Raw genomic sequence first — 72,089 nt, 5'->3', positions numbered from 1 at the left:
CACTAACTATTGGAGGTCTTCAATGAAGCTAACCCTAAGGTCTTATGCTCTATTGGTTAGCCTTTCTCTTTGATAGACCATCTCTCATTTGGGCCCCTTTACCATTGGCCCCTTGTTGAGATAGATCTATAAGCACATGTCTATATCTTAACCTTTATTCCCATTTATTCTCCCACATTAAATGATCATTTTAATATGAGAAAATCATTTGGTTTGGTTAGATATTAGATTTTATGACATCTATCTTCATATGCTCCACTTCTTTGCAGTGTAATCTGATATCTCCCTGAATTTCAACCTCTTCAAAATTGATGTCCAATGTTAGTATATGGGTTTGTATGGGATATTGGTGGCTTCTCTGGTTGACCCCCATTTGCATTCCCTTCTTCTCAATCACAAACTCTTCTTTCATGTAGCTCTCATTCTCTTCGTGCAAAGAGGTAAGTCTCTTTGATGTGAGGTTTGGGGATAGTTGTCAATCCTCTTTGGTCTCTTGGCTCTTGAGTTGCTCCTGACTTCTTCCTTCTTCCTCCATCTTTTGGACTTCATCCCCCTTGCTTTGAACAATATCTCCTTCTTGAACCAACTAATTCTCTTGAGTAATTTGTATATCTACAACTTTAATCACATCTTCATCAAGAACATCAAAATCAGGTTGGAAAAATTTAGGTGATGAAAAATCAGATTAAGGCTTTGAAAATTCAGGTTTTGAAACTGCAGGTGCTTGAAAAGCTACTGATAACTGAAAACTGACAACTTGAGGATGTTTTACATTGGAAACAATAGTAGGTTGTTGAGAACACCATTGAGAATAATTATCAATGAGATAATCATCAAAATCATCTTCATACTGCTTTGAAATACATTCACACGCTTCTTGTAGCCTTGATATCCGCTTAACAGTTGAGCATGACTTCCTCTTCTTATCGACACGACTATTATGCCACTTGTGTGCGTCATCAAGAAGATCAAAAAACCAATCTAGATCCTCTTGAGCATCACACATGTCTTGATGACATGATGCATCCTGAAACGTTGCATACTTTGATACAACTCCTTAAACAACTTTGGCATGCAATACTTGACACAAACCTCCTCCTTTGAACAAGGCTTACACATGTAAGGACATCACTTTGCATAATGCCCATGCTTTTGACAAAGAGAGAACTTCTTCTTCTTCTTTTTCTTCTTTGCGATTAAGTAGACATTAAAGAAATAGAGACAAATAATATCACCAATATAATCCAAAAATCAATATGACACTACATAAACTGAAATTTCCTGCAAACTGTCAAGAAATTGCATGAATTTGCTTGAATTTCTTGCAAACTCTCATCAAGAAACTACCTGAATCTGCTTGAAAACTCCTTGAATTTCTTGCGAATTGTCAGGAAAACACCTTGTAATGCTTAAAAATGCCATCAAGTTGCAAAAACAGCCCTCAAAACAGTAGGACAACACCCCAATTGTTGAAAAATGCGTGATTTTTGAAAACGCCCTGTAAACCAAAAACGCCCTGAATAGAACTAGGGTTTGCACTCCTTAATTTTCCACTTCTGACAAAAACCAGCAAACGATCGCCATGTATTGAGTCCCATTTCCCATAGACAAGGAAAAACCTCCAACATTACATGATTAAGGAAACAAAACAAAGTTCAGGGAAGATGTAGGTTACTGAAAGATGAGAAAACACAGAAATAGAAAAATTACACAGAAAAAACCTCCTTCTCCTTCTTCATTCATCAACAACACCCCCAACTACAACTGCCAAAGTCTCCTTTCAAATCCCCATCAAGAGTTATGTCCATTTCCCACTTCAGGACCTGATTACTTACCCCAATCACTACAAACATTAGAGCGAAGTAAATATTGAATCTACTTTGGGGTTAACACCCGCTTGTCTCGATCACGAGCACTTCCACTTCCTTGCAAAGAGACCACCAAGATACACTACTCCAAATCATGCGGTTGCAACCACCTTCACACAGGTATTGAAGTCAACAACAAGACAAACAATAGATCATGCTCAATATGTGCATACAACACTCAAGAGCACAAATAAGGAAGGAAGAGTAACATATCTGGGAGCTCCAGAAGTTCTAGTCCGGGTTGCATACCATGCCATTGGGATGGCCGATAACTTGCCGCCAACCCTAGATCATAATACATGGATAGTCACAGCTCAACCCTCTCCACAAGCCACTAGATCAAAGAAGGAAAGAATCTATAAATCAGATGAAGAATTAGCAAAAATCTCACCTAAAGTCCATAGCAGTGAAGAGAGTTTTGACAATGAAGAAAAAAGGTCAAGGAGGGAAGAAATGAAAAGAAAAGCAGTGGCAGCCCATCAGGAGGAACCTCAACAAAAAAAGCAAGGTTTGAAAGAGAGATAGAATCTTATGAAAGAAGTCGCCAAGCTATAGGACAGAACCCAGAATCATGGAGTCCAAGGGAAATCAAGGGTCCTAGAAATAAGAACCCCGAGAGGAAGATCCAAGAAGATCCAAAGGATCTGCTAGAAAGAATGTATGCAGAAGCTGAAGCCTTAAAGATACAAGAGGCTTTAGAAGCACAAAGAAAAGCTAGAGAGGAGTCGACTTCTCAACAAACACAACAAGTAGAAGCTGCAAAATGGACTGAACCACAACAGGAGAGATGTATCCAAGACCACCTTCACCCACCATCATAGAACAAGAAGATCAACCATTTCCTAGTCCAAGCCCTTCACCAACAAACAAATCAGATGAAGGCGAGGAAACAAAAGGAGATGAGAAAGAAGAGGAAGAAGCCAGTCAAGAACAACCCAAAGAAGCAAACAAAGATGAGGCTAAACCTTCGAGAAAACCTCAGGCAGAATCAACTGAACCTTCTACAAAACCTGAGGTAGAATCAATTGAACCTTCTACAAAACCTCAAGCAGAATCCACTGAACCGTCTAAAGAGCCGCTGGTTGAATCTATTGGACCTTCTAAAAAGCCTCAGGTAGAATTTGAAGAATGGGAAACAATAGATGAAGTTATCATGCAGGTTAATGAATATGCAAGGGAGATGCAACTGATGACAAAAAAGATGCAAACAATAGCTCTTAGTCGCAGTGCTAAAGATCGAGAGTTGGAACAAGTGATTGATGCTCTCCAAGGAAAGCTTGAAGACAATATGAAACTCATTGAAAATCTCTTGAACTTTTGAGCACTACTCAGTCAGTACAAAAGCTCCAAGTACAGTTAAATGCAACAAATGCCTCTTTGCAATACTTAGAGCAGAGAATCAATGACCAAGCATCATTTCTAAAGCAAATGAGGGAAAACCCAGTAGTAGCTTCACTCAAGGGGACATATGAAGTTTACAAGACTTTGGAAAAGAGAAACAAAGACATGGAACTTGAGTTGAAGCTAGAATAGGCACAAAGAAGGGACCTCGCCCTAATGTGGGTACAAAGAAAAGAGCAATTGCTTTAAGAGATAGAGGACTTGAAGAGAGCCAATCAGCTGTTGATAGAAGGGAATATGGAAGCTCAGGAGGAGGCAGGTACATCTAAACATCCAATTTTAGAGATACCATTAGTCTCTTTTGTAGAAATGGAAACACAACCAACATAAGGCCAGACAGGGAGTTTTGAATTCCAAGTACCAATCACCGACGAAGAACAAGTGCCAATGGTCTAGCTCTCTAAAGCTGAAGAAGATGAACTTAAAGAGCAGATTGGTTATGAAGTGGATGCTGAATGGAAAGCGACTATGGATTGGGAGTTGAGGGTTCTTCACTCTGTCAATGTAACTCAACTCACTCCCAATCAAATCAATTCTCAGATCAATTCTCAGTGGCATCAACAGTCGCTACCTTACCCTTTGATAAAGGTGGAGCTATTACAAGTAAAATAAAGACTCTACAAGGATATGCAAGAAGAGGGGTTAGATGCTCTCCACCCCAAATGGAGAAAGAATCCAGTCAACAAAAACTCAAGGTACCTTATTTTGTTTACAAGAGCACCTACATCGATCTAGAAAGACCCAACATTATGTCCTATACCAAGGGTAAGGACATGGCAAGCACACGAAGCATTAAAGAAGAAAAGGCCAACTTGGCTCAACTACGCGAAATTGCCATCTCCAAAGCAAGTATCGGCAACTGAAGAATACATGGTGGTGAAAACCCTAACAGGCACCATGAAATTCTTCAAGAGCCTCCCTGACCTCTCATGCATGTGCAATGCTATTTAAAATTTGCAGAATGTTGTTCACAGGCATCTAAGTTTTTCATGAGCCTGAACAAGCAGGAGCCCCATGGATGTCATTTCTAGAAGGTAACAAAGGCTTGTGCTATGATTTGAGTGGGAAACCTTCAGAAGAAGTCCTTTATGGATTCTATGCCAAATGTATGTTCTTGCCATTAAGCAATATGTTGGCATTCGAAGACGCTTTTTACCCAAGATTCTTCACATGGCGTACAAAGATTTTTGGACCAGTAATCAGTAATCTAACAGCAAGGTTCGTCGGATATTCCGCCATCAAACTCAAAAATAAAGTTACTATTCAGTTTCTGCAAGTCCCTGAGAAAGAACGACGAATTAGATATCAAAAAGCGCTTTAAGCACTTAAAGACTGCCTCGCCAGTCGTCAATCCAAAGACTATTTCAGTCCATGAAATTGTGTCAAGGGACAACACAGTCGAGGAGGGGGGGAATCTTAGCAGCGAGCTAACCCATGTAACATTTTTCAAAAGCTTTATTGTAAAACCACTTATTCTTTTGATAAACCGGGAATATTGTAACTTCTATTTGCCAAGTGGATATTGTAATGTATGAACCGGAGCTATAAGCTTCCAAATTATATCAATTTATCCTTAGTTAGAGCTCCCTGATGATTAGTTTTCTATCAAAGAAACCTTGGCTAAGGTATAAAAGCCAATTTTGTAAAGTTAATTCTAAGTTTTGGATAAGAAATACACATCGTGAGCTTACGACACTCACTCCTCTCCTTCTCATGCTTCCTTCTCCCTTGTTGGTTCTCACATTGCAATGCCGTCTATTACATTGCAACCACAAGTAAGAGCTCTACGCATTGACGTAAACATATAATGGTAAATCGTAGCTTCTGGGCGTCGCCGACCTGCGGCCTAATTTCATCATAAGTAGGAGTTTAAGCTAGGAAATCACAAAATAAGCATAGGTGGGGTATTAGGGCATCATTGCTAAAGCATTTAAATGCATTCGGGGTCAGAAACCACTAGGTCAGAATCACACTGCTGTTAATAATTGCATTTTTTGCACTTCACCTAAAGTGACATTTGAGACCATAAGTATGTGTGCTTAGGTATTATGTACTTGTTCTAGAAGTTTCGTAACATTGGGATGTCATTTGATGTTGTAACGATCATGTTTTTTTTGCCGATTAATGACTAGCTTTTGATGACTTAGGTCATTTGAGTGTAGCTTCTGTTAGATGCGAGTTGTTTGTTGTTTTCCAAGAGATTGAAACCCTCTTGTAGCCTCTATGCACTAGTCGAGTCAGCTTCATCCCATGGATTGACAATTATGTTTGTGGTTCTTGCTATGTCTACATATACAATAAGATAAGAGTGAGGTTAGAAATCCATCCACAGGATCTTGACAAGTGTCCTATTTGCTTTCTTTGTACCAAGCTTGCCTTGTGTGAGGGTGTGTGTTCTCTCTCTAGCTCCTATAAAGAGGGCTCGCACCCTCATGAATAGGGATCATCTTGACTTTGTGGAACACATTACCCTCAAGCACCTTAGTCTCAGTAAAATCACGACAAGCACCTCAAGCTTGGAGCGGGTTTCCATCTCAAGCACAACCCTAGTTTACGTAAGGTCAAAGGACTTTTAACACTAACCTTTGGAGGTCTTCAATGAAGCGAACCCTAAGGTCTTTAAGCTCCATTGGCTAGCCTTTCTTTTTGACATACCATCTCTCATTTGGACCCCTTTACCATTGGCCCCATGTGAGATAGATCTGTAAGCACATGTCTATATTCTAACCCTTGTTCTCATTTATTCTCCCACATTAAATGATCAGTTTAATATGAGAAAATTATTTGGGTTGGTTAGATATTATATTTTATGACAGATGGTATGCATGATAGATGTGCGAATGTATCCAACAATGATAATGTTGAGAGTAATATTGTCCCTTTGTCAAGGAAGAGACGATACACTTTCATCAACCATGACTCAAAAAACAAAAATAGCACCAGCTTTTGCCTTTTATCTATCAACCATTGAATTCAAAGGGTTTCATGCATTGATTGTTTTGGACAAAAATGTTGTCACTTTTCACATCGTGATATGGTGACAGGGTTACACAAAGAATTTTGGGGACATTCTCTGAAAGCACACATTGACTATGTTTATGATGTTCTTTCTATTTTCTATCAGAAAGATGAGAAGATACGATATCAATTCAGGCTAAATAGATCTATTGTTTGTTGTAGAGCATGGTATGAGCTACATGGAATACCAAAGACATCATTTTACCGCTACAAGGAAATGGCATGGGAACACATGTACACAGAGGACTTCAACATACTAGTTTAGCAAGAGCATTGCTAGAAAAGTTTGTGGATAATAACTCTAAGAAGATGCCACATAGAAGTAGAACAATTTTCTAGATGGCTCAAGAGATTCCCAATTAGTAGTGATTCCATCAACGTACAAACAAGTAGATATTTCAAGCAAAATCAACATGACACTTGACCAAATGGGATGTGAGAAGAAGTTATCCCAGTCTTCTTCGATAGAATTTGAAACAAAGAATACCCACACGTCAGTTTAACAAAGACGAGTGAGTTCTCTAAGTACAATATTTGTAGTTCAATCAAGGCATGGTTAGAAGCTAAACCTTCTCTTGAAGAGAGAGCTCTTCTCTTCAAAGAGAGAGAAATTCACATGGCACAACAGAAGAGCTGTAGGAGCTTATATTATACATGGTGCACATATTCAAAAACTCAACCACAAAAATATGTATGTATCATTCATGATAAGATGGATCAAAAGAACTTCCATTCCTTGATTACATATTGTTCCTAAGGGTGTGGATTCAGGATACAATTTGCAGGTGGCATTGATATGTATGATAACTCGTAGACATGGAGAAGGTCATTACGGAAACTTTGCCTTAAATGGTTTGTGGCCACCTGATACAAATCTTACAATTGACTCAGTTTCTAATTGTTTACATAACCTAGAGAGGATAGATAAGCATCCTCTTGGTGATCTAGTAACAAATGGACTTCCAAGGAGCAGTGTTTCACTACTACATGCTTTGAAATCAAGGGATGCTTTGGACTACCACAACTTGTGTGATGGAAAAGAGCCCATTGTGCAACCATCAAAAAATGCAAAAGAGGAATTAAGGTCAACATTTTGAAAGCTACAGGAGAACTTGCTACTACAACTAGATAATTTTGTAGGGGAAAACAAAAATCGATAATTTTTCAATACTTGTTGCAAGAGGGGTTTTCAAAACTATCCAGCTAGAATTTTTTATGGTCGGGCATACACATGAGGACATAGATGCCATGTTCAGTAGGTTTTCAAAGAAGTTGAGTGTAACCCAAACATATAATTTGCTGCATTTGATGGATACCTTACGAAATAGATCATCTTCATCTCCCAACTCCATTTTTGCTTACAAAGGTCCTTGATTTCAAGCAATAATGTGATGGTTATCTTTGTAATGGACAAGAGATACTTGTTGGCCATTCCAAACCACTTCAATTTAGGTTTTTTATGCAAGATGAGACACCAATGATGCAATATAAATCACATGTATGTGTGTCAAGTTGGAATGGAAGTATTTGTCTTTGGAAAACATATATAGAAGGCAAACTAGTGTTACCTCATGGAGATCCACATTTGGTACCAATGACGGAGTATGTCAAGATTTATGAAGAAGTGATTTTAGGGTTGAAGAATTATTTAATATTTTGGAAAAATTTAGGGAATGGTTCAAGTGTGCCACGATAGTATAGACCTGTGATAGATTATTGGAGTAAGGTAATTGATGAGATTGGAAAAGCAATTATATCAAAGGGAGTCTTGTATGAAAATTTTTGTCAAGAAAATCAAGAATCTTGTCTCCTACAAAGCAATACAATGAATTTACAACAGGAGGCAGAAAGATTCCTTGGTCTTGAAGAATTGAATGATCATTTTTGTGGTCCTCAACGAGATAGACCAAGGGAAGAGTTTGACCCTATGATTGATGTGCACCAAGGTGACTTTGTTATGCTAGTTCCAAGTGACACAAAAATCTATCCGGTTTGGCTTGCAATGGCTTTATTCGACATTGATAATGAGCCTACATCACCAAACTACAGAATATTTTGATTCAATATTGGGCACCTTGCAGGAGAAAGAGTGGGATGACATATGCTCAATCTTACACTAACTATTGGAAAGGTTTTTGGGTTGTCAACTATAAGGACTTACAAGTGTGGGAAACTGTAGATGCAATTGTAGACTTAAGATCCCAAAAAGCAATGTTCTAAAATCCAAAGTGGGCCTCGTTGTGGTTGCACATCAATCACGCTTGGATCAAAGTTTGGATATGGTATCAAATTTTCAATAGATTATGTGCAAGTTCTATTGTGACTATAATAATCAATTTTGAAAACAAGGTCTTTTGAGTTGTACCTTTCTTTTTTAATTAATCAATAGATTTCTTCAAATTCATGTGTTGTGCGTACTCTTGACTTTTGGTGTTTATCAACACCACAATCTTATAAGATTTTCACTTATCTTACCAACCATAGATCAACAACTTATCTCATTTTTTCCCACTTTAAGTGGGAAATTCCCAAATTACACAAATTTGGTCGATTTGGAGATTCCCATAATGCGGGTTTGCTACCAAAATACATAATATGGTCTTTTAAGTAGTATCTTCATGTAATATTTCAAGTTTTGAAAGACAATAAGATTTATATTTTTAAAAAAAGTGAGTTTTTCTTAAAGAGTTTGAGACTGTTCTTTGATGACATTATCATCTCCTCAAAGTCTATTAAGGAACATGAGTTGCATCTTCATGTAACATTTCAAGTTTTGAGAGACAATAAGATTTATAATTTTAAAAAAGTGAGTTTTTCTTCACTACTTGGGTCATATTATCTCCCAAGCAGGGATCCAAATGGACCCTAAAAAGTTGGAGGTAATAAAAGGATGGCCTATACCAACAAATCTACATGAATTGAGAAGATTTATAGGAATGTGTGTATACTACAAACACTTCATAGACAAATTCTCATTCATAGCAGGACCATTGTATGATTTGACTAAAAAGAATGTTAAATTTTTATGGACTACAAAAGAAAATGAATCTTTTGAAAATTTAAAGGCAAAACTTACCTCTTAACCAATGTTAATATTACCAGACCTTTCAAAGCCTTTTGAAGCCGAGTGTGATGCTATGAAAAAGAGATGTTAGCTATCTTACATGCCCTAGATTATCTCCTAGGCACTCCATTGATTTTGTGCACAGATCATCAAAGTCTTACATATTTTTTGACACAAAATAAATGAAGTGATTAGAAAATGAGATGGGAAAATACTTTTTCACAGTTTAATTTTCAAATTGCTCACATAGTCGGTGAGCACAATCAGCTGGCCAATGCTCTCTCACAAAGACCAAGGGTGAATGTTGTATCAATAGCTACTCACAATGATCTATTGTCCTTGATAGATGAGCACTACAAAGCCAAACTTCAAATATATAATGTCAGCCATAACACTACAGAAGAAAGAGGAACCATATAATGTATATCATAGGCTACATAGTAAACCTCCAATCACATAATCTAGTCACACCATTACCAAAGTGCCATGTCCACATCATGCTTCCACCGTGTACACAAAACACACAGATCAAAACATCAAAATGCAATGTCTAGAGAGAGTAACCTATCAAATCAGCCCAAGGAGCCTCAAAACAAAAATACATTCCAAGTGGTAGTGTGGCATGCATCTCATACTGTCATAGTAAACCTCCAATCACATTATCTTGTCAAACGATCACCAAAATTCCATGTCCATGTCATATGGTCACCATGCACTTATTGAAGGGTCACCTTGGGTAGTGGACCAATAGCATCCAAACCCCATAAAAAAGTCACAAATGTGAAGTACTTAATCTCCTGTGAGTTTATCTCTTGCTTTGGAATTATGCCCACTGAATAGTCCAATCACCAAGTCTCAAGGTTCTAAGAAAGTGGCCAAGCAGTGTGATGCTTGTCAAAGAATAGGTAGGCCTACAACTTAAGGCTCTTGTTAAGATCTCTCTCTCTCTCTCTCTCTCTCTCTCTCTCTCTCAAGTTCATGTCTTGAATGTACATAACAAGTTGCAATATTATTTCTCTTTTTTCATGTTTGTTTGCTCAATATTACATTTGGGCAAGTCGATGTGTGTATGTACACTAATCATATGCACTCACACCCATTTATTTTACTTGCTACTTTCTCTCTCTTTCCATGAAAAGAACATCTGCCACACATTGAAAGAAAGAAGGTTGTTGAGTGAATGGGGCCTATAGGTGTGAGACAATCAAAAGCTTTCAAAGCTCATTCTACATTGTATTTTGGGTTATAAACTAAGCAGACATCTCTTTTTTTTTGGGATGAGAGAGAGAGAGAGAGAGAGAGAGAGAGAGAGAGAGAGAGAGAGGGGGGGGGGGGGGGGGGGGGGGGGGGGGGGTAATTGCTTAAAACAAAAACTTTAACCCACATTAAAAGCAAGAGCTCAAGCGTTTAGTAAATTTGAGTCTCAAGCCCTATTAGACCAATCTTAATTAGATGCAAATTGATTTTTACATGAGAAATAGAGCAAAAATTAGGAGATAAAGAGTTTGAGCAAGATCTTTAGCTAGAGGAGAAACCTGTTACCTACCACCATCATCAAGAAAAAACATGAGATTTTAAGTGTAAAAAAGTGGAAGGCAGGTGTCATAAGAAGCTTCTACTTTTTATTGATGTTAGTCCAGAGAAAAAAGTCAAGAAATTAACCTCAGTAGAGGAGTCCATTGAAGAGTGAAGTGATGTAGGCTACTAACAAACTAACTCCCTCAAAGAGGGAGTGCATGGTTTTGAAGGAGAAGAGATAGTGGTCTAATGAGAGGTTTTTCCTTTTTAGGAATGTCTTTATGGACAAGGCAACACCCTACATACAACATAATTTTATAATAACCTTAAATACATGCACAATTCTTTTCTTTTGAACACGACTACTACCAAGCTACACAAAGTGACCATGATCATGACATGTGAAACCCTACAATGGCCCAAGTATTTATCACCTTGATCTCTCCTAATCGGGTCTCTACGTTTTTCATGATCGTCATTGCCAACATGTCCATGGTATCTATCCTAGCGATCATCTTGCTTTGTGTGAATTTGTCATCAAGAATCATCATCCCTATGGCTATGATCCCTTCTATCTTCATCTTGTCTATCATGATCTCTTTGTATTTTATACTTATTGTCATGTTGGTCATTTCTACCAGAATCTCCATTATCATCTCTTCTATGACCTTTGCCATCATGTTCACTTCTCTTATCATGTCCTCCATCACAACTACTTTTGTGTTGGTCCTCTTCTTTCAACTTAGCCTCATGATAAAGATCCTTTTGCAGATGTCTAATGCTCCCACTACCATCAAGGACATAAAGCTGAGGCCTATCCACCACATGAAGAGCTTTTGATGCACTCCTTAGCCAACCAAGTAAATGAGGAGAGGGTCCTCGTCCTCACGTGGCTCTTGCCCTGAAATACTTTTGCCAACCAAGTAAAGATAAGATCTGATCAGTATGCCAACCAAGTAAAAACAGAGGGAGTAGGATCACCCCATTTGTTTGTGGGTGTGCAAGATATAAGGGTGCTCCTACCCTCGGTTTATTGTGAACGGGTTGATGCTGTGAGTTACTGTCCACACCATCGATGAAACTCATCCGAGTGACATGAGAGGGTGTAGGAGAGGAAAGAATTTGGAGTAAGAAAATCCCTTTGCATCTGGTTAAAACAGACGGCTCAAACATAGCCCAAAGCTTCCTTGACATAGCCATGTGAATCTTCAATCAACGTGTTCCAAGTGAAGGCGTTCTAGACAGAAATCCCTATAAGAACTTCTAGTGCTTTTGTCAATCTACCACAGTTAGCTTTAGTTCTTGTGCTTTTGACCTCCATCATAGTTTTCTTACTTTTGTACTAAGCATGACCTCGGCACAAACCCCATGCCACCCCTCTTGTGCAGACAATATAGGTAACAGTAAATCCAAATATAGAGTCTCTTAATTAATCGGACGAGAACAAATACTACCTCAAACTGGCTCATATACAACACACGAAATTTCACAATGGAAAAACACAAAGATACCAAAGACTAAGGAGACTTGGGGTCTACTGGAAAAACATGAAAAACAGTGTCCATAATTAAAATAATGTGAAACGTGTAAAAAGCAACCGCTAGTGGAACATGCCACCCTATTTTGAGTAATATAAGCGCCCAAATGGAGTACTTACATATTCAAGTACTTAAAAACCAAGACCTTCCTACAGGGATGGGGTAAGGCATGAATAAGAACTATAGAGGAAGAAGTTTGTTTTAATTAGCCCCCCCCCCCCCCCCCCCCCCCACACACACACACACACACACATAGATGAAATGTTATATTAAATGTCTTCAAAAGGCCAAAATGACCTATGAGACCAAACTGATACAATCTTGGTGGATCTAATACAATATCTGGGTACAAAAAAAATATGAAATGAAGTTAAAAACTAAAATCATCATCATCATCAATTTTTGAGGATGCCTAACATCGGGTGTAGTCTAAGAAAGTATTGCATCATTCACTAAAGAGCATCTTCCACCTTTGTAAATAGTCATACTAGATGTCTTCCATGTCGTGCTAGGATAGTCTTAATCCTCTGATGGAGCGAGAGAGGAGGAGCAAAAGCATTGGGGAATCAAAATGTAAAAAAACAACAACACTTAACTTTCGGTTAAAAGAAGGAGAGGGCCAAGAGCCCTCCCATTTTTTTTGTGCTCAGAGTGGAGAGTCAAGGGTTTTGCAGAATAGCTTGTATCAAGAGTGTGGATATCTCTGCTGCCTGCTCATCTGCACTATTACCCGCAAGCATATTGTTGTCTGCTTCATTGCTCATTCTTCATTTTGGGGGGAACTTTACTCACTCAAGCATATTGTTGTCTGCTTCATTTTGGGGGGAACTTTACTCACTCATTGCAAGCTCATTCTTCAATTGAGGAGTATTGATGCAATTCAAGATTATTCCAGTGCAATTGATTGCTATCGGCTTTCCTTTCAAGCTTACGAATTTCAATTTATCTTTTAAGAAAGCCTTGAAGGATCTCAAAAGTCATCTTCTCAGTTATCTCCTCTTCTTATCTACACTAAATCGAGATCCACCTTCATAAACTTCTTTAGATTTGTTTCTTCTTGTTTTCTTTACCTATGCCGGATTCGGCCCTTCAAAATCTTCATTAAGATCTTCAAGATCTCTTTATTTTCTCGTTCTCACACTTCCACCACAATCTACGAAGTTTTAGTCGTTGTTATGAATCAAAATCTTTTCATACCAAATTTTGACGATCGATGAGCGCATTTGGTTGGTTGGTTTGTGATAAATTGCCAATTAAGCTTTGATTTGCAAATTTGGTGCTGCAAATTTGGAAATTTTTTCAAAATTTGAAAATCAAGTTGTTGATTGCCTCGCTCTGATACGACTGTTTGCATTCTAGGAGAATGGAAGCTAGAGCCATTCCATCTCTCCTCACACACATAACCATCAACCTCTCACCATCTCTCCCAAAACCCAAGTACATACAACTAGACAAGGACAACCCCCCCCTCCCCCCCCCCCCCCCCCCCCCCCCCCCCCCCCCCCACACACACACACACACACACACAGAATAGACTAGATAGTGGAAGCATGTAAGAGAGGAGATGTGGACATAATTTTTGCACATATACTATAAGAGTGAGATAGGAGAATCTTGCACAAGAATGGCCTAGAATCCTAGCCCCCAAACTCCACCAACACCTCTTGCAGAGTTGAGTATTTAATTTTATTATGAAACCTATTTTAGGTGCCACACTTTAGTCCATCAGTGGTGCCTATCACTTCTTGGATGGCCCTTTATAGGGTGAGTTCTCACTATGTGTATACAATGAAACCTTATTGGCAAAAATAACTAAAACACTGTGCAAATAAAAATTGTCGAGAGATATTATTTGGTGCTTTCTCCTTAATTCCCAGAATTCTAATATACACAAAATCAATCTCAATGTTAGTAAAAATAAAAAGACAGCACCATAATTAACCATTACATGTCAGCTATCCCAATTGTAATGCTAACCACATACAACAGGAGGGTGTCCAACTTTTTTAACAAAAACAGGAGTCAAAACATGTGCAGAATGGAAATCTAGCTGCAAAAAGAAGTAGCTCAATTGAAGATCATTTGACCATGGCTCCCGAGAATCCTGAGACCGCTTCTTCTGCTGCTCTCACTTGCTGCTCCAAGGTCCTCAAACACAACCATGCTCTGATACCATGTCAAGAGATAGATAAGGAGAGAGCTTGAGCTCTTGCAAGTGCACACACACACATATGGATAAAAAAATTCTACTTCTTCTTCACTAACTCAAGACAACGAGTTTATAATGCATAAAAAGGAAAAATACAACATAAGCGAAAAAAACTAGTACAATGGTTTAGTGTGAGCCACAAGTGAGTGATCTGGATGGATAAGTATGCCATCACTTTGGCAGATAGACCAAGTCGATGTCACGTCCAATTGTAGTATAATTGAAAAAGATATGTGTATCCACCAAGGCGTACCAATGATAATGATTGTCAGTGATAGTCATCTAGGAGTAGTACATGTTGAGTTTGACATCTCAACAAAAAATGAGAAGAAGGAAAATATTGGTGAAGTAAAGGAGGAGCTAGTAGATTTTAAAGATATGATGGGCCAATGGAAGGATTAGCTGGGAAAGCTAGTGCGTACACCAAAGATCTCCTTCAATTGTCCATCCAATTAGTCTCCAAATCCTTAAGAAAGATTCCAATAAAGCTACCCATGATACACAATTCACAAAAATTAATGAAATCTTGATTGAGGCAAGGATTAAAGTGTACCAGGTGTCAACCTTTTACCATCCCTTCCAATTACCAAGTACTCATACACACCTAGACTATGACAACACACACACACACACACACACACACACAAGAGAATAAATTGACAAGGGAAGAGTGTAAGAGGGGTTGTAAGAGATGTAGACATGACCATGGAGTATACACAGTAACACAGCATAGCATAAGAGAGAGGGAAGGGAAAATTTAGAGCATCTACACAAGAAAGGCCTAAAGATTGCAACTGCAAACTCCACGTCAACTCTTGTGGAGTTTGGTATTTGATATTTGATATTATTGGGGCCCCCAAAAATTGGAGGCCCCTTTTTTACACTTTAGTCTCACTTTAGTTATGAGTGGAGCACATTACTTATTGCATGACCCACTTAGGGTGAGCTCTCATTGTCCTATTTACAAAGCAGCCATAATGTTTTATTGATAAAAGATCTAAAATACTGTGCAAGAATAAAATGACTGAGAGAATTATTATTCGTTGGTGCCTCCTTGTCAACTCCCAGAATTCCAATCTACAAACCATCATGCACTCACTGTTAGTAAAATCAAATAGACAACACATAATCAACCATTAAGCCAGCTATCCCAATTGCAATTAACCACATGCAACACGAGGCCGCCCAGTCTCTCGTAACATCCATCCCTCTAGGGTAACAACTATCCTCAGTTGCTCACTAAAGAATCAATTGGACCGTGAGTGATGGAAAGTGTGGAGAAGGTGTGGGAAGTTGCGAAAAAAATTTCAGGTCCATTTGGCATCCTCTCTAGTGTGGCCTTTAAAGGTCAAAAGATAGCGGTTATAAACCATGCCAGTGCTGTGGTGGTGGTCTCGTGATCAACTATTTGTGTAGAGAGGAGTTGTTCTCCTTGGTCCACAAGTGAAGTTGGATCCTTATAAATGTGATGGGTAGGTAGGGGTCCTCTGAAAGGTCTTAAAAGACTAATGTGGAAAGCATTGTGAATGTGCCAATGTGAAGGTAAGTCTAAACAAAATTAAACATCATTGATCACAACAAAAATTTTGAATGGGCCGTAAAAGCGAGGAGCAAGTTTAACAAAGACATTAGTATCAACACTTTTGATCCTTCGTTTTTCAATGTGAAGCATAACATAATCAATTTCTTTAAATTGGTGTGGCTTGCGATGCTTGTTAGCATGTTTAGTGTAAAATTATTGTGAGTGTTTAATGGCAAAATGCACACTTGTATACACATCATGGAAATTAGTAGTAAAATCATTAGCGGCGGCAGGCACAATATTGGAAAGACATGAAGCAGGAGTAGGTAGAGAATGACCATACATAATTTCAAATGGAGATTTACCTGTGGCAGTGTGAGTGGTGTTTTTATATGAAAATTGTAGAATATGCAGATAATCATCCCACTTCTTGGATTGAGAAGAAACATAAGCTTTTAGCAAGTCAATGATGGTACGACTAGTGACTTTGGTTTGACCATTAGACTCAGGATGGAATGCAAAAGTAAAATCAAGTGTTGTTCCAAGATTTTCAAAAGCAGTAGTCCAAAAATCACTACTAAATGTGGAATCTCGATCAGATATTATAATTCTAGGCAAACCATGATGTGGAAAGACAACTTTAAGAAATAGAAGTGCAACTTGATGTGCTGTGAGTGTTTTCTTACAAGAAATGAAGTACTTGTTTAGAAAATGGTCAATGACAGTCCAAATCATATCATGCTTGTAAACGCACAAAATTATCAATCATATGCAACTATGTGGTTTTGAAATCATAATCTTGTGCATAAGTGTCAGGCATTGAATCAAATGAAGTGCCCATAATGGTTGATAAATTATTAAGAGAGGGTCTTTGACTCAAAGCGTCAGCTACAACATTTTCCTTACCAGGTTGGTATTGAATTTTGGGTTGAAAACTTTGAATGAAGGCAACCCACTTCATATGTCTATCATCCATTAAGGATTGAGACAGTAAATAATTGATACTTTGTTGATTAGTTTTGATGATTAAATCAGCACCCATTAAATATAAGTGTGTCCAAATTTTCAAAGCATGTACAACAACGGTCAACTCTTTGTCATATGTACTAAATTTTTCTTCAGAGGGTTTAAACTTACAACTTTCAAATGCAAGTGAATGGTTATCTTGCATAAGGACTACACCGATACCTTTTCCACTAGTATTAGTGAATGGTCCATCAAAATTAGACAATTTCAGTACTGGTGCATTTATCAAAGCATTCTTGAGTGCATTAAAGGGAACTTTCTTACAAATTAGACCATACATAAGGAGAATTTTTCTTTAACAGGAGAGTGAGATAGTAAGATTTGTAAGCAAAGTTACGTAAAAACTTCCTGTAATAACTGCATAGACCAATAAAAGAACGAAGTTCATGCAAATTTATGGGTCTATGCCATGACTAAATGGCTTCAATTTTCTTGGGGTCTACATGTATTCCCTTGCTCGATACAATGTTCCCAAATAGTGAATTTCAGATTGGAAAAATGAACTCTTTTCAGGATCCAGATATGAGTGGTTGTGTGCAAGCATTTCAAATACACGTGTTAAGTGCTCTTTATATTCTTGTTTTGATTTACTGAATGCAAGAATGTCATCAAAGAATACAATCGCAAAATCTTGATGGTAAATAAAAATTATGTTCATCACTGTGAATGTGCTGGTGAATTTGTTAGACCAAATGGCATGACGAGAAATTCATAATGTCCTGTTTGTGTTCTGAAAGTAGTTTTGTAGACATCTTGATCAAACATTTTAACTTGGTGATACCCTGATTTGAGGTCACTAAAGATGTTTGCTCCTTTTAGTTTGTCTAATAGATCATCCACTCTAGGAATATGGAACCTATTCTTGATGGTGATCTTGTTTAAATCCATGTAGTCAATACACATACAAAAAGTTTCATTTTTCTTCTTAACATGAAGTACTGGAGCTTGGTATGGTTAACTACTAGGTCTTATAAGTCCTCGAATAAGCAAGTCAATGATTTGAGTTTGTATCTCTTTGTGTGTAGTTGGATGTGCACGATAATGTGCTCTACAAGGAGGTTCACTACCTGGTACAATATCTATTTTGTGGTCTTTTGGACGTGAAGGTGGAATTCCAGGTGGTAGATCATGCATGAAACCGTTCTTAAATTGTGAGAGAAAATCATCATGTGAAGAGTTATGTGAGGTTTCAATTTCAACGAAAAGTTGAGTTACCAGCACCAGATATGTTTTCCCTTGTTTTTGAATTTCTCTTTTGGCTTGAGTGTGAGAGAGAAGTGGAAATTTTTTACGTGCTAGTGTTGCTTGAATGGAGAAATTTTGATTATTATGAATGAGAGACATGGTACGTGTTTTATAATTAATCAACGGATCAAATTCATGACGGAATGGCATTCCCACAATCATATCAAGACCATGCAATGGTGCTACCACAAATGTATGTGCTTGTGTAAATTCACCAATGCAAACTTCAACAGTGACTTGGGTTTTGCAATTAAAATGTTGATTATTGAAAATAGTTTTAACTTTGTGAGGTGAAGAAATTTGAGAGAGAGAGAGTTGTTGTGCCAACCGTGTAGAAATAAAATCATGGCTACTGTCATCATCTAAAAGAATGGTGACACTTTCACCCTTGACTGTGCCTTGCACTTTAAACAAAGTGTGAGGAGATATAGGAGTACCTGAAGATGGGTTGTCATCGTGATCATACTCAGGATCATATCCCTCATTGTAATTAGATTCCACTTCATTGTCATTGGGATTGGCATATTCGATGAGGTTAACAGTAGCACCGCTGGGGCGGTTGTTGTTGAAGGGTGTTTGGTTTGGATTTTGGGTGACTCCCTTAGATTGGCCATTGGGTTAGCCATTGCTCATAGCATGACCTTTTGGGCACTTATCTGTATAGTGACCATACTGAAAACATTTGAAACACTTTACCTTTTTATTACTATTAGGGTTTTGAGCAGAATGTTGGTTGGAGAAGTTTGGTTGTCTCGTTGCTGCGTGTTGTTGTTGTTGTTGCCATAAGGTTGAGAAGTTGTAGCAAAATTTTCAAATCTGCATCTCTTGAAAAAGGTACATCTTTGATGTTTGTTCCTATCAAAGTTAAGAGATAAAGAAGCTCTCTTGTTACGGTTAATATTAACAGTTTGTTCGATGTCAGAGGGTTGCCCACCTTTCTTCTTCTCCGCATTAAGGGCCAAATTAATAGCCTTTGACAGTGAATCCGGTTCAAACATACCTACCTCTACCAATTCGACTGACATGTTCAATAGCTTGAAATTGAATTAAACAGTTCCAAAAACGATCAGTGTAGCCCTGTACACCTTCATTTTGACCCTGTCAAATTAAATCGCACTGGCGTCGTGCTTTAGCTTTATACTGTGTGGGCAAAAATTGAGGTAAAAATAACTTTTTGAATGCATGCCAGGTACGTGGTCTTTTACCGTGCTATTTGGTGGCGTTCCACCACAATGCAACGCTACTGGTGAGATGATTTGATGCACAGTTTACCATTTTACATTCGAGAAAGTCTTCATCATGAAAATAGTAATCTAATTGACTAACCCATGCTAGAACCGTGCTAGCATCTTTAGTGCCATCAAAATCCTTTAAAGTGAAGTTTTTTCTATTAATTTTGTTTTGCTTGGGTGAGGTGCAGATTCTATGCATGCAAAATGTAATAATTTATCTTCAAGCTCTTGTCTTCGCATGTGTTCATACATGAGAGATTGTTGCAGATTAGCAAGCTGCTCAGCAACTGTGGCTGCCTATGGAATGTGTGACATGATTGTGTGATTTTTTTTTCTTTTTTATATTTTTTTGTTTTTTCTTTATAAAGGTTGTGAGTGTATATGTATATGATGATATGCAGAGTAACGCTTAAGAATTAAAGTTTTAGGAATAAGCAGAAATAAATGGGTACTTAGCTCGTAGATTTGATGATGCCTGGACGTCCAAGTTGTGGAGTACGATGGCAAGATCGAAAGTGGTGATCGGTTGATAATTCAAATGCAAGTTGATTGGGGTTTTTTCAGTGTCCGATCTCTTGTGTCCCAAAAACAATAGTAATCGACAATAATACACAATTTTCACAATAGATATGTTGGTGACAAATTCCACATTAGTTGTGTAACTTGAGAACTTCGATTAATGTCTTGGCCCTTGAGCTGTAGTGGAGATCGGAAAAAAGTCAAAGAGTGGGCAGCCGAAGGTTTTTTTTTTAGGATGGTCTATGAGGGTTGTATTTTTTAGGGTGGTCTGCAAAGATTGTAAATGAAGGCCGACCAAATTTATTTTGTATATATAAATTTATTCTCTTTACGCTCCTTGCGGTCGGTCAATGAGCTTGAAGGGGTGTGAATGAGTTCTTTGATTTGCATGGCTTTAGAAGTTCAGTGGGCGGCAGACTAAGGGTTTATTTGAGCCACACTTTTTTTTTTCTTCTGAAGCTAAAGAGTTGAGAGAGGTATGACTGATGGTTTAAATGGATGGTTTTAAGAGCCCAGTGGGCGGCTGAGACCAAAGGTCCTTTTTTGTTGATTCCTTTTCAAGGTTTGATAAAGGCCTCACCTTTTTAAACTAAAAAAATGTGTAAAAGGGAAGGAAGCGAGCAGAGGCAGTGGCATGAGCAAAACGAGGAGATGGCAATCGTCACATGTAACTTTAGGCCGCTATTGATGCTTGGGCGCCCCTTTTGTTGTTGTTCTTGTACGGCTTGACGAAGGTCGATCTCTAGCTCCCTCTCTAGCTCGATCATTCCCGCAGCTTGGAACCGAGAATCGATAATTCCCCTTTGCAATGGAAACTTTGCTTCGGGTACAAGACATTGCAACTTGTGATTGGAACGTATTGATGCTACCCAAAAAAATTTGATGTAGTACGTTGTCACCGGCTTCACCTCAAGCTCACAAATATTTTCCATTCTTCTGCTAAGAAAGCCTTCAAAAATCGTACAAACCGTCTTCTCAATTATTTTTCTCTTCTTCTTCTACGTTCCCTCTTCTCTTCCTTCTTTAACTTTAACGATGTCGAATATGTCCGGCCCTTCCAAACCTTCTTCAAGCTCTCCGATGTCGAATTCACCAAAGCTCTTTAGAAGCACTTCGTTCTCGGTTGCTCGACCGCATGTCTTCACAAATCCATCAGCTTTAGCAATTTATCTTGAATTAATTTTTGCACATACCCGATTATGTTGTCGGCGATAAGCAAAATTTGTGGAATAAATTGCTGATTAATCTGCCAATTCAAGGATTCTCTCAAAATTTAAAATTTCGTGCCGATAACTCGAACCAAAGCTCTGATACCACTATTGGAAGGAAGATGGGGAGAACAGTTGCTTCAAATTCCCAAGCTTGCTTGCACTCTTCTATGTCAACCTTTCACCATCCCTTCCAATTACCAAGTACTCACACACACTTAGACTATGACAGCGCGCGCGCGCGCGCACACACACACACACACACACACACACACACACACACACAGAATAAATTGACAAGGGAAGAGTGTAAGAGAGTGTAAGAAGGGTTGTAAGAGAGTACACAGAGTAACACAGCATAGCATAAGAGAGAGGGAAGGGAAAATTTAGAGTATCTACACAAAAAAGGCCTAAAAATTGCAGCCCAAACTCCCCTCACCTCTCTTGGAGTTTGGTATTGATATTTGATATTATTGTTGGTGCCAAAAATTGGAGGCCCCTCTTTTACACTTTAATCCCACTTTAGTTATGAGTGGAACACATTACTTATTGCATGACCCTCTTAGGGTGAGTTCTCATTGTCCTATTTACAAACTAGCCATAGTGACTTATTGATAAAAGATCTAAAATACTGTGCAATAATAAAATGACTCAGAGAATTATTAATTTTCGGCGCCTCCTCGTCAACTTCCAGAATTACAATCTACAAATCATCATGCACTCACTGTTAGTAAAATCAAATAGACATCACATAATTAACCATTAAGCCAGCTATCCCAATTGCAGCTAACCACATGCAACAGGGGGGTGCCCAGTCTCGTAACAAGTTTAGAAGGTTGAAGTCAAGAAGGCACCTGACAAGAGGAAGGGAAAAAGGAAAAGATGATGCCTTTTCACTTAGATATTTTCAAAAAAATTAGATACACCAAAATCTAAAGAAAGGGGAGGAGCAATGTAGACTGTGCAAAGAGTCTCCTACGAAGCAAGCGACCTGGCAGCAAACAACGAGCAGCTTGCAGGCATTTCAATATTGTATGCGGGGACGAACAGCCAGAGCCTCAGAGAGGAAACCTGTAAATAGGGGCCACTAATCTCATTTGAGGGGGACCATTGGAGCCATTTGTACCATTTGAGATAGAGCTTGACCCATAACTGCTAGTCAATCCCATTAGGAGGTTTCCAGCCAGCCATTGTAATATCATTGATCACTACTCTTAGAAAGAGCCTTATGAGGGTTTCTGGTCGGGGATTATTAGATATCATCATGGTTGTAATTTGAATCCTATTTTAGATTTTATCTCATTTAGTTTCTTTATATTTAGAACTCATCTAGTCACTCTGCTCATTTAGTTAGTCTATTTTGGTATTCCATGATTCCGATCATAAGTCTCACTAGTGTGAGGTTCAATGTCTAACTTATCTGAATTTTTTTAACTACTATATGAATCAATGCCTTGTATGATTCCATCTAATATTTCTATATGATAGTTAAGGCTCTGAACCACTGTCAGATCTTACCAGTTCAGCTAGTATTCAGAATTTTTGTTAAAGAATTTTGAGTCTATCTTTAAAAGAGTTGTTAAGCTCCAACTCTTTCCACTCTCCACCATACTTTTGTATGACACTTTTGCATGTCTTGCACTATGTGGTATGTAGTTTGTGTCATTTTGACCTTATGCCATGATAAAAGTTTTACTAGTCTCATGATTTTCGTTGTAGATTGCCAAAACATCGTATTTGTCCTCGCATGGTCAGACCTTCTCGCTTAACAGATTAGGTGTCTACCTTCATTCATGCATTTTGATATCACTTGCTATGAATTACTTGAAGCACATGGAAAAAAATCCTACAGCAAGGACAACCAAGCTTGACTAATAAAGGGTTTCTCTAGTATTTTTAATTGTATTGTTGAAGGGGAAGATTTCTCTTGCTTCGAGTTTCTCAATCAACAAATGCATTTGAGGCAATTTTCTGCCGGTTTAAAACTGGCAACCACCGGATTCTTGAGCTGTTGCAGCCATGATTGAGTAGAGCATGCGAATGTGCTCTTATACAACCTGTTCTCATTTCAGTATATGGCAAATTTAGTAGTCACACGTGGTCGATAATGGTAGCTGTATGTGGCGGTCACCTCTCTTTCCACCACCTCAGTAGGCCGCGATTTCTAAACTCAATTCCCCCACACTCAAGTCTCACACACTACGTTTGCGTGCTGCAGCATGTCCCAGGAACCTGACGTATCTATGAAGGTGGAGGTAATGCCGATTAATCATGTATCATGAGAGAGAGAGAGAGAGAGAGAGAGAGAGAGAGAGATTTGTAATTTGGTGGGCAGGAAGGGGTGTTCAAGGTGAGCGGGAGTGTGACAGTGGAGGCAGACCCAGAGACGGTGCACTCCATCATCCGGGATCACCGGGCATCAGCTCGCGTGTTCCAATCGCTGCAGAGGGTGGATATAACCGACCACGGCAAGGATGATGAGTGCATCGTCACCCAACATTCCCAGTGGAGGTTTCTCTTCTGGTCAGGCGTCTACTCCGTCACTTTGCGCTTCAAGCACGACCCCCTTGCTCATACCTCCTCTTTTTGCCTGTACGTCTGATAAGTCTCTCTCTCTCTCTCTCTCTCTCGCTCTCTCTCGCTGCGTTTTCTTAAGTGTGGTGTATATATTGTATAAAGGGAAAAGCCAGGTATGATGAGGAGGTTCAATGGCTTTTGGACGATCACGTCGCTTCCAAACGAGAAGCTTGACGCCAGCATGGTGGTGTTCAGACAAGAGATTCAGCTGGCCATCAACCCCCCCGCCCCTTTTGGTAAGTCTTATCTATGATCCATTGATCATCTTGGACGGTTAGTTGTATAATACGTGTGCCCACATGATGCTTGCATATTGCATCACTTAACTGCCTGCCTTGTCTTATTTTGGTTTAGCACGGTTTGGTGGGCAAATCATGGTGAATCAGGTGAAGAGTGTTCTCAATGACATTGTTACGGAAGCGTCCAGAATGAAGAATGGTGACAAATCACCAAAGACCATGAATTGACATTGATTAATTATGTAGCTCTGATAGTTGGGAGATGCATATACCATATGCCTCTCGCTTCACATTGCGACTTGATGACAGTGCCAACATTCATGAGCAATAACATGAATGACTTTTATCAGCAGAGATTACCCTTTGGTACCAGAGAGAAACCTGGATTATTTATTGGTTGATGCTGGTGACTTGAGGATATCCTGATTCATGCTCTGGAGTTGAAACTTATAAAATTAATATGTTTGAATCTTTAAACATCCGGTAGGCAATCAATGTGTAAATCATCTCTCTCTCTCTCTCTCTCTCTGGCTGTACCTTCAAAACCATGGCACCACAAGACGCCATGGCATCTCATCAAAAGCGTGACAACTTGAGACGCCATGATTTTGGGGAGAGAGAGAGAGAGAGAGAGAGAGAGAGAGATCATATTTAGTTTATCCCAATATAGTACGTCGTTTGCTATCTTCTTACGACATTCATAAGTGCAAGCTCTACGCCTGCAGGCCGTCCACACATGTCCTCTACTCTCAGCACCATGTACGGTGACATCGATGAGAGTTCAGAACATGTTGCTTGCATGTATGTAATTCATCATGGTATACTGGACGTCGGCTTTAGGTGCTAATTTCCCATGCGCTATCTTCTTGTTCATCACCTTCTCGCCCACTCGCACCGTCCCCATCACCTGCTCACTGCCTAGGATGATAGAGGAGTCATCCATGCAGACCCAGACATTATCGCCCCCAGCTTATGCCGGAATTCTCGTCGGAAAGCATCGACTGATTTTAGTGTAGAACAGGAGGGGCGAAGAGCACTAAAGCATTATGGAGAATTAGCACATTCAGGCAGCTGTCCACGCGGAGGATGAAGCCATCTCGCACGAGATTTGTGCATGGGAGGCCGGCTTACAAAAATCTCACAAGAGACTCCGGGTGGACCAAAGGTGGTGGCCGTTGAAGAGCCGTTTTCTGGGGGAGGGGGATCATATGTTGTGGCCAGGCTGCTGGGAGGTGAATGCTGGGAGGTTAAGAGGCATCGTGAAGGAAGAGAGTGAGAGAGAGAGAGAGAGAGAGAGTGAGAGAGAGAGAGAGAGAGGAAGAAGAAGAAGAAAAAGAAGATTGTTTTAGTTTAATGTATAAGAGAGAGGTCCTTGCAGCACGACTTTTGCGGACGCCGATGAGCAAATAATGTGAGAGAGAGAGAGGTCCTTGCAGCACGACTTTTGCGGACGCCGCTGAGCAAGCGTGAACAAGAGTACAAGCAGTCGCATCAAGCTTGGACAAGATATGTAACCTACAGTACACACTGTGTGTGTGTGGGAGAGCGTCGCACACTGTTGGGGCTATGACTCCTATGGACCTATGGTTGATAGGGACTCTCTCTCTCTCTCTCTCTCTCTCTCTCTCTCAATACAATCACATTTGCTGTCGCCCTGTAGGTTTGTCCCTTTATCTCTCTACTTGACATCGTAATGAAAGGAACTTACTTAATCTTTCTTCAGCCATCATGTCCTTTGAGAGGGTGAGCCATCTTGATCAAGTGTTGGCTTTTGAGTAGGATGTAGTAGGTATGGGTATGCCTCGTGTGGGGTCAATGAGGGGGGATCGAAGGCCCAATTGTGGAGGTGCAAAGCGGTTTTGATCTCAACTATCCAATCTGGTAACTAGGGGTGAACTCAGGGTGAACCAGGGGCAAAAATGACGTCTGAGTGCACCCCGAGTTCGCTTGCCTCCCCGGGTGTACAAAGACATGATAAAATATAAGGGGCTCCTTGGGGGGTGCACAATGTATAACATGAGCTCAGGAGGAGGGGTTTTCAACGCAAGAATTTTAGGCAAATTAACAGAGATACATCTATTCTCTTTCTAATGTATAAGGGAAAGCCGTATTCTGGGAAGATACTTGGCTCGCTTCCCCAGCCTCTCTTTTTCTTGGGGTTACGATTTCCTACAATCTCGCTCAATTTCTTTCCTCTTCTGATTAGTGCAAGAACTCCTATTGAGTGGTTGAAGCCTCAATTGCATTCTCCTTGCCCTCAAGTCCTACTTCCACCTTCCCTTTTCTGCCACAACCTCCATGGTAGCCACGGTGGGGTTGCTAGCCCTGCTGCTCCTACGCTCTGGAGCACAATACAAATGCTTTCTACTAGCACCAAGACTGCACAGCTCCGCCATCAACAAAGATGTTTGTTTCCTACATTGCATACTTTGCCTGCACTATTTGTCCCACTGTGCACCTAAGCTATTCGTCCTCCCATCACCACCACTCATGTAGAAATAAAGTGGATATATGTATGCACGCGTTTGATACGCGTTGATAGTATCAAACAGGATCAAACCAGCAAAGGTGGCATTAGCAAACACATTACACATTGTACAGAGCCAGAAGATGGTGAGGACACAAAAGTATGTGCAGAGGGTAAGGCAAGATGCTTACAATAGAAAATTAAGGATAAGGTACTCACCCGAGCCATGCGTATTTTGGAGATGAGAAGCCTCACTTTGGGAAGTTGAAGATAGGAGCAAGTTAACTCGGATCACATTTTTCGGAGCTTTCATTGCAAAAATATTTATTATTTTGATGAATCGAGAATATTGAAACACCTACTTTATAATTGATGAGTTGGGTCTACAAGCTTCCAGATTGTATCAACCTATCTTTAGTTAGTGCTCCCAGATAATTAGTTTTGACCACCAAAAACTGTGGCTAAGGTATGAAAGTCAATTTTTGTAAGTTTTTTATAAGTTTCGGATAATAGAAATATAGCCTGAGCTAATGGCGCTGACTTTTATTATTCTCGCGCTTCCTACTTCCTCTCCGGTTGTCACATTGTAGCCGCGTCTGTTGTATTGCGACCGCAGGTAAGAGATCTATGTATTGACGTAAGCATTTCACGATATTTTGTAACTTTTGACGTCGTCAATATGTGGCTTAATCTCATCATAAGTAGAAATTTACACTTCAAAATAAAAAACTAAGTATAAATGGGGTATTGGGACATCATTGCTAAGCATTTAGATGCATTCTCGGTCGAATACGACTAGGTCAAAAACTCAGTGCTGTTACTAATCACTTACATTTGACCTAAAGTGAGATTTGAAACTATAAGCATGTGTGCTTAGGTCTTATAAACATGTACTAGAAGTTCATTACGTACGTTCGGATGTCATTTGATGTTATAATGGATGTGATTAGTTTGCCGATGAGCAAATAGCTTTTGGTGATTTCTGTTATTTGAATGTTTTTTGAGTTAGATGCCAATTGTTTGTTGTTTTCTAAGAGATTGACAACCTCTTGTAACCTCTATGCGGTAGTTGATTCAGCTTCGTCCCATGGATTGACAATTTATTTGTGGTTCTCGCTATGTTTGCAATAAGATAGGGGTGAGGTTAAACACCCATGCCACATTTGGCGTCGCTGCCGAGGATTGAAGAGACCTAAACTAAGAAAAACATGAGCGTCTTGTGAAGTTATTCTTTAACTTCCTCTAGGATTTTTTAGAATCAAAACTTTCTTTTTAAAACCGCATAGCTTAAGATTGTCGTATTTTGTTGTGTAGAGGTAGCTTGGAAGTAAGTCGTACTTACTAAGTACCTTTAGGATTGTAGGATTGTAGAGTTAGATTAGAATTTTGAGAATGATTGATGGACGAGACAAATCTTAAGATCAAGACTCAAAAAATCATAAAAAACAAGAAAACGAGTGTTCATGGACTCGTTCCCCAACTCCATTGTAGTAGAACATAGGAGTAGGGTAAGTAGAATCCGAGGTGGATTTCAGAACATTGCCCACTCCAAAAGAAACAATTGTGAGTTGTTATGTGAAGTTGTAGAATTTCAGGTCTACGACTAGAAATAGTAGGATTGTTCAATCTTCTAAGCATAAAGATTAACTTGTCTTTGGCCAACCTTCCATAGAGTGATGGATAAACAAAGAGAGTGACTCCAGTTTTAGAGCAGTACAATCAACTACCATAAAGACAATTGGGTAGAATTGCTAACCCTGGCTTAGTTTTCCTACAAAAGCGCTATTTGTGCTTCCACTTGATATACCCCATTCTTTTCCAATTATGGTCAACACCCAAGGATGAATGTCCACATGAGTCATTAAGTGAAGAATCTGATTGTCACATATTTAACCACATATCTACATAGCATCCATAAAGAATTAATGATGATTATCATAAGAGCTCAATACATGTATAAAGCCAGTGCAGACAAACATCAAATGCAACATCCACCATACGAGATTGGGGATCAAGTGTTTCTCCGCCACCTAGGTTCATCTCACACTTTGCAACAGCTAGACTATCGAAGACTTGGACCATTCAAGATGATGGGCTAATTGAATCCAGCCACATACCGTCTCCAGTCACCACATTCTATGAAGATTTATCCAGTTTTCCATGTTTCACTGTTGGAGCCTTATCTGCATCAATGCCAATTTGTGGAAAATGCTCACAGTCACCACCGCCCTTAAAGATTGATGGTCATGAACAATATGAATTTGTGAAAATACTTGGCTCTACAATCTCTCGTGGAAGACTTTAGTACCCTGTACATTGGAAAGGATATGATACAAGCAAACGAACATGGGATCCTGCATCTAACCTCCACCAAGCACCAACCAAAGTTCATGAGTTTCATCAACAATATCCATCGTAGCCTACCCTACATCAAGAAGGCAACCGCTCTTCGTGGAACTCATCGCTAGGGGAGGGGGAATTGTCACAGATGCAAGCTCTTTGAAGCGTTCTAGAAGAATCTAGAAGGTTCTAAAAAGTTCTACAAGCTTGAAAAAGAATCTAGAAGGTCTTAGAAAGTTCTAGAAGCTTGAGGAATCTAGAAGGTCCTTCGCCTCCTTAAGCTTGAGGAAGAACCTAGAATATTCTTAACCTCCTTGAGCTTGGGAGAAAACCTAGAAGGTTCTTAACCTCTTTAAGCTTCAGAACTTAACCTCTTTAAGCTTCAGAAAGAACCTAGAAGGTATTTAACCTCCTTAAGCTCTAGTATTAGTATAAAGGTCTTAAGCTACAAGCGCTTGGTCTTTCCAAGACCAATTGTGAGGCTCCTACGAGGTAAGTCCTCTTCTAGTTTTTGTCTTGTAATCAAGGTTTGTCTTGTAAGTGAAGCTCTATAATCCAAGTTTTGTAATCAAGTATTAAGTCTTGTATGCATAATAGGAATCATGTCCTAAATTTTACTCTAGGAAGTCTTCCTAGTTGGAGTGGCCAAAAGGTCTTTCCCTTGTAAATTGTTGCATGATCGTCTTATGAAGACCATTTTGGATGGTCTCCATAAGAACTAAACAAATGCGTTGAGAGGACATTAGCATCATGAACTAAACATACTTACCATTAGCATCACAAAGCTTGATCTATGCAACATGGAAACTTTAATTTCTTTAACTTTGCATGGATATGTCATATAGATGAAGAGGTATAGATAGTGCTATTTCCATGCACACAAAGAGCATGCCATGCATACATAAAAAGGTGAAAATGAAAATGGATGTGCCTTGACACACAAATCTATGCACTGCCTCTTTCAAGTTTCCATAATATTAGAAAGACGTAAACGAAATGAGTGCATGCAATGCATGAGCATGTAGCTTTGCAATACCTCTCCATGAGAGAAGATAATACACATGTATGTCTCATGAAAACAAGAAACCATTCTTATGCTTACAAACTAACAGACCACAAGAGTGTGAAGAAACCGAATGTGCATAAGCAAAAGTCTCAACACGAAAGTTCTTAAATTCACAGCGTATTGGGCATGCATGTGCATGCAAGAGTGAGTGCAAAATTCAACACATAGAGATCAAGAAAGTGCAACACACACTACATGAAATCTCTAAGGGATGAAATCTCGAGGGGATATTGAACATGTAGATCTGTGAAAAGAGCTCTACATGAAAGCTCTAAGGGATTTCAAACATCCAGATTTGTGAAAAAATCTCTTACCATAATGTAAAACACACATTGATAGATCTTGAGGCGTCCATAGAGTGATTTTCTCTATGCCACATTTTTGAGGGCATAAAAACTTTGAAAGGGAGGTTAAACCCCATGATTCCTAGGAAGCCTTGTGGAAAAGCTCTCGGGATCGTGAGTATGCCTCCATGACAAGTTCTATGAAAAATAGCTTGAACATTGCGATCGCACGTGTAGTGCCTGCGCAAACCCAAACTTGGTTTGTAAGCGTGCTCTGTTACCATGAAAGGCCTAGGGTTCTAATGCACGCTCATCTCCACCCATCCATACTCCTTTTATATGCCCTTGGCCCTCCTATAGGAGAGCCCTTGACATGCATGAGTAGTTTAGGTCCTTGTCCTCCTTGGTCCTACCATTGGCCTAACAATCATCTATAGTTTGATGAAATAATTGAGAAAATGTACCTCTTCCAAATTGACAAGATACAATAGTGGAATATCATGTTCATCAAAGGATAGATCTATAGTGTGTATCTCTATTTTAGTATGGTATTGTGCCAAGGATTTACTCTCTGAAACAAATTAACTACCAATTAACCTCCAAAAATTTATAAAGTAAGTCTACAAAATAGAAAGAAAAATAAAAGTAAGGGTGGACATATACACTTGCATCTCTTTGGGGATTTTTGTTTTGATAAATTGAGCTCTAAAAGTTATATATTTTGCATGATCTGCTCAACTCTCAATAACCACTCAGAAGTCTTGTATCATCAAACCATTGCACCAATATAAGCCTTCTAATCCTTTTCATGGAAAAAAACACACCTAAAAGAAAACACTCTATACAATAAAATGTTAGATACATAAAATATATTTTTCATAATATTTCTAGTGAGATAGTTTATCACCCTATCAACATGCTAAATAAATCATGGGATACACAGATATACAAAAGTTTAAAGGATTCAAAAATTTTTTTAAACCCACAACAATTAACACTTATTCAGCTAGCCAACTGACAATGCTATATGTAGTACATTAGGAACATCATACCAAACGTACCATTTAATAATTATAGTAAACAAGCTGGATAAAGGGTAGCTACTTCTGATGGTGATAGTACAAAACTTGAACTCCTTAGAAAATAGACAATTTATATGAATGGTTGAACAAAAATGAGCCACATGTTACAAATAAAGTGTTGGTAAGAGTCATCATGGAAAAAAACATCAATGATAGACTTGTCATTAACTGAAAAAATGTTTTACTTGTTTATCTTCTTTATGTAACTAAAATTGGTTCTTAAAGAACTTGCTTTTACCTTTCTTGTAAACTCATTGCCATTCTCATTCCTTTGTGTGTGTGGATAGACTTCCAAATCAATAATGTCACCACAAAATAAATGTGTGTCTCTAAGTATTAATATGTATTTCCCAATTTGGAAGATGGGTCATGGAAGTGATAGTGCCTTGAGGAAGATATATGAGAGAATCCAAAGGCTTCTATTGACCATATTAGAGAGCATTGTGTGTATCACTTTACTATTGACAGGATTGTAGTATTGCTTACTATTTTTATAATAATAATTAATTTTTAATTTTCTTATAATTTTGTTGTAACTTGCAAAGCAATGACCTTTTGACACAAGGATATGGGCTTCCTTTGGAGTTTCAACACTCTTGAAACTTCAAGTACCCCAAGTTGAAATTTCCCAGAGCATTTATTTTACTGATAATCACCACAAGACCTTTTAAAAAAACTCGCATGCTATTCAGTGTATCATGACAACTATTTTATGTTTATCTATTTTCAATATCAATGAGATTGCAACATGGCATGTTTATGGTGATGCATATATCCATCCTTGGTGGTGTATTGATGATTGCACAAGTGATGGCTAGTTTCTCAAAATGCAAAAGCGCTTCAAAATTTAGACTATACACTGAGAGAGTTTTTAGTGTGGGGATCAGCATCTCTTGGGAGGGAGTCGATACTTTTTGGGGGTTTTGTCCATATCATTTGCATATATACTTGAAAGCCATTGGCACCACATCCTACATCTAGATACTCAATTATTTGATAACAACAAGACCTTATCATGTGATCATATAATCATATCATGTATGCACCATCAATAAAACCAAATCTAGATAAACATTTTAAAAATATCCAAAGATTCATTTCTATTACACTCTAGCACTAGTTAGTGCTATATAACATTGTTAAGTCTGATATAACACTATTTAGTACAATGTAGCATTTTTCCTTGTATTTAGTACAATGTAGCACTTTCCAAGGAAAAATGCTTCATAAAAACTTATAATACTTATATACCACTATGAACGGGTGTTAGCCTTTTATAGTGCTTTGTGAAATATTATATAGCACTTTGTAGTGCCATATATAAATTTATGATTGTATATCATATCTGACAAAGATTTATAGTGTTGTTTAGTTCTATATGGTAATGGTGAGTGCTATATATAGTATGCTATTGAGAACACTACTATATAGAATATAATATACATTAGCGAGTAGTGCTATCTAATGGATTTCAATTTAAACATAAGTACTTTTGTTCATGTTGTGCTAGTTGGTAGTTGATTGTATACTAACTTTTTTATTCAATTTAAAGTATTTCATCCTAGAATCAAGGTGCTTCCACATTTTTTTGAGAAGTACAAGCCATCTTTTGTGAAAAAAATGGAAGGTTTTGACACATATTGTTGCTGAATTCATGTTCAAATGTTGTATTTGAAAGAGGTAGTTAACCATGTGAGGTTGTAGGTTTTACCTTTGATAGTTCTAATAGTAATTTCATTAAAGAATGCAAGGTATACTTCACAAAAAGTGGAGGTGCAATATGCTCAATAGAAACACACAAATACAAAGGGACTACACCATTATAGGAAGCTTGCTTGTGTAAAAATCTTGATGGTAAATTGTGCCATAACTGATGTAGCATAAAGGGCACTTGTAGGTCATGCAACACAAACGTGCTAGATCTTTGTGTTTCAAAAATAAAGGAGGTCAAGACGCTATGCCTTGTTAAAGGATTTTAGTATGTGGAGCTTAGTGAAAACAAAGGAAAGAGGGGAAGCATCTAGGGTTGCATATGCCATCATTTGATACCATTTAGTGAAATGTTGAATTTGTTGAAAAGGAATACAAAGAAGCTTAATTTGATCATTTTAAATATAAATGATAGGCCTATTGAAAATAGGGTTGCAGATAAACACACACAGCTTGGAGAAGATGAAGGAAGCTCAAGGCACACAACAAAGAGTAGTATTACTTAGTGTGAAATGAAAGATAAGTTAGCCTTAGAATGATGGACGTCTATACAACGCACAAGGTGGAAAAACTCCTAGTGAGGGAAAAATGCCTTGACGGTCCTAAGTGTGTTCACATGCATCCCTACCACATATGTATGGTAACAAATCCTCCCTAGGAGTGATGCATGAATGGGAGCTAGCACATAGGGTATAGGGAAGTGTCATGCCCTAAGGACAAGATTAATCCACAAAGGGGATTAAGCCCAAACCTTTGCAAAAAGATTCAAACTTCTCATGAAACAATGCCTTTGTGAAAAGATCTGCAAGGTTGTCCTGTGTAGGCACATTAGCCAAGATGATCTCTCCTGCTAAGAGTCTCTCTCTCTAACATAGTGGTGATGCACCTCAATGTGCTTTGTGCAAGGATGGAAAATTGGGTTTCTTGCAACTTCCAATGCGCTCTGACTGTCAATGTAGATAATCTTGTCCAACACCCCAATCATCCATAGGGCGTCTGAGCCATACACTCTCAATCATAGCTGTGAAGACTGCCTTGTACACACCTCACAACTAGGAGTGGCCATGGTAGGTTGCTTCTTTCTCAAACATGATATGCATGAACTGCTGAGCATGAAACAAAAACCACTCATGTGTCTTAACAACCAGCCCAATCTGAGTTTGGAAAAGCATGTAAATCTAGGGGCAATGATCCCCCCTTGGGAAAAAACAACTCACAATGTAAAGTTCCACTCAAGTAGAAAAGATCTGCTTGACAGCCTATCAATGCTTAGACCCTAGGCTGTGCATAAATATATTGATGCGTGAGACTGCAAACTGAATATCCGGCCTCATGTTGCATACATAAATAAGGCATCAGTAAAAGTTTGTTAAAGAGTGACATTGACAGGATCACTAGCATCACAAAGATTCAACTTCAAACATGTTTCCATCGGAGTAGCGATAGGCTTGCAATTCTCAAGTCCAAACTTACACAGAAATGCCTCTATGTAACTTGTTTGACCCAAGACAATACCATCATCACATTGCTTAAACTGTATGCCCAAGTAATAATGCAACAACCCCAAATCTTTCATCTTGAAGGTAGCATTCAAATCAGCCTTAAACTCGGCAATATGTGCCTCGTTCAAACTAGTGATCAACAAATAATCCACATATAGAACTACAATGAAAAGTACATCACCCTCACGCTTTAGATACAAAGTGCTTTTTGTTGGACTACTGCAAAAGCCTCGTAAGTTGACCAAATGAGTGTCAACTTTCTCATACCAAGCACAACAAGACTGCTTCAACCCATACAAATCTTTCTTACATTTGCACACTTTATCCTTTTGTAGGAAATGCCTAACTGGATTAGTGGATCCAGGCTCAAAAAGTATCATCTACCATTAACCCAAGAAATGTTATAGAAAATCCATAGCAAGAAACAATGAACAAAAGAAAAGTAGCGGATGGTGGAAGAAGCACAAACAGAAGCTAAGGATTGCATGGCTAAACAAAGGCTTCTACGACTACAACAACATGGGAGACCATTGTGAGAATCAAGGACATTTCCATAAACTACTTCAAGGAAGATAGAGTGGATTTAGTGATCACAGTCAAGATTGGTAACGACCAAGTTGAAACTACCGCTCTACTCAACACATCTGCCCAAGGAAATATCATTTCCCTCATCTTGTATAAATAGATTGGTCACGATGCACAGCTTCAAAAGATATCACAGGAGATACAAAGCTATATTGACCACTAGGTAAAATCATTAGGGTTGGTGACCTTGTATGTTTAAATCAATCAACATGTCTACCCACACAGATTCTATGTGACAGAAGGCCATGAAAACCAACACAAACTATTGCTAAGATAGCCATGAAAAAGGATGTACAATGTTCAAATAGATTGGAAGTATGATCTAGTACAAATTCAACATGAATCGAAGAGGCAAACGGTTCCATTGACCAGAGTCATAGAACCAAGGCTAGTAATGGAAAAGACTACTAAAAAGGGCAAAAAAACCTTGCCTGTAGATTCCCAAAGAGTCTACACAAAAGCCAACACACCAAGTCGAGATGGCATCAGCCCCATCGACACCATTACCCAACAAAAACTTCCGAAGCAAAAAACAACAAAAGAGAGAGATGGTTACCAAAACCACAGCTCAAAACAAAGCAGGTTTGGGTTAGGAAAGAGTAAATATATGCAAAAGAATCACACAATATCCAAAAGCCACCAAAGACTCTGGTTTCAACTCACATATCCACACAGAAGACCCTTGATAAAATCACACAAATATGGGTGTCAAAGAAGCTAGATCAAGCTCACAAAACACACGAGTTCACTTGGATTCCAAAGCGCAACAAGCTGAATCCCTCTATGAAGCCAAACAAACCAACCAAGCATCATAGGGAAAATCAACAACCAACCAACTCAACCAAGAAAGTCTAGACAGCCAGAGAATTATGCCCAACACAACAAAATCACTATTGGATCTGGACTCCAATGGCAAAAACACAAAGCAAACATCAAATCCATTTTTACAATGGTTTAAACCTTGTTGTGCTTTATTGCGATTTGATTTTTCTAGGAATGCTTATTAATGACAGAAAAGTAAGTAAAGGGGTATCACGTCATGTCAGGGTCAAAATAACCCCATATTCTTGTATACTTAATACATAAAAATCTTTTTGTAATTTGTTTCTATTAATATGGTCAACCGTGGTCAAAAATTGAGAAAAAGCACAAAAATAGACCAAGGATGGCTTAAATACTTTGTACATGGCACAAAGCTTATATTCCTAAACTGAGAATACTTTACCTAGATTTGGGTAATTTTTGGATAACTTTTGGCTTGATTTTGCTTAATTTTGGGAATTATTGCAATTTTTAACTACCTTTTTAGGATTTTCTTTCTAAAAATCTAATAAAAAATCCAAAAAAGAAATGAAGAATCTAAAAGCAAATGACAAAATTTGATAACAAAAAGAACTCATAGAAAATTTTGGAAAAGCAAATAGAAGAGACGTCAAATTTTGACCTATATATGGTGGTGGCTCGAAAGGTAAACCTGTTGTATCTAGGACATACGAAGCCCAAACACAAAAATTGAAGATCCGTAAAAAATCTAAGGTATGCACAAGGAATGATGGGATTAAAAAGGAAAACGGGTTTTCGGAAGCACTAGGCACATATACTAACTTAGGGGGATTTTCTAGTCATTTCCACCTAGCGACTTTGCGGGAGAGAGCGAGCAAGCGAGCGCACGCAGTCTATGGAGATTCCATACGCACAGATCAGACATTCCCATGGTGATCGGAGCTAGTGGTGAGTTCTATACTACTTATAAGACATGTGCATGCATGCAAAAAACTAACCCACTCACCAAAAACACAAAAACAGAGTCTAGGCATGTCACATAGAGAATAAATTGGACCAACGAGGAATTCCCACTCAAAGAGTTACAGGTTTCAAAGTTCAACCACTGGAAAAATTGCAAAACTAGGCCAAACTTGTGTAAAAGCCTCAATTTTTTGGACCATAAGGTCAACCTAGCCATAAGGAACCAAAGGCAAAAAATTGGCCGAAGTTCACCTTATCATAGAAAGTGCATTTTCAGTGTGTTTTTTTTCAAACAAGCAAAGTAGCTAGCCCATAGGACATAGTTTACATTCCAACCCTCAAGAAGCACATAAATGACCTTAGGAACCTATATGGGAGGTTTGAACCCAATTGGAAAACCATAACTAGAGCCTACCTAACAAACCCGACTCTCAAAAAAAGAAAAAACTAAGTGGTGACCAAAACAGTTATTCAAATGGACAATACAAGGTGGAAATAGACTTCATACATCAAGGGTAATGATATTATACCCCTCATGCTAAAATTGGGCATAGTTGACAGGTACCGCGGATACTGCCACATGACTTGGAAATTAAACTTGAGCTAGGAAAGTTGAAAAACTATAGCATGTTGCCAGTCCAAAGAACCCATTTGAAGAGTAGAAAATGAAGTCACAAGGTATGTCCAAAAAGACCAAGTCGGGAGAGATCCATATACTTTTTGGGCCTAATTTGAAGATTTAGGTGTCCAAATCGATCATGCATAGCATGCAAAGTAACCATGCTGCATCTCAAATAGTCTCAAACAAAAGATCCATACTCTTCCTTTAATGTGTTCACACACATTAAAATAGCCTCAAACAAAAGATCCAAACTCTTCCTTTAATGTGTTCACACACACATTCATACACAATCATATCCTTGCTTCTGATCCATCTTGCTGAGCATATTCCGAAACTCTATTTATGCCAACTTATTCTCCATGGTAAATTGACATGTTGCAATTGTCATAAGTTCTTGCACAAATAGATCAAAAGATGGTAACTCAAATGCCACATGTCCATCATAATGCATAGGTAGCTCTTGAACTTGAATGATATCCTTTGCTTGCTTGAGTGCCATGTGTAGGCTGCTTTGTGAAGGCATTTCATGTAGTATGCCAACTACTCTGGAGGGACCATCAGACAATTACTAGCGTGTCCTTCATTCCAATGCCTTGTGTGCTTTCAATAGCAATGTGAACCTTCTAGAATTGACATTGGCCATGATTGAGAAGGAAGATTTGTTCACCACTAGCAAATTCAGTAGCCTTTATCTTCACCTGCTCTCCCATTAGAGTTAATGGATGCAAATTGAATGCATTATTTATTTTATAATGTTGTGTCACAAAAGAGATAGAAAGTGCATAGATGCTATCACAACATAAGAACAATCCGTGGCCACATTATCATCCATAAATGGTTATGTGCCTAGCCATGGTTGACTCGAGGATGAGGAATTTCAAACTCCAAGCAAACCTTTACGAGCAATCATAAAAAAGAGAAAAACCCCACAAGATACATAGAACTTAAATCATAATAGAAACATTTAGCATCAAATTACATATTACAATCTATCTGTCATTATCTCTAAACGTCTAGAGCATTCCTTAATATGGAGACTTTGATCATCCACCCTTATATTAACTCCTTGATTATCCAAGGTTATGATCCCTCCTCTCAATAACGTCTTGTGGTCATCAAATATTCAAGCCATGGTAGATGCTTGGACAAGTAAAAGTGTGTGTGTGAGGGCATGCAATGTTTTGGAGGGGGGAGGAGGGTTTCTCAATACATAATATTATGGCAAGTGTTTGTAGGGAAGTTATAGAAGAAATAGATTTGGTAGATCGTATTGGGTAATGTGTATTTGCAATCTTTGGTGCTAGGTTGTACCTTATTGTTGAAATTGGGGAGAAATGCTTTTGGATGAGTGACTCCATTTTGTCTAGCTCGCAAAAAAGATCTTTCAATGTATAATCATGACACTTGAGAAACGAAGAGGAAACGGAAAATATCCTTCACATCACATACTTGAAAAGAATAGTTTTCATTGACTACGCACTCTTTTAGAGTTTTCATGGTGAGTTACAAAAGAGGAGGCCCCAATCATGAGGACTTTGTGGCGAAGGGCGGGAGAGGTGATGAAGATCATAAGGTACTGTCGGACATGAACGATGATCACCACTTGCATGCATCATATTCTTGGCAATCACCTCTTATGCAATTCCACCTCAACCCCATATTTCGGCGAGAACAAAGATAAAGAGTTTGGGTGTGTGTGTGTGTGTGTGTGTGTGTGTGTGTGTGTGTGTGTGTGAGAGAGAGAGAGAGAGAGAGAGAGAGAGAGAGAGAGAGAGAGAGAGAGAGAGAGAGAGAGAGAGAGAGAGAATGAGTTTTGTCTTCCACAGTTGCAGGATCACAGCCGAGGAATCTTTTCTCAAAAACCAGCCTTTCTGGTCATGCGTCAAAAATGACTTTGATGCGTCGATGCCCTTGTTCAGCAATCCCTACCTCCACCTTCTTCTAGAGTTCCACAAAAGTGGGCCTGACTCCGCCACTGGGCAGCGAGATTTGCATGAAAGGGGTGTGCATGCTCTCAAACAATCTAGCCAATTATGCTCTCTTTCGCTCTCTCTCTCTCTCTCTCTCTCTCTCTCTCTCCTCTCAAAATCAACACCACCTCTATAAGTGACGACTCACTCACTCTCAGCGGCCGAGTTTAGTGAATTTTGAGTGTCGTGTCTTGTTCACTCGCAAGGCTTCTCTCTGTCACGCACTCTTAGAGTCTCAGAAGCAAGTCGGACTCTCTCTCTTTTTTTGTGGAAAAAACTTTAGAAAGACATTTCCAAAACATCAGATACAAGCCCTCCCAAAAGACTCAAAAGTCACTCAATGTCCATCCAATTGATGGCTTCAACCACAGTGGCAATGCTTGTAGCATATGTCTTCTAAGAGTTCTATGATAGAAGTCAAAATTCATTAGTCTTATTCCTCTTCTGGATTATGCACTAATTAGACACCTTGCTACTTCCTAATAGCAGGAACATTGGTATGCTGATTCTGGTTCTCCATATCCTCCTTGCGTCTAAACCTATGTGGTGGATCCCGAGATCTTCTTGCTATGCGAGATCTCACATGGACAACGTGAGAGTGAATGGCGCATGAAACACAGTACTAAATTTTGGCATAAAACTTGGGAAGTGTGTACCCATCATAAACGCAAGCATCCTGCACATCTCGCACAGAAGCTTGCTCAACAATGTTCCTTACAAGAAACTGCTTGACAACCTTGTCCTTGGGCACACATCACCCATAATTGGAGCACCTGATTGGGTTGGTGTGGCCTCATCTGTGCTTGTTACATCCACCATTGCGGCGCTTACGGTCATGATTTCTTATGCCGCAATTGCTTCTGCTTCCTCTTCGCTGTGGAGATTTTTTTTTTAATTTTTTAAAAAGGGAAAGTCGGCTTCATTCAATCGTCTTTAGGACATCAAAACTCATCTCTACAAGTCCTCATACAAAAATCCTACACAACTAAATTGAGAAGCGAAAGAGCTGCCTCGTCATCCGCCTAGGTCAATAGAAGGGAAGATTTGAGTGAGAAGGATGGCACCACCGGCCTCTTTGATCTTCTTCTCTGAAAGCTTTAACGACCAAAGGAGTGGGGGGAGCATCGCCTTTACCCAGCACCTTGAAGTACCCAAACTCTGTGACATCCAGGAAGGGCCCTTTCCTTCGGGAGCAAACTTCAGAGAGTCGGGTAGAAGCGAGAAGAGACCATCCACATTCACAATGGGACAGTGGAACTTGTTCATTGTCTTAGACCTTCCCGGAGTATGTGTAAACGATTTTGGAAAAATCGTTTACAGCTGGAATCTCGGGAGGATACCCGGCTTTCAAAAAAGCGAAAGGATATTGTTTCTCCCTCTCCTTGACATGTGGGCACCATGCCGTCTCTCTCTCTCTCAAACAACTTGGAGTCTCTCTCTCTCTCTCTCTCTCTCTCTCTCGGTGCCTCTCATGACCACTCTGCAAAAGGGCAACATACAAGCTTCTCTCTCTCTCTCTCTCTCTCTCTCTCTCTCTCTCTCTCTCTCTCTCTCTCTCTCTCAACCTGCACTAAAGAGCTAGGTAGGGTGATGATGTAGTGCTCTTGGCACATACCTTAGAAGATGCACAAAAGCTTATGAGTGTCTTGGAACGCTTTTGCCTACATAGCGGGCTGATCGTGAATGGATCCAAAACCAAGGTTATGCTTGTAAAGACCCTCAATGACGAAAATCCATGCATTGTATACAACAATGAGAAACTTGAAGTGGTAGATCACTTCAAGTACCTTGGCCTTGAGGTTCCATCCAATCATAAATGGAAGGATTGTGCAATGCGTCGCTTGGAAGCCGGAAAGAGGGCTTATTATGCATTTGAGAACATGTGCAATGCAGGAGAGATCAAGTGTTGGGCTCTCAAAAAGTACCTCTTTGACACATTGGTGACACCGGTGCTTCTTTATGGAGTGGAGGTGTGGGGTGGAAGCATCGGGAAGTCTACTTGGAAAGAGTTTGAGAATGTCCAAAAGCGTTTTCTCACCAACTTTCTCCAAGTCAAGACACAAACACCCTACATGCTCTTACTTCTTGAGTCCGGAGCGCTTCCCATTGAGGTCTTGGGCATGGAAAGGGTTGTGGAGTACATGCGTAAGACACAACGTAGCCCTTTGCATCGACTTCCTAGAATCGCATATGAAGCAAGTCAAAAGGTTCAAAAGACGTGCAAGAGCAAAATACTAAGTTCGGGGTGGATGCTTGATATCAAGAAATGGTTTGGAAGATGGGATGCATGTCACTTGGTCAAGGATGCGTCGATCGACTCCCAAGTTAATGAGGCCTTCTTACAACGCCAATGTATCATGGCTTGGGAGAAATCCGGAGGTTCTCGCTTCAGCCATTACACCACACACGTTGCCCCAAACTACAAATCTCTCTTCTTCTCGGAACGAGGTAACCGAACCCATTCCTACATCCTTGAGCCCATCCCGTTGAGTGCGATCCGCACCATTGCCTCCATTCGTCTTAGCTCCCATTCTCTACGCTGCGAGACAGGACGTTGGGGCACTGGCGAGGAGTGTCATCGACTTTGCACCTTATGCCCTCGTCAAGTGCGAGAAAGTGAGTACCACACACTACTTGAGTGCTCAGCTTTTGAACACATTAGGTCCTCTTTTCCCCATATATTGAGCCATGAGCTCTCCCTACATACCTTCCTCTCCCAACCACGATGTGGACTCTCTATTGCGACGCTCATTTCAGCCATTTTTGAGCATCGAGAGTCACTTATGAACTCCACTCACACCACGTGACATGTTCATTTGGTCCCATAGGTCATATTTGACCTCCCAGGACGATAATAGAACTATCTATCTATCTATCTATCTCTCTCTCTCTCAACCTGCACTAAAGAGCTAGGTAGGGTGATCCAAGTGAGAGGCCCTTGAGTTGTTGCTCGCGACAAGAGACCTGCCTCCATTCTCTACAATAAGCTTATGGTGAATTCTCTGGGGAAGGGTGAGAGAGCCATTGCTTATTGGTGGCAGGTTGTGAGAGGGAAGGCTATGTGCAAGGGCATCGGCGAGGTGTAGAGGAAGGAAATGGGGAATTGCAAGGAGTTGCAAAAGATCCTTTGGAATATTCCAAGCTAATGAATTTGATTTCATTAGTCACCGGGGTGATATTTGTCGAAAAGAATGCGATGTGGTGCATACCTCCTGCATTACCGCGACCTCCAGGATACTCTCTGTGGTTGCCAATTCTTCCGTGGCCTACACTAACGTGACCTCTCTTCTTCCTGTTCTTCTTCAACCTGGTCGTCATGGCGGCCTCCCTACTCTCGAACCAGGAAAACTCTCTCTCTCTCTCTCTCTCTCTCTCTCTCTCTCTCTCTCTTTACATCTCAAAAAGGGTTGGGGATTTTGGCATTGACCATGCAACCACCTACAGCAATTCATGCCATAATCAATCAAGAATTCTACTGGAGTATGGCACGTCTTACAAGCAATAGCCAGATCTTCAGGTTCGCTCTCTCATACATCCAAGAGAGAAATTTGATGTAGTGAACCCCAATTTTAATTTGCTTAAGAACAGAGTTGAAGTGTCGATTTGATGAGGAAGATACTTCAGTCAAGTCATGCTAAATAGCACCGAGACATGCAATATGCTCTGCAACAGCTTCAGCCCACAAAACTAATTCCATGCTCCTTGATGCCATCTACAACAACTTTCCATTTTCCATGGTATCGTTGGTCCTTTGTGCAGCTAAAGTGGATGGTAGGTATCTCCTTCTCTTTCAGCCTGTTGGCTAGCACTTGACCAATTTTCGCTGCAGCTGCACAATCAGAATGTGATTCCATTTTCTCCATCAAGTCCTTTTCTTGTGAGCAAGCTGCTGCTGCCACCGTCCTAGTTGGGGTGTGAAAAACTTGAGCAGTAATGTACTTGTTTGAGAAAAAAACTTACAACTTCAAATAATCTGAGGTTCTGTTTTGTAAAGTCGTCCATTGCACCTGTGGCACTTGACGAGGCATGACCCACTTTGAGCAAGCACATATTTTTTGAATTGCATATTGAGATCCAAGTCGATAAACAACCCTGCCTAGCGTCCCCATCTCTAGCCTTCTGCCTGCCGTCTCCCCCTCTCGCTCTGTGTTGGAGCCTTCTTTCACAAAGCGAGGGCTGGCTCTCTCTCTCTCTCTCTCTCTCTCTCTCTCTCTCTCTCTCTCTCTCTCTCTCTCTCTCTCTCTCTCTCTCAAAAAGAAAAAAAAAACTCAACTCTCTCAAAGAGCGCGCGCCGACGCGCGCTCTTTGAGAGAGTTGAGTTTCGGCGGGCGCTCTTTGAGAGAGTTGAGTTTTTTTTTTCTTTTTGAGAGAGGGGGAGAGAGAGAGAGGGAGTGAGTGAGGACCTCCTCATATCCTTGCTGCCGTTGTCAAGCTAGTCACAAGCTTCTTGATCAGTTGTCATGTACCTTCGACAGCAGTCACCGACCATTAATTATCTTTGCCTTCGACTCTTGACGGGACAGTGCCTCCAACCTCTTGCAAGACTCGACAGGAAAGCCTCTGCGGCAACTTGGGGGGGGGGGAGAGAGAGAGAGAGAGAGAGAGAGAGAGAGAGAGAGAGAGAGAGAGAGAGAGAGAGAGAGAGAGAGAGAGAGAGAGAGAGAGAGAGAGAGAGAGAGAGAGAGAGAGAGAGAGAGAGAGAGAGAGCCAGCCCTCGCTTTGTGAAAGAAGGCTCCAACACAGAGCGAGAGGGGGAGACGGCAGGCAGAAGGCTAGAGATGGGGACGCTGGGCAGGGTTGTTTATCGACTTGGATCTAGATATGCAATTCAAAAAATATGTGCTTGCTCAAAGTGGGTCATGCCTCGTCAAGTGCCACAGGTGCAATGGACGACTTTACAAAATAGAACCTCAGATTATTTGAAGTTGTAGGTTTTTTTCTCAAACAAGTACATTACTGCTCAAGTTTTTCACACCCCAACTAGGACGGTGGCAGCAGCAGCTTGCTCACAAGAAAAGGACTTGATGGAGAAAATGGAATCACATTCTGATTGTGCAGCTGCAGCGAAAATTGGTCAAGTGCTAGCCAACAGGCTGAAAGAGAAGGAGATACCTACCATCCACTTTAGCTGCACAAAGGACCAACGATACCATGGAAAATGGAAAGTTGTTGTAGATGGCATCAAGGAGCATGGAATTAGTTTTGTGGGCTGAAGCTGTTGCAGAGCATATTGCATGTCTCAGTGCTATTTAGCATGACTTGACTGAAGTATCTTCCTCATCAAATCGACACTTCAACTCTGTTCTTAAGCAAATTAAAATTGGGGTTCACTACATCAAATTTCTCTCTTGGATGTATGAGAGAGCGAACCTGAAGATCTGGCTATTGCTTGTAAGACGTGCCATACTCCAGTAGAATTCTTGATTGATTATGGCATGAATTGCTGTAGGTGGTTGCATGGTCAATGCCAAAATCCCCAACCCTTTTTGAGATGTAAAGAGAGAGAGAGAGAGAGAGAGAGAGAGAGAGAGAGAGAGAGAGAGAGAGAGAGAGAGAGAGAGAGAGAGAGAGAGAGAGAGAGAGAGAGAGAGAGAGAGAGAGAGAGAGAGAGAGAGAGAGAGAGAGAGAGAGAGAGAGAGAGAGTTTTCCTGGTTCGAGAGTAGGGAGGCCGCCATGACGACCAGGTTGAAGAAGAACAGGAAGAAGAGAGGTCACGTTAGTGTAGGCCACGGAAGAATTGGCAACCACAGAGAGTATCCTGGAGGTCGCGGTAATGCAGGAGGTATGCACCACATCGCATTCTTTTCGACAAATATCACCCCGGTGACTAATGAAATCAAATTCATTAGCTTGGAACATACCTGGCTAGGAGTCGAGAATTTTCTCTCCGAGCGGATAGTACGGGTAGATTGCAGAAGGACTCATGAGTTAATCACCACTCTCTAGAAGGTAAATGAAGAAAAGATGACGGCTACTCTTACAAAAGCATACGGAGAGAAGGTTACAGTAGAGATCACCTTGGATTCCATACCAAAAATCATGTAATTACCAAGGGGAGAACCGATAAAGCCACAATGCTATATGTTGACAAGATTTCAGCTCTATGAAGCTGCCTACATTCAGCAGCATCAAAGAAAGAAGGACGGAATTTTTGATGAGGTTTCTACACGAGCACCTACACTTTGATAGACAAACCAGATACACAAGGCCTGACAAGAATTTGGCTTCAACCTTCCACAAGTTATTATGACAACACACACATGTGCCTAAAGATCTAGCCAAATGGGGCTTCGAACGGCTCGTAGCAGTGGCCAAGAAGAAGCAATGGGCCAAATTTTTTGGCATCCCACACCTCGGGGGAGCCGAATTCTTAACAAAGATTGTTGCATGCTTGAGAGCGGGACTCAATGGAGGATGCCCCAAACTCTAATGATTGGTAGAAAGGGATAAGACAATCAAAAGCAAATAAGGTGGCAGCTCCATCTACATCTTCATTGACCACAAGAGCTAAGAAGACAACAAAACAAAAATATGTGAGAGATGAAGGGGCCACCAACTCTAAGTCAGTAAGAAGAGAGATTGACGTGGAAAAGATAGAGCTCCAACAATTAGACCCCACTACTCAAGAAAGGAAGCCGGTGTTTGCATACACCAAGAGGGTGGAGAAAAGGGAGCAGAAGGCTAAGGATGAGCAAGAGAGAAAGCTAAAAGCAGAAGAAGAAAGGAAATAGAAGCAAAGAGAGGCTGCTCAAAGAAGAAGAGACACATAAAAAACTAGAAAAGAAGAGCACGCCCAGAGTTTACCAGATATCATGAGGGCCAAAATTAAAGAACAAATTGTCCAGACATGCAGAAGGAGCTGAAGGGGGGGGTGCCAAAAACAATGAAGACTCGAGAGCATCCTGAAGAAGGTTCCTTTGCTAGAGAACTAAGGACAAAGATAATATTATACTGACAACAACCTGTTGAGACCACTATTGAATAAGAAAATTTTGATCAAAAAAATGTCATAGATATGATGACCATATCTACCATCAGGAGGAGCAAGCAAGGCAAGGGTACTAACAAGAGACTCAAAACAAGTAGAACCAAAGATACCTAGCCATGTGCCCACAAATTTGATTCACATGGAGTCCCCACCCACAAATGAATGCCTCCAATTAGAGCAAGCAAGCCATGTCCACAAGGAAAGCATAAAGGTAGATATTTGATATGGACCCCTCATTAAGGAAGAACAAGCCAAAACGACATCCAGGATACAGGCTACAACCTAGCAGAGGCTCAAGCTACAGTAGAACTACCAAAGTCCTTCTTAAAAGAACCCAGTCCAGAGTCAAAAACACCCAAGAAAACTACAAGTGAAGACGATCAACCACCAAAGCGCTTGCAAAAAATACAAGAAAACCCCATGATGACTGATCAAGAACATGAACTAAAAACTCAACAGGTACAAGACGGAGCAAATCAGCCTGAAGACTTGTTAAAAGTACAAGAAAACCTCAAGATGGCTCGTTTACCAACTTAATCAAAAACCCAACAACAATAGGTAAACCATACAGTAAAAAGGATCCAGGCGATGTGGAGAAAGCACTAGAGGGCAGGATTGAAGTTTTTTCCCTGACATTCTCTCAAGAAGACTCCCATGGAGGTAGACTAGATCAAAGACACGAGACAACCGCTCCAGCAAAGATCACACTTACCAAGAAAGATGAAAGCAAGGAATCTGTGTTGAAAACCACCACCAAGACGACACAAGCTTTTGTTCAACAAGGGCCAATAATCCATAAATCAATGTCTACTATGGCCAAGGCAACACTTATATCCAAGCAAGTTGAGGATTTGAACAAAGAGATCATGTAGATAACTCTCAAGTATGAGAGAGAAGAACAAAACAACACTGATCTCATCTTAGCAATGGTCAGCATACAATAAGAGATGGAGATTCAACAAGGAGTGAAAATAAGGAGTTGCACGCGACCAACACACTTCTAGTAAAAGATCTTCACAGAAGGGATGCCCAGCTAGACCATGTCAGCAGAGAGCTGGAAAAATACAAGGAAATGTAATGGAAAGGGAAGATGACCATGAAAGTACAAGAGGGCATAGCTCAAATTAGTAAGCTTTCATTGGAAAAGAAAGAGAAGTAATATCAACAAGCACACCAAAAGTGCCAAGAAATCTCTAGCACTTGCTCAGAAGCAAAGGATCTCACTAGATGTACTAAAAAGCAAAATAGTTGATCAAATAGATAGCTAGAAGCATTCACAGAAGATCCTTTGCTCATCCCAACAAGCAATTTTGAGCAGATCGACGTCAACAAAAAGCAGATAACAGACTTGCAATAGACCTTAGGAGTTTTCCAAACAATGAGAATCACCTAAGAAGAAGTTCTACACACAAAGAAAAAAGCCATGGCAGAAGAGGGAAAAGCAAAGGTTGAGAGCATTGAAATGCTGATGAAGAAAGTGAAGGAGCTAAGAAAATAATTATCAACAATAGAGCAGTTCTAGAACCTCCCACAAGGAGAAAAAGGACCCTTGGAAACATGGCCAGATTTTGAGCAAACAAAAGAAGAAATAGACCAAGAAGATAGGCAATTCAAAGGCCCAGTAGATGTGGGTACTTCAACTGAAACCCCCAAATTGCCTCAAGAGTATTTGCATCTACCGTAGGAACATTAGGCAGTGACTAAGGAAGTTGTGTCCAGGAACCTTCACTACAAGCACCATCTAGTGAAATCAGACTTATTAAAGTACCTCACTCTACAGTAGCTATCAAAGGAGTTTCCTGAGCCAAAACTTCCCTATCCACTACTTAAATATCTAACAATAGAGAAGAAGAATGAATTGCTGCCATCAATTTCCAAATGCCAAAGGAAGCTACAAAGATGCAGATCTTTTAGAATGAGCCACAAAGTAAATCTAGGAATCCAGACCTGAATGAAAAGATAAATTCATGGGAAAGAACAAGCAAGTAATCATAGTAAATTCATTTTCTCCCACCCACCTTCAAATCAACCCAACATATTTCCCAATCATTAGGAGTAGAAGGTGGGTTGACTTTGAGGAGCTGCTTCTATCTCACCCAACATGGCTAAATTACCCAGTATTTTCCATTTCAAGAGAGGCACCTTGACTCACTCACATGAGGAAGGCCATCAAACAAATGGTTAGTCTGGTTCAAGGAAAACCAGACATCACATGCAAGATGATGCTGAAAATATGCTATATGCTCTCAACATGCATCAACACTTTGAGGAACACAGAGGCCATTAAAGTCAACTGGACTTGATTCTTGGAGTGCTACAAGGTTTTGATCTTCAATTCGAATGATACCCCCAAGATGAAGGTAATTTATGGCCTATTCTCAAGGATCATGTTCCTGCCCAGCCACTACATGCAGACCTTCAAGGAGGCATTCTATATGGGCTACTTTGAGATGGACTCAACCATATTCATGCCCATTTGCAACAATCTAAAATTAAGATTTGTGGCATACACCTTACACGAACGAGAAACCCCTTAACCAGAATCTACAAGCCATAAGATGAAGATCAAGTGCAACAGATAATGCTGGCATTCCAACAGTATGTTGATGAGCAAAATCAAAGAAATCCCTTGCTAAAATATTGAAGTCTTGTCAGGGATGACAAGAATCCGAGAGGGGGGAGTGTTGAAGCAACGAGCCCAATCATGCCAATCGGGACGGTCCAACAAAACCTTTTTCTTGCATTCTTTTTTTTTAATCCTAAGCCGGCTATCTAAATCCTCTCAAATCTTGGTCCTTAAAAGCTACAAATTTTTTGATATATCTTATTGTCCATCACGCAGCCAAATCCACACGAGCATCATTGAAGTCCATAGTAGAGAAAGATAAGCTACCATTGATTATGTTGTCCTTTCCATGGAATTTTTTGAAAATATTGGTGGACAAGCTTCATTGATTGTCTCAAAGGCACTTAAAAAGGCCCTCATCCAAAAAGCATGTGAGACTCACCCTGGGCACAATATATATGTCTATTGATGTATCAGTCTCATTTCAATCATCCCCATCAAGGGAAGAACCATTGAAGCATCTTTATGAAGACACATACCTTCTTTCTTACTTAATTTCTTTTTCAGACCTTATCTTCTCATTTCTAGATGACTTTAATGTAGAAGAAAATTTCTTGCTAGAGTGTGCAACCATGCAAATCAAAGGTCTTGCTTCCTTAGATTCCAAAGGCACAATTTCAACCAAACATACACTAAGTTTCCTACCTATAATTTTTTTTGTTGTTATACTTGTCTAGTGTTTTTTTGGGTATTCCTATAAAGGTTCTAGTTTTACATTGTGATATAGTGCTCCATGTGAAGATAAAGAAAATTGATGTGAAGTATCATTTCATTCCCAAGGTGCATGAGGAAAAGTGCATTGAGCTTTGTCAAATTCACAAAGGAAACAACCCTACACATCTACCCTCATAGGGGCAACAACCCAACAAATCCTCTTACAAAAGGTCCACCCTCATAGAATTTATTGCATTTTCAAGTTCTTATCAACATTGGGTAGATATATTGACTCTACATACCTTGTATTCATGTTTGTAGTTGAAGGGAAGTGCAAGTGTGGGGTCAAATGTGTGGAAGCCAGAGAGAGATAGAGAGAGAGAGTGAGAGAGAGATCATGACACATATATATGATGAGGGAGAGCCATCCCTCTTCTTCTCACTAACACATGATAGAAAATCTACCTTGTCTAGCTCATAAATTGTATATCTAACGACCAAAGCTTTAACGACCAAAGGAGTGGGGGGAGCATCGCCTTTACCCTGCACCTTGAGGTACCCAAACTGTGTGACATCCAGGAAGGGCCCTTTCCTTCGGGAGCAGACTTCAGAGAGTCGGGTAGAAGCGAGAAGAGACCATCCACATTCACAATGGGACAGTGGAACTTGTTCATTGTCTTAGACCTTCCCGGAGTATGTGTAAACGATTTTGTAAAAATCGTTTACAGTTGGAATCTCGGGAGGATACCCGGCTTTCAAAAAAGAGAAAGGATATTGTTTCTCCCTCTCCTTGACATGTGGGCACCGTACCGTCTCTCTCTCTCAGACCACTTGGAGTCTCTCTCCCTCCCTCGGGGCCTCTCATGACCACTCTGCAAAAGGGCAGCATGCAAGCCTTCTCTCTCTCTCTCTCTCTCTCTCTCTCTCTCTCTCTCTCTCTCTCTCTCAACCTGCACAGAAGAGCCAGGTAGGGTGATCCAAGTGAGAGGCCCTTGGGTTGTTGCTCGCGACAAGAGACTTGCCTCCATTCTCTACAATAAGCTAATGGTGAATTCTCTAGGGAAGGGTGAGAGAGCCATTGCTTATTGGTGGCAGGTTGTGAGAGGGAAGGCTGTGTGCAAGGGCATCGGCGAGGTGTAGAGGAAGGAAATGGGGAATTGCAAGGAGTTGCAAAAGATCCTTTGGAATATTCCAAGCTAATGAATTTTATTTCATTAGTCACCGGGGTGATATTTGTCGAAAATAATGCGATGTTGGTGCATACCTCCTGCATTACCGCGACCTCCAGGATACTCTCTGTGCTTGCCAATTCTTCCGTGGCCTACACTAACGTGACCTCTCTTCTTCCTGTTCTTCTTCAACCTGGTCGTCATGGCGGCCTCCCTACTCTCGAACCAGGAAAACTCTCTCTCTCTCTCTCTCTCTCTCTCTCTCTCTCTCTCTCTTTACATCTCGAAAAGCGTTGGGGATTCTGGCATTGACCATGCAACCACCTGCAGCAATTCATGCCATAATCAATCAAAAATTCTACTGGAGTATGGCACGTCTTACAAGCAATAGCCAGATCTTCAGGTTCGCTCTCTCATACATCCAAGAGAGAAATTTGATGTAGTGAACCCCAATTTTAATTTGCTTAAGAACAGAGTTGAAGTGTCGATCTGATGAGGAAGATACTTCAGTCAAGTCATGCTAAATAGCACTCAGACATGCAATATGCTCTGCAATAGCTTCAGCCCACAAAACTAATTCCATGCTCCCTGATGCCATCTACAAGAGCTTTCCATTTTCCATGGTATCGTTGGTCCTTTGTCCAGCTAAAGTGGATGGTTGGTATCTCCTTCTCTTTCAGCCTGTTGGCTAGCACTTGACCAATTTTCGCTCAGCTGCACAATCAGAATGTGATTCCATTTTCTCCATCAAGTCCTTTTCTTGTGAGCAAGCTGCTGCTGCCACCGTCCTAGTTGGGGTGTGAAAAACTTGAGCAGTAATGTACTTGTTTGAGAAAAAAACCTACAACTTCAAATAATCTGAGGTTCTATTTTGTAAAGTCGTCCATTGCACCTGTGGCACTTGACGAGGCATGACCCACTTTGAGCAAGCACATATTTTTTGAATTGCATATCGAGATCCAAGTCGATAAACAACCCTGCCCAGCGTCCCCATCTCTAGCCTTCTGCCTGCCGTCTCCCCCTCTCGCTCTGTGTTGGAGCCTTCTTTCACAAAGCGAGGGCTGGCTCTCTCTCTCTCTCTCTCTCTCTCTCTCTCTCTCTCTCTCTCTCTCTCTCTCTCTCTCTCTCTCTCTCTCTCTCTCTCTCTCTCTCTCTCTCTCTCTCTCTCTCTCTCTCAAAAAGAAAAAAAAAACTGAACTCTCTCAAAGAGCACGCGCGAGGAAAAAAAAAAAACTCAACTCCGCGTGCTCTTTGAGAGAGTTGAGTTTTTTTTTCTTTTTGAGAGAGGGGGAGAGAGAGAGAGGGAGTGAGTGAGGGAAACGCAGGCGCACCACCTCCTCATATCCTTGCTGCCGTTGTCAAGCTAGTCACAAGCTTCTTGATTAGCTGTCATGTACCTTCCACAGCAGTCACCGACCATTAATTATCTTTGCCTTCGACTCTTGACGGGACAGTGCCTCCAGCCTCTTGCAAGACTCGACAGGAAAGCCTCTGCGGAAAGTTGGGTGGGGGAGAGAGAGAGAGAGAGAGAGAGAGAGAGAGAGAGAGAGAGAGAGAGAGAGAGAGAGAGAGAGAGAGAGAGAGAGAGAGAGAGAGAGAGAGAGAGAGAGAGAGAGAGAGAGAGAGAGAGAGAGAGAGAGAGAGAGAGAGAGAGAGAGAGAGAGAGAGAGAGAGAGAGAGAGAGAGAGAGAGAGACCTTTGGCCTTTCCTTCATCTTCTCTCTCTGCAGCGTAAAGCCAATTAGTCTTTTTCTTGAGCCTACACCTAAGGCAAGAGCAATATTATTGTGGGCCATGTCCACTTCTTCGGACGTCATGGGGGCTAGACCTGCATCCATGAGTTTCTGCTGTGCTGAAGCGGGGGTAATGGCTTCTGTCCACATCATGTGAAGCATAGGCCAGATGCGGAAGAAGGTGATGAGGAAAGGTGCAAAGGAAGCGGGATTGGTCGATGGTGCAACAGCTTTCAAGAGAGATCCCCATTGTTTGAGAATTCGCTTCACTCTAGCTACACTTATCGAATCTGCTGAATTCTCCGTGTCGACACGATCAAACCTCCATGGAACTTCCATGAGTTCCATTGCTAGCTCTGGGCCTCCCTGGCTACTGCCTTGGATGCCCTCAACTGTTTTGTCGTCATGCCTGTCCAATACCACAGAGCTATCACAGTATCAATAGCTTCCTCTCTGTACATCCTCAGAAGCTCAAGCATAATATAGTTCCTCGCTGCTACCTTGGCGTTTGCATCGTTCACAAAAACGTCTACCTTGCCCTTATACTCTGCAGACAGCTCGCACACCATTTCTATCAAATTGCGCAGATCGCCGCTAGCGCTAAAGCAGACGAGACGCGTAGATGTTCAGGCAGCACAGGATCAATAGGTGCTGATGAAGATCCCAGCACACCGTGTGCGGGCATGTTGCCCCACAATTGCTCGCAAAGAGGAGGTGCAACATACTCATGATCATCATCAAGGTGTTGATCTTCTCCATATTCGGCTTCGACATAGACAAAAGGGGACAGTTTGCGCAGTCAGGCTGGAACCCATGATTTGCACATCAACTCAGAGTTGCAGAGTGTCTTGTTATCTTTCCAATGCTTCTTTGGCACTCTTTGCTGCACTTCTTGAAGAACTTGCGTGCGGCGTTTGTGCATTGATCACGGGCTAGCTCATGCCGCTGGCCGGCTACCACCGACGGTGGAGCTGTATTATTAGTGCCCCCATAGCACCGGGTGTCCATCCGGGCCAGATCCCAGCTGCTAGCCGTTAGCATGACTGTACTGATCATTGAGCTTAGGGGCGCTCGACATATTCTGAACAAGGATGTAAATTGGCATTTCGAATTTGCATTACTGGCTTCCGTAGTTTGTAAAGTAGAGTTTGTAATGGCTTGTACTTGCAGCTCCCTAAATATTGCCCCTCTTTTGAGCATCATCATAATTGTTGATCCTCATCATTACGATTTATGGTTGATCCAGCCATGACGGCTGGCATTACATAGGGTTATATGCCCACAGAGAGGATAAGAGCCTGGTCGCATCTTCCTTTTTCACAGTTCAACCGGACCACCGGTTAAGGAGAAATCCAATGCTTAGATAAAATAGCGGGCCAACTTGTGTGAAGGAGGGTTGCAAACAAGTGATAAAATCACGAGGCTTGCTTAAATAAAAGTGCATAACAAAGTAAGGCAATATGAGTCTTACCGAAGAAGGTAGGTCGTGTTCATATGTGCAGCCTCTAAGTACATGTATTGGTCAAATTATAAGACATGGCTTTTCAAACCGAAAGAGAAAGAAACTAACGACATGCAACCTTTGCAAACAAAAGAACATCTTGGAAAAGTATTGCCAAAAGGAGGGCAAGGTGATAGGCCACCTTGTCCCATCTTGCATAGGGGGTGCTTTATGAGGTACCTCAAGCTAGTTGAAGCCATTACAAAATGTGATTACACATCCATGTCTCGAGTTGTCATATACGATTTAAAAAAAAGGAGTCCTTAAGCATAAATGTGTTAACATCAAGAGAGCATTCAACAACAAGAGAATTTACTACACCTCCGTTGCTCTACAAGGCCATGAGATCGATGTACAAAATTTTTAGCATATGATACCTACTAATATTTTTTGGCAAATTGAACAACAACTAAAATTGTAGGACATGGATCAAAACCCCATAGGTACTACTATGATTGTGTTGTCATGAAGTGCTCACGTACCCTTGTTTGTAGTGTAAATATCTTGGTGTAACTCTCATCATTACACTCTTAAGCTATTGCTTTTGCATGAAAATCAAAGCTTTTCAAAAGAAGAAATAAATATATCATATTGGCTTTCATTTAAATTGTTCAAGAATATAATATTCAATTCATTCTCTAGGACGCTTGAAACATATAATCTTGGTCTTTCATCTATTTTGGTTGAAAGACGCCAAAAATGAAGTAGCTACCCAAGGAGCCCTGATCTAAAGAAAGAACACATCAAAATTTTGAACATTTTCAACATTAATATGAGGTTCAAAATATGAAAGTTCCAATATTAGGTTCAAAGTTTGAAACAACCTATTAGTTCCATACTAGCATAGCTTTGACATAAACATAACATGTGATCAAAGCTAACACAACAAATCGGTCTTTTGCAGTGAAACACACACTATTTACATGCAGAAAGAGAGAGAGATCTAAGCATCTTTTCTCACTTATTAGCGCTCTTCTTAGTGGGCATACATAGTAGCTCTTGGTTTGGCAAGTCTCTATCATTTGCAAAAAATGCGATGTCAATATGATGCAACCCTTTCCCTCATCCAACTAGCAAGATTTCCTTACCACCTTGTCTTGAGCAGACATAAGCTCAAAAGAGATTGAAATTTTCCGCAAACAAATTTTGGCCTTCTAAACATCTTCTAGATTTTTCCAAACAATGATCCAAAATGGAAAGGAGATGCATCTTCCATCTTTGTGAACTAAGCTATTCAATTGATCTATATTTAAGTTTCCAAAAAGACATATTTTTGCTAGCAATGGTGACATGTATACGGACGACTAGATTTGTATAATCATGATTGGGGAGCAATGGTGCTGACATTTATTTTTTGGGTTTAGAGAAAGCTCTCTCTCTCTCTCTCTCATATCTCTTTTTAGAAAAGAAGTATATATATATGTGAGAAACTCACTTGATAACTTTGCTTGGTTTTGAGCTTTCTCGGATAAGTTCACTCGATGTTTGGTAGAACTCATCTCAAGGGGATTTCAATGACACCTCATATGCCAAAATTGGACACTCTGAGATCAAGATATTTACCAAACTAACTTTCAGAGTAGCAACTCCACATTTCAATGACATTTGATGATTATCCATCTAAAAATTGGATTTTTGTCATTTGTTTGCCCCAGGTTCAGATACTCTTAGGAAAAAGAGACACCGGAGCATTTACAAACTTGAAGTAAAAGAAAGCTATCAGGTCCACATGGACCACATCACGGGGTCCAGGGCTTGCTTTGTCAATGAGTCCATTCAAACTCAGCACGGCTTTAGAGTCTTTAGATGCATATGAAAAGACGAGCAAGGAAAGAGATAGGAGGCTCCACAGATGCCCAGAGGTTTCAATACCATTGTATACACACCGCAAAATGCCGATAGAGCCATACCAGGCTAGGAGTCGAGAATTTTCTCTCCGAGCGGATAGTACGGGTAGATTGCAGAAGGACTCATGAGTTAATCACCACTCTCTAGAAGGTAAATGAAGAAAAGATGACGGCTACTCTTACAAAAGCATATGGAGAGAAGGTTACAGTAGAGATCACCTTGGATTCCATACCAAAAATCATGTAATTACCAAGGGGAGAACCGATAAAGCCACAATGCTATATGTTGACAAGATTTCAGCTCTATGAAGCTGCCTACATTCAGCAGCATCAAAGAAAGAAGGACGGAATTTTTGATGAGGTTTCTACACGAGCACCTACACTTTGATAGACAAACCAGATACACAAGGCCTGACAAGACTTTGGCTTCAACCTTCCACAAGTTATTATAACAACACACACATGTGCCTAAAGATCTAGCCAAATGGGGCTTCGAACGGCTCGTAGCAGTGGCCAAGAAGAAGCAATGGGCCAAATTTTTTGGCATCCCACACCTCGGGGGAGCCGAATTCTTAACAAAGATTGTTGCATGCTTGAGAGCGGGACTCAATGGAGGATACCCCAAACTCTAATGATTGGCAGAAAGGGATAAGACAATCAAAAGCAAAGAAGGTGGCAGCTCCATCTACATCTTCATTGACCACAAGAGCTAAAAAGACAACAAAACAAAAATATGTGAGAGATGAAGGGGCCACCAGCTCTAAGTGAGTAATAAGAGAGATTGACATGGAAAAAATAGAGCTCCAACAATTAGACCCCACTACTCAAGAAAGGAAGCCGGTGTTTGCATACACCAAGAGGGTGGAGAAAAGGGAGCAGAAGGCTAAGGATGAGCAAGAGAGAAAGCTAAAAGTAGAAGAAGAAAGGAAACAGAAGAAAAGAGAGGCTGCTCAAAGAAGAAGAGACACATAAAAAACTAGAAAAGAAGAGCACGCCCAGAGTTTACCAGATATCATGAGGGTCAAAATCAAAGAACAAATTGTCCAGACATGTTGAAGGGGGGGTGCCAAAAACAATGAAGACTCGAGATCAGCCTGAAGAAGGTGCCTTTGCTAGAGAACTAAGGACAAAGAGAATATTATACTGACAACAACCTGTTGAGACCACTATTGAAGAAGAAAATTTTGATCAAAAAAATGTCATAGATATGATGACCATATCTACCATCAGGAGGAGCAAGCAAGGCAAGGGTACCAACAAGATACTCAAAACAAGTAGAACCAAAGATACCCAGCCATGTGCCCACAAATTTGATTCACATGGAGTCCCCACCCACAAATGAATGCCTCGAATTAGAGCAAGCAAGCCACGTCCACAAGGAAAGCATAAAGGTAGATAACCGATATGGACCCCTCATTAAGGAAGAACAAGCCAAAACGACATCCAGGATACAGGCTACAACCTAGCAGAGGCTCAAGCTACAGTAGAAGTACCAAAGTCCTTCTTAAAAGAACCCAGTCCAGAGTCAAAAACACCCAAGAAAACTACAAGTGAAGACGATCAACCACCAGAGCGCTTGCAAAAAATACAAGAAAACCCCATGATGACTGATCAAGAACATGAACTAAAAACTCAACAGGTACAAGACGGAGCAAATCAGCCTGAAGACTTGTTAAAAGTACAAGAAAACCTCAAGATGGCTCGTTTACCAACTTAATCAAAAACCCAACAACAATAGGTAAACCATACAGTAAAAAGGATCCAGGCGATGTGGAGAAAACACTAGAGGGCAGGATTGAAGTTGTTTCCTTGACATTCTCTCAAGAAGACTCCCATGGAGGTAGACTAGATCAAAGACACGAGACAACCGCTCCACCAAAGATCACACTTACCAAGAAAGATGAAAGCAAGGAATCTGTGTTGAAAACCACCACCAAGACGACACAAGCTTTTGTTCAACAAGGGCCAATAATCCATAAATCAATGTCTACTATGGCCAAGGCAACACTTATATCCAAGCAAGTTGAGGATTTGAACAAAGAGATCATGTAGATAACTCTCAAGTATGAGAGAGAAGAACAAAACAACACTGATCTCATCTTAGCAATGGTCAGCATACAAGAAGAGATGGAGATTCAACAAGGAGTGAAAATAAGGAGTTGCACGCGACCAACACACTTCTAGTAAAAGATCTTCACAGAAGGGATGCGCAGCTAGACCATGTCAGCAGAGAGCTGGAAAAATACAACGAAATGTAATGGAAAGGGAAGATGACCATGAAAGTACAAGAGGGCATAGCTCAAATTAGTAAGCTTGCCTTGGAAAAAAAAGAGAAGTAATATCACAAGCACACCAAAAGTGCCAAGAAATCTCTAGCACTTGCTCAGAAGCAAAGGATCTCACTAGATGTACTAAAAAGCAAAATAGTTGATCAAATAGATAGCTAGAAGCATTCACAGAAGATCCTTTGCTCATCCCAACAAGCAATTTTGAGCAGATCGACGTCAACAAAAAGCAGATAACAGACTTGCAATAGACCTTAGGAGTTTTCCAAACAATGAGAATCACCTAAGAAGAAGTTCTACACACAAAGAAAAAAGCCATGGCAGAAGAGGGAAAAGCAAAGGTTGAGAGCATTGAAATGCTGATGAAGAAAGTGAAGGAGCTAAGAAAATAATTATCAACAATAGAGCAGTTCTAGAACCTCCAACAAGGAGAAAAAGGACCCTTGGAAACATGGCCAGATTTTGAGCAAACAAAAGAAGAAATAGACCAAGAAGATAGGCAATTCAAAGGCCCAGTAGATGTGGGTACTTCAACTGAAACCCCCAAATTGCCTCAAGAGTATTTTCATCTACCGTAGGAACATTAGGCAGTGACTAAGGAAGTTGTGTCCAGGAACCTTCACTACAAGCACCATCTAGTGAAATCAGACTTATTAAAGTACCTCACTCTACAGTAGCTATCAAAGGAGTTTCCTGAGCCAAAACTTCCCTATCCACTACTTAAATATCTAACAATAGAGAAGAAGAATGAATTGCTGCCATCAATTTCCAAATGCCAAAGGAAGCTACAAAGATGCAGATCTTTTAGAATGAGCCACAAAGTAAATCTAGGAATCCAGACCTGAATGAAAAGATAAATTCATGGGAAAGAACAAGCAAGTAATCATAGTAAATTCATTTTCTCCCACCCACCTTCAAATCAACCCAACATATTGCCCAATCATTAGGAGTAGAAGGTGGGTTGACTTTGAGGAGCTGCTTCTATCTCACCCAACATGGCTAAATTACCCAGTATTTTCCATTTCAAGAGAGGCACCTTGACTCGCTCACATGAGGAAGGCCATCAAACAAATGGTTAGTCTGGTTCAAGGAAAACCAGACATCACATGCAAGATGATGCTGAAAATATGCTATATGCTCTCAACATGCATCAACACTTTGAGGAACACAGAGGCCATTAAAGTCAACTGGACTTGATTCTTGGAGTGCTACAAGGTTTTGATCTTCAATTCGAATGATACCCCCAAGATGAAGGTAATTTATGGCCTATTCTCAAGGATCATGTTCCTGCCCAGCCACTACATGCAGACCTTCAAGGAGGCATTCTATATGGGCTACTTTGAGATGGACTCAACCATATTCATGCCCATTTGCAACAATCTAAAATTAAGATTTGTGGCATACACCTTACACGAACGAGAAACCCCTTAACCAGAATCTACAAGCCATAAGATGAAGATCAAGTGCAACAGATAATGCTGGCATTCCAACAGTATGTTGACGAGCAAAATCAAAGAAATCCCTTGCTAAAATATTGAAGTCTTGTCAGGGATGACAAGAATCCGAGAGGGGGGAGTGTTGAAGCAACGAGCCCAATCATGCCAATCGGGACGGTCCAACAAAACCTTTTTCTTGCATTCTTTTTTTTTTATCCTAAGCCGGCTATCTAAATCCTCTCAAATCTTGGTCCTTAAAAGCTACAAATTTTTTGATATATCTTATTGTCCATCACGCAGCCAAATCCACACGAGCATCATTGAAGTCCATAGTAGAGAAAGATAAGCTACCATTGATTATGTTGTCCTTTCCATGGAATTTTTTGAAAATATTGGTGGACAAGCTTCATTGATTGTCTCAAAGGCACTTAAAAAGGCCCTCATCCAAAAATCATGTGAGACTCACCCTGGGCACAATATATATGTCTATTGATGTATCAGTCTCATTTCAATCATCCCCATCAAGGGAAGAACCATTGAAGCATCTTTATGAAGCCACATACCTTCTTTCTTACTTAATTTCTTTTTCAGACCTTATCTTCTCATTTCTAGATGACTTTAATGTAGAAGAAAATTTCTTGCTAGAGTGTGCAACCATGCAAATCAAAGGTCTTGCTTCCTTAGATTCCAAAGGCACAATTTCAACCAAACATACACTAAGTTTCCTACCTATAATTTTTTTTGTTGTTATACTTGTCTAGTGTTTTTTTGGGTATTCCTATAAAGGTTCTAGTTTTACATTGTGATATAGTGCTCCATGTGAAGATAAAGAAAATTGATGTGAAGTATCATTTCATTCCCAAGGTGCATGAGGAAAAGTGCATTGAGCTTTGTCAAATTCACAAAGGAAACAACCCTACACATCTACCCTCATAGGGGCAACAACCCTACAAATCCTCTTACAAAAGGTCCACCCTCATAGAATTTATTGCATTTTCAAGTTCTTATCAACATTGGGTAGATATATTGACTCTACATACCTTGTATTCATGTTTATAGTTGAAGGAAAGTGCAAGTGTGGGGTCAAATGTGTGGAAGCCAGAGAGAGAGAGAGAGAGAGAGAGAGAGAGAGAGAGAGAGAGAGAGAGAGAGAGAGAGAGAGAGAGAGAGAGAGAGAGAGAGATCATGACACATAGATATGATGAGGGAGAGCCATCCCTCTTCTTCTCACTAACACATGATAGAAAATCTACCTTGTGTAGCTCATAAATTGTATATCTATACAAATAAAGGTGAGCAGACATATGTTAGTGATGGGTGGCACACACCTGGCCTACATTGTTAACAACCCAACATTCTCTCACTCGATGGACAATGTGGAAGGTCATAAAACTATACGATTTGTACATTCAGATAAGAATATTGTGTATGAATGCCCATCAATTGGGTGAAATAGCATTGACACTAGTTGCTAGATAGATTCTTAGTGAGTGCATTTGCTGCGTTCTTTGATGTATGGACCTTCACCAAGTCAAGCTTCTTGTTTACCATGCAATCATGACTAAATTCATAACATACATCAAATCTATCTTTTCCTTGCATGAAACATGAAATTCTTAGCCAAGGCAATAACACTCTGACTATCACAAAGAAGAACTGATATATTTTGATGTAGTCCAAGATCTCCCACTAGACAAGTAAGTCATATAGCTTCTTTTCACGCTTCACTCACAGTGACATACTCTCCCTCTGTAGTAGTGGAAATTGATAGATAATCTTGAAGAACGGATATTGAAGAAATAGAAGATAATCTTGAAGAATGGATATTGAAGAAATAGCAAAATCAGCAAAAGTGTATATCTAACCAGTTGTTGATTTAGGATTGTCAACACGACCTACATAGTCACCTCAAGATATCCCCTAATGGTTAACTCTCCAAGACCATGGCATACCTGTCTATCTGATGTGCCACTCAGGTATCTAAGAATTGATTTGACAACATCCCAATGCATCTTTCCAAGACTAGACATATACTTGCTCACAACCCCCATTACATACACAATGTTAGGTCTTGTAGCCACCCTGGCCTACATGAGACTGCCACAGGATGAATCATAAGGAACCTTAGCCATCATGGATTTTTCTTCAATAGATTTGGAGCAATTATTTTTGGTAAGTTTCAAATAGGAAAGCAATGGATTACTCAATGTCTTTCCCTTTCACATATTCAGATGCTCAAGCACTTTCTACACATACTCTTTTTGAGACACGGATAACAATCTATTCTTACAATCTCGAGTAATGTGCATACCCAAAATATGATTGGCATCTCTTTCATGTCAAATTGATTACGAAGCTTCTACTTTAGGTCATCAATGTCCTTTTTAGAATGACCAGTATGTCTTTGTCCATTCAATGGTCTTTTCACATAAAGACATGGATCTCCACTATTACACGCCAATCCTTGGAATCGCATAAAAATATCAAATTTATGATACCATTGCCTGGATGCTTGCTTTAGACCATAAAGACTCTTCTTTATTCTACACACCAAATGTTCCTTATCTTTCTACACAAAGCCTTTAGGATGTTACATATACATTTGCTTATCAAGATCACCGTGTAAGAAAGTTTTTATTACATACATTTGATTTAGCTCCATGTCCTCTATAGCAACTAATCAAAGCAACAATATTAGTGTCACCATCTTGACCACTAGAGAGAATATTTCCTCAAAATCTATATGCCATACTCTTGATTGAAACCCTTAGCTACTAAGAAAGCTTTGTATATCCCATAGATGAAAACTTCCATTTGTAGACCCATTTACAAGGCAATGCTTTCTTACCTTTTGGCAATGGAACCAAATCCCAAGTTTTGTTCTTTTTTATGCTGGACAACTCATTGAAAGTTCCCACTAAGTTGATCAGCAACACAAAATCCATGCTAAGAAAAAATGGCTCTGGCGGATGCGAGGCTCTTTGAGATCTTGTTGGCTGACTAGTACTAGCATGCTTTGTATCTCTAGAGAGTTCTCTCGTGGAACAACATGATCTTGAGTCGTTTGTGTAGAAGGTGATACATCAAAGAATGTGACTTTCAAAATTCAACCTCTTCTATTAGTTGTCTGTGCATCTTAGTCTCATTGAAGATAGCATCACGGCTATGGATAACAAATTGACTCTCTAGATCCCACAAATGATAGCCAATAGCCAAATCGACCATCCAATCCATAGCCACCATAGCTAATAAAGATGAATTTTTAAGATTTTGTACCTAGCTTATTATGAAGCCCCTTAGGTGCATGTGCATAAGTTTCACAAGCAATGCCTTGAGTTTGACACACAAAAATTTATGTACTGACCATAGCTCCTTAGGCACACAAAATTGCGATGTCCTAAGTTTGGCATGTGACAACGTATGTCTTGACCATACCTCCTCAAAGACACAAAATTGCAATGATGTATGTGGTGATCTATTGATCAAATAACCAATACATAAAGAGCTTCTATCCAAAAACCTTGTGCTAGGCTTGCCTATGATAGCATACACATGATTCTCTCTTGAACATTCTTTGAGAAAGACCATTTTGAGTTGGGGTATAAGTAGAAATGAGCTCACACTTAATTCCCATTCTTGCACAGAAGTTGGAAAACTCTTTGGAGATGTATTCTCCACCATTGTCTGAACATTAATCCTTTAGCTTCTTACCGGACTGAATTTCAACATCTGGCAAGAATTTCTTAAAGCAAGAAAATGTCTCATCCTTCAACTTTAAAACATAAGCCCAAACTTTTTATGTTGCATCATCTATGAACATCACAAAATAAGATATGCCACCAAGAGATTGAGTTGGCATGGGGCTACATACATCACTAAGTACAAGCTCTAAGATCCATCTCACTTTCTCAAACAAAACATTATGAGAAGCATGTCTTTGCTTCCATATTGAAAGTGCTCACAAAAAGGAAAATCAACAAAAAAAGATAAAGCAGGTAAATAACCCAAATAAGAAAGAGTTTCCATTCCTTTCTTGGACATATGTCCCAATCGGCTATGCCACAAAGCAACATTTGCCAGCTCGATTACTGAAAGAATTTCTTTTTTTTGTTAGACACATAAAGAAAATACAAAGAGATAACTTTACAATCACTAGCAAGAAACAAGTTGCCTTTAGATATATGCCATAATTGCTGCTGATAGAAAGTGACTTTATAATCAAGTTTGATAATTGAAATCAAATCGTGAGTCAAAAATGGCACATGAAGAACAATGTGAATGAAAAATTTGAAACCATTTAACAAAGCCATATTAATGTCACCAATGCCAACACGCATAACTATCACCCAATGTGATGGAACCAATAGTCTCTTAATAAAACAAGTAAACCACTCCCTGTGCAGGGTCATATGAAGAGATGCACCTAAATCCAGGATCCATGTATGTGACACTTCACCACCCACTGACTGGAAATTTGGTTGGTGACGAAATCTATAAAACATAGAGTCTCTTGTGCATCCTCTTTGCATCATATAACACATTCGTAGACTCTTCCAGGAAATTATATCCTACCCTTCACCATAATCAGCTTCTAGATTCATCTCTTGGATCTTCATTGAACTTATACACTTTTTCTCTTTTGTATCATTGTCAATGCTTTTTCTATTTCCTTTCTCATGTTTCCATGCATGAAAAACTTTCTTCATATGCCATAGTTCTCTCAAAAATGACAAGACTTTGATCTATCACGAGATGTATCTCTCTTTCCATCTTTGCCAGATTCACATTGCCAAGAATAAGCTTTCCTTTGTTTGCTTTCTTTTGCACATAGTGAGCTTTGCCATGATGCGAGCTAACCAGATTCTTACAATGCACTTCTTCTGAAAGAACAAAACTAGTGATATCATTAAACACTAGCGTACCATTTGTTGCACAATAGACTTGAGTGCCACTATTCCCACTACCCCTACATTCCATCATGCTACCATGCTCTCTAAATTGATTATATTTGAAGTTATTATGCTAGATTTCTCTAGAATCTGTAGGTTTTCTCACCTTCAAACCTAAAATTTACTAAGTTAAATCTCAAAAATTAGATCTTATTGAAGTTTGAAACTCAAATTTCTCTTACTATATTTGAAGGTTATTACACTAGATTTCTCTAGATTCATAGAGGTGAGTTGACTAAGTTTTTTCACCTTTATGAACTCAGATACAAACCTATATGACAAGCAAAAAACACTTTGCAAGGGTTGCAAGCATGACACCTACGCACAAACAAAAGGGACACGTGGTGCACATGTATGATTCACACACACACACACACACACACACACACACACACACACACACACACACACACACACACACACACACACACACACACACACACACACACACACACACACACACACACACACACACACACACACACACACACACACACACACACACACAAAAGTGCATTTATTTTTATTCTTTATCTTGATGGAATTGTTAAGTGCATACAAAGCATTGCTGCTAGACAAATGTATTTTTATGCGCACAACAAAAATAGCCACAGTCAATTCATATGTCCAAAAGACAAACCCACATCAATTGTGCACACAATAAAGAAAAGAACACACTACATTCCAAAATAAAAGCTTGCCAATGCAATACAAAAAAATTGTGAGTCTTGCATTCCCAAAAAATTTGCATGGCACTCACAAAACATAATATTGTGAGCCACAGAGAGAGAGAGAGAGAGAGAGAGAGAGAGAGAGAGAGAGAGAGAGAGAAGATGCTGAATGGAACTACATCTCAACATCTCCTTACATAAGACAAATGTATGATGCCTTTGTCTTCTTGAATATCCAAGTCATTGCTCGCATGTGCAGGCACATTGAAAGGTTGCATGAAATTATCGTTGCCAACTTGCTATATACCATACCACATACTTGCCAAGTGATACCTTTCCATCCTCAACAAATGACCATGGTCTGGTAGGAGTCCCTCCACATTTGTGGGGGGTTGTGTCCATGGTGGTGTTATTGTTCCACAAGTCCCTTTGAAAATTATCATGCAAGGATAGGGACAAAGACAACACACTCTTTCATGTTTGGATGCGACAAGAAGATACCATCAAGAACAAGCAAGGAAACTCACCTCCAACATAAGAAATCAATTCCATCAACATGATGGCCACTTCTTCCCTCTCATAGACACTCAAAATGAGGAGTATGCCCATATGTTCATGACACATCACTTGGAGGCATTGCTTGCATTCTACATGCATATACCTCTATACAAGGGATTCACCCTTCTATGTTGCCACTGAGACATGTCTCATTGCCTACAAATCATAGAGGAACCATGTCCTCCTCTTGTGAGTTTTGCACTGCACATCTTTGGCAGTGTGAAATGAAAAACAAACACACACCATATGCAAGAAGATATTGTTGCAAAGATGGAAAAGTATTCACCCTTCCATGTTGCTACTGACACATGTCTCATTGCCTACAGATCATAGAGGAACGATGTCCTCCTCTTCTGAGTTTTGCAATGCACATCTTTGGTAGTGTGAAATAAAAAACAAACACACACCATCTGCAAGAAGATATTGTTGCAAAGATGGGAAAGTATTCCTCTCCCAGGACCACCATTTGTATTGGAGAGGCTACTCAATAATCGTGATGCTTTGAGTAGATCATTCGAAAGAAACATCAAGAGTTCCGGTAGTGTGATGGAATTTTCATCTCTTGGAGCTACCATTCATGAGACATTGATGGTGTAGGTTGGGTGCATATTTCTTCCGTGTACATGGTAGTGTATATCATCAAATTGTTATTTGCTACCACATGAATTAGAGGTGCCAAAATTTTCACAGATGTATGTATATGATATTGAGCATGAGTTTTGGAATTGTATGAGTTCCTTGGATGTTTTGGATTTGCATACTCTTGAAGCATTGTCAATGATGATGCCATCATGTAATCCATATTTGAATGCCTTCAACAAAGAATATTGCATGACAGCCCTGGTGTGGAGATCAAGATGACAATTTGTGAGAATAGAAATACTTGATATTTGTTGTCAATGAGGTCTCTACAATTATGCCAGGTTAAGGGGATGTACAAAAAACTGGTCATTGATACATCGTTAAGATGGAAGGTTGCAAAAGATCAAATCTACGTAGGTCATACACAAATCTATTGTATGTTATTTAGTTCCCATGGGGAGAAGATGGATGGCACTTCAAGCTTCCTTATGCTAATGTGCATGGCCTTTTGGATGCCTTGGTTGGTCAACGATGTGTCACTCAAAGAGAGTAAGACATGTTTGTTGTTGAGTTTCAAAGGAGAGGCTTTCCCAATTCTCATACATTATTGATTCTAGATCCTCAATTTAAGCCTTAATCAAAATTTGACTTTGACAAGATGGTTTGTGCAGAGCTGCCATATAAAAATTGATTTCTAGTACTACATGACATCATTGTTGTTAGTTGTAACATTCATGGGCCATGTGGTGAGTTCAACATTTCATCTCCTTGCATGGTTGATGGACACTGTATCAAAAAATATCCATGTCCTTTTTGTGAGAAAACAAGCATGGATAATAATGGCTACCATATTTATTACATGTTTGATGGAAAGTGTATTAGAAAATATACACGTCCATTTCATGAGAAAACAAGCATGGATAGTAATGTCTAACCCATTTATTCACGATGAAAGGGTTCTACTATTGATAACGGATGGGTTGTGTCATATAATCCTATTTTTGAACACTATTTAATGCATATATAAATGTTAAGATATGCTTCAGGATGTAGAAAGGGAGAACATTGATGAGATAGACATGCATACATATGGCTGCCATGTATCTGCATCTATGGCTTGCTAAATATTTTTTGAATTTCCTTTGCACAATGATGCACCAATTGTCCGGAGATTGAGCACAAATATTTTGCTTGGTCAAATAGTGACATTTTGAGATAATGACAAGCTTAATGATGTTGGAATCTTGATGCAAATGATATTGTGTACATTGATTTTTCTCCAAAATGGGTGTGGAATTCGACTTCCAAAAAATGGGAGAAGAGATGTCATGGGAACCCTATTGGGCGGATGTATTTTGTGCAACCCTCTACAAGTGAATGATATTATCTCCATTTGATTTTGACTTTGTAAAAGATGTAAATCATTTGAGGATTTGCATTCCCTAAGTGGTGTATTGTTTCCAACATTCAAGGCAACATCATGCATTACAACAGGTATCTTGGAGGATGATGTGGATTGGTTTGGGTACATGGAGGAAGCTTACAGTACACATACAAGCTTGCAGTTGAGACATTTATTTGTGACCATTCTATTATTTTGTGACCCTCCTCCCTTCATCTCTTATGGGAAAGAGTTTGATATTTTTTGTATGAGGACTATTGACACATGTTGGAGTTGAGATATGAGTCCTTAGATGGATGTGCACTGGTTGCTAAAGGGTATGCGTTGAGATATTTTCATGAAATTATCAATACGTTTCCAATGCTTGATGAGCACTTTGTGATACGTTATGAAAATAAATTTCTTTTCCAAGAGCAATGCATTGATACAATGCAAGAGCTATCTGTGTCACATGCACTGGAGCGGACTTTGAATGATGATCAAAGGATTGCTTTTGAGTAGGTTTTTCATATATTGACTGTTGATGGTGGGGCTACTTTTGTCCTAGATGGGGCTATAGAGTCTAGAAAAACTTATCTGTACAACTATTTGTTGTCAGGCGTGTGTGGAGAAAGAGAATTTGGATTGGCTATATCATCTTCTAGGATTTCAGCATTGCTATTACAAAATTGTCACACCACACATTCCACGTTCAAAATACCCTTGGAGCTTGATGGTTGCAAAACAAGAAATATCTTTGTTCAAGATCAGCTTGCTAAATTGCTTATACTATGTAAGCTGATTGTGTGGGATGGGGCTCATACGATGTATCAATATGCCTTTGAAGCTTTGGATAGGTCTTTGCAAGATACCGTGTGCTCAAGAAATCCATTTGGTGGAAAGTGTTACTTTTTGGGGGAGATTTCAAACAAGTCTTACAAGTAGTGTGCAAGCAAGTGCATGCCAAAATTGTCGATGCTACACTTTGTTGATCAAACTTGTGGAATCATGTGAATATCATTGGATTGCCACATAAGATGTGTGTGGGAGATGGTGATGTTGTAAATTCTACCTACGGAGAATGGCTTATGGATGTAGGAAATGGGACTTTGACAAGCATTGATAAACAAAAGATGGTGATCCTCGATTACATGGTGCTTTCCTCATCTTCATTGGTTGTATGGATATGTTGTATCTATTCAAAAATAGATAAAGATGTGGTCCATGCGGAATACTTCAAAGAGCGGGCCATCCTTGCTCCCAAAAACTTTGAAGTTGATATTTTCAATTCTAAGGCCCTATACACAATGAAAGGTGATGTTGTGCAATACTTTAGTGCTTACTCTATGGTGGAAAACTCAACGCAAGATTCATTCTTATACTATGTGGAGTTTTTAAATGGTCTCAACATGGGTGGTGGATTTTTAGCACATTGCTTGGAGTTGAAGATGAATGACCATGATCCAAGCCAAGGTCTATGCAATGGGACATGCTTGGTGTGCAAGGCATTTCACACAAGAGTTTTGGAAACAAAAGTTATTACAGGTACACAAGTTGGGACCAAAGTTTTCATCCCTCAAATATATTTTGTGCATTCTAGCACGGAGTTGCCATTTTTCCTTAGACAGCTAGACGCATTCTAGTCCGATTGAATTTTTGTATGAAGATAAATAAGTCACATGGCCAAAGCATTATCGCGTTGGGCCTATTTGGTGACACCGATCTTCACTCATGGAAAATTATATATTGCATTATCATGTGTATGTTCAACTCTGCTAGAGTGAAAATTCTCCTACATGACGTTGATGTTAAAAAAACAAGTGCACTAACCACAAACATTGTGTACCATGCGATATTAAACAATGCCATGCGAAGATTTAGTTCCTTCTTATCATTCTCTTCTTTCTTGTGTATGCTTCAACTCACAAAACTCTCCATTTTTCCTTGCTCACATTGTTTATTTTTTGTTTCCATTTGGCTATATATAGGTCATGGATCAAATTTCTTACATCTTTGAGGCGTCCTTTGTGTCAAATGTAGAAGATCATCCACATCCTGGTATGTTCTTGTCCATTAAGTCATTATGAGGATACTTATTGTGTTCCTTTTGAGACATTGATCTTTTCTTGCATTATTTTAAGCAGAGCCATATTTTTGGTGCACACCTTTTCTGCACACAAAAGTTTTTAGGACCATCCATAAACACTATAATACCATGTGTGTGCGTGCGTGCGCGCACATGAAATTAGGAATTGACTTGGCACTAAGTAAGATTCACAACAGACCTTAGAAAGTTGCCATCTATCAATAATTTTACCTTTCATATTTTTCAATACTCAGGACCGAGACGTTGAAGACAATGTCTACTCGGTTAGAAAGGAGTGTGTGTCTTTAAGAAGATGATGCTTATTAGTTTGCTAGATATAAAGGCCCGAGGGGTCCACCTTTCAAAAATACCTATAGCACATGTATTCAAGAGGTATTTTTAAATTCCCTCTACACACACTTCATCATGAATTAAAAGACCCCTCTTCTTTCATAAACCTTTAGAAAATTTTCAGTTTTCCATTTTTAAATCCCTCTTGTACATGTAATTCTGTAACTCTTTGGTACTTGCATATTTTGAGCATATTTTGAGGAGTAGATTTGTGTGGTCTTTTATGCAAGTCTGTGAGTGATTGTTTTTTCAAATCATTATGTGAGAATGCAGAAAGTTTATGGCTAATGTATACATAAACAAGTAGATTTGTGCGGCCCTTTTATGTATGTCTATGAGTGATTGAGAGTTAAGGTTTTGTTATAGATTTAAGAGTTTTAGTGGTATTAATAGTGCACTATTTTGGATCGCACCAATGCATGGGTCACATACTATAGTTGTCATGTTGATTCAATTCTCTATACATTGTCATTGTTATGCAAACATGATGTTATGGTGTTTCTTGGATGGGATCGGAATTTTTTATTTATAGATGCCACTTCAAAGAAAATATTGGGCACTATGTATGTTTAGTTGGATCCTTCATCATTTGCCACGTCACATCTACGATAAGATCTAATCATATGCTTTGTAAAATTTTCAACTTGATGTTCAAATTAACAAATTTCTCATGTAGATCCACATGATTGGAGAGGCCCGCTCACTACGCATGATGAGGTATGCATTATTGAAAGATTTGAAGTTTTTGGGTAAGGAATGTCAATAAAGCATGAGTTTTTTGAAGGACCCTAGGGATACTTTCCCATCCATGTGGTGTTGAATGGTAATGCAAGTTTGCAAGCTCGGTGATTGCTTGCTTGCTAATGCACTATACCATTAGGGAATTTCGGAGGTCATTTGGAGGGCCTCCTAAGAAAATGTATTTTTTGCATTCTCTCTCTAGAAAAAATGGCAAATAATAGAGATGGGTCTTTCATAGTAAAAGTTCAAAAAGTGTACTTTAAGTAGATTCCTTACTCTTCTGAACATTCGCTCGTAGTGATTGAGGGATAATCCTCTTTTCAGTTGCATTGAATGAACCTCGTCAATATGGAGGGAATGAGGCTAACATGGAGGGACGAAGGCACAGCCGCTATTCACTTTCCATTAAACCTGCACATTTGGCTAATGGCGCACTCCTCAAATGGCACAAATGTTACCCAGAAACGAGACAAATATCACCTTCACATTGATTTGGACAATGAGTACCAACCATTGATTAAGCGTAGTAAAACAAACACACATATACCTCCCGCTTCCATAGACACGCTCAGAGCTCAGGGAGCTAAACACATAGATATATGGACGAGAGGCTCTCTCTACCCTAAGAATCCAATGACTAATGCGTATCCACCATTTGTCAATCCTACAAGCTTATTGACCTTTGCTGGTGATGGAGAAAAGGGCATTCTGGGTTATTGTAAATCTCTTACAAGAGAAGCTGAAACTTACAAGGGCATTCTCCAAGCTCAACAATGTGAGATTGTTCGCTTTTCACATTTACATTCTACAGATCAGGTTACCATTTTGCAACATAAAACAAAGGTACAAGAACTAAAAGGAAAGGTGAGAAGTTGTCAAATGAAGGACACCATCTTGGGTGGTCGTATCCGAAAGAAGAAATTGCGCAATCTTGAAACATTGTAAGTTGCATTAGGAGGTCTCAAGAAAAGAAT

The 72,089-nt window shown here is 39.7% G+C and overlaps 1 protein-coding gene and 1 pseudogene across 1 annotated transcript; one reads left to right on the top strand and one right to left on the bottom strand.

The window, feature by feature from the left end:
• The first annotated feature begins 23,477 nt into the window (after positions 1-23,477).
• LOC147465972 (uncharacterized) lies at positions 23,478-24,692 on the top strand. Its single transcript, XM_086513183.1, has 4 exons — positions 23,478-23,623; positions 23,704-23,960; positions 24,048-24,181; positions 24,300-24,692. The coding sequence occupies exons 1-4, from the start codon at positions 23,588-23,590 to the stop codon at positions 24,410-24,412; spliced, it is 540 nt and encodes a 179-aa protein (XP_086369309.1). The 5' UTR covers positions 23,478-23,587; the 3' UTR covers positions 24,413-24,692.
• A 15,880-nt stretch (positions 24,693-40,572) lies between these two features.
• Positions 40,573-42,876, bottom strand: LOC147465971 (large ribosomal subunit protein uL15x pseudogene; annotated as a pseudogene).
• Between the last annotated feature and the right edge of the window lie 29,213 nt (positions 42,877-72,089).

The sequence above is a fragment of the Adiantum capillus-veneris genome, chromosome 1 (genome assembly GCF_014529385.1).
Source record: "Adiantum capillus-veneris isolate H3 chromosome 1, ASM1452938v2, whole genome shotgun sequence".
In the NCBI taxonomy this organism is placed as follows: Eukaryota; Viridiplantae; Streptophyta; class Polypodiopsida; order Polypodiales; family Pteridaceae; genus Adiantum; species Adiantum capillus-veneris.
Note: the sequence above shows the minus strand (reverse complement) of the source record. Positions and strands in the feature narration are given on the sequence as shown.

Excerpts from the sequence above, each read along its gene's own strand:
- LOC147465972 (XM_086513183.1), top strand. The coding sequence starts at position 23,588 with ATGTCCCAGGAACCTGACGTATCTATGAAGGTGGAG. Across the intron at positions 23,961-24,047 it reads CATACCTCCTCTTTTTGCCT|GGAAAAGCCAGGTATGATGA; the intron begins GTACGTCTGATA and ends TATTGTATAAAG. Across the intron at positions 24,182-24,299 it reads CAACCCCCCCGCCCCTTTTG|CACGGTTTGGTGGGCAAATC; the intron begins GTAAGTCTTATC and ends ATTTTGGTTTAG.